The sequence below is a fragment of the Corvus kubaryi genome, unplaced genomic scaffold (assembly GCF_017639235.1).
Source record: "Corvus kubaryi isolate FWS band 111438036 unplaced genomic scaffold, C.kubaryi_AGA036_p1.0 37308, whole genome shotgun sequence".
NCBI classification, from domain to species: domain Eukaryota; kingdom Metazoa; phylum Chordata; class Aves; order Passeriformes; family Corvidae; genus Corvus; species Corvus kubaryi.
This window is the reverse complement of record NW_024581096.1, coordinates 20,840,374-20,901,321: the sequence shown is the minus strand read 5'-3', so window position 1 is coordinate 20,901,321 and position 60,948 is coordinate 20,840,374. Positions and strand designations below refer to the sequence as shown.

Below are 60,948 nucleotides of genomic sequence, written 5' to 3'. Positions count from 1 at the left end.
GGCTCTGCAGTCCCTGGAGGAAAACTCTTCCTGGGGTTTCCACAATCCAGTGGGTTGGGTGTGGGCTTACCCTGGGGAGCTGGAAAATCCCTCTGCCGTGTTGCAGTATGTCCTTAAGCATGCAAACAGTTAAAAACATGCGAACCTGGATTGCCCATGTTGTATTTCCCACCACATGAGACGGGAAAGGAGGTTTCTCTTTCCATTGGGGAGCTGGGTGACTAAGGCCATCCACAGGCAGGCTTTTAAGGAGTAGAATGCAGGTCATGGCATCATAGAATAGTTTGGGTTGGAAAGAACCTTTAAAGCTCATCCAGTTCCACCCCCTGCCATGGGCAGGGACACCTTCCACTGTCCCAGGCTGCTCCAAGCCCCGTCCAACCTGGCCTTGGACACTGCCAGGGCTGAGGCAGACACAGCTTCTCTGGGCAACCCATGCCAGTATGGTCATAGAGAGAAATTTTGATTAAGCCCATGTTGATGAAACAGAGCCAAGTTCTTGTAAAAAAAGGGCATTGCTTTGTAACAGATAATCATACTGTGGAAAGATTAGCCCATGATTTAGCAAGGAGAGGAAGAACAGACATGTACATCCTCTGAGGTGCAATCATTCATTTGTCTGTCAGGTTCAGTTATTTTGAATAGTCAGGGCTTTTGCCCTTTTTTCTCTGAGTATATAAACAATTCTGAGTTATCTTTTGAATGCTTTTGGATAAGTTCCCAGGAGAACTTAAATCTTGGATGGATTTGTAACATGCCTGTAGGCAGCTGTCTTCTCCTGTACTCAGGTTTGTGGTTACCCCTCCTGTGACCAGTGGAAAATTTGGTTATGTGTACATGGGGAGCACAGGAGCAGCCCCACATGTCTGAGGTCAGACTCTTTGGGTGCTTTTTTTTTTTGTTGCTTCCTCACAGCTTCATCTAAAAGCACACATTTCTGCAAGACTTACAAATAACCATCCCTCTTTGGAAGGAAAATGGAACAAAGGAATGGGCAAAAATTGCTGGCACGATTATCATCATCACAAATGGGGCTTCTGTTGCTTCCTTAGGTTTATTACCTAAACCTTGCATACAAGTTAGGAGGCTCCTCTGGGACAAGCATTGTTGTATGGACAATGTGACTCTCCTGCACGGAGTTCTTGTGGACATTCCTCCTCAGCTATTTGGGCTTCAAAATTCCCTGGCCTGCCACATGCTCTAGCTTGAAGGGTGGCACTGGTTTTGCCTGGATGGTGTATGTGAGCCTGGTGGATTCCCTGCAGAATTCCCACCCTGGGAGGCAGTGACGTGCTTGCAGCTGAGATTTCCAGCACTGTGAAGGACCTGATGGATGGTTTGATTTGCTGTGAAGGACCATCCCACAAAGTATCAGTAGAGTTTAGGCTGCAGCTGTGCAGATTGCATCCCTTGTGTGTAATTCCTCCTTTGACACTTGCTGATGCTGAAGATGAGAGACAACTCCCGCTTTCAGGAGGTTTGAGTCGGGGGGAAAATGTTCTTCTGGAATTTTCACTGAAGTCAAAATATGAAACAATGAACACTTCTGTAATAAAGAAAAAAGCCTTTGATACTCAGTGGGGAAAGCTTGGATGTCTCAGTCTCACTCAGCCTGTGTCTCTTGCACGTTAGATGTAACTCATTTCTGTGACACCTCCCTCGCTGCTTCTCAGCACATCTGCCAACACCTCAGGGACAAGCACAGATCTCCTTTTCTGCTCTGTTCCTGCTATTCTGCTCTTATTCCCCGGCAGGGCTTTCAGTTCACAATGTAAAATCATAGAATCATTAAGGCTGGAAAAGAACTCTGAGATCATAGAGTTCAACCCTTAACCTGAATTAGCACTGAATTCACCTCTAAACCATGTCCCCGAGTGCCACATGCCTTTTGAACACTTCCAGCGATGGAGAGTCCACCACTGCCCTGAGCAGCCTGTTCCCGTGCCCTACCGTCCTTTCTGTGAAGAAAATTTTCGCAGTATGCAGGCTAAACCTCCCCTGGCACAACCTGAGGCCATGTCAAACATCTCTCATTTGGTTTATTAGGGGCATTTGCCCTTTCAAAACTATTCTATTTCCTCTCTCTAGCTTGAATCAGCATTCACCTTTGTCTGAGTAAAATAAAAAACTGTAACATGTCAAATTCATCTCAAAGTTGTACCTCTGCAACTCATGTTTTGGCTATGTGTAATCTTCTGCTCTCTTATTTAAATCCTGCTATGTTTTGGTCTTTTGTTACACTTCTGTGTGGATCCTTTCTTTCTTGAATCCATTTTTGGGGTATTCTCCAGTTAAATGAGTGTAATCTGAAAGTGTCTTCTGAATCATGAGATTGAAATGTATGAGATGACATGTAATCTGCCCTTTCTGAATGCCTCAGTGATACTTTTGTTGATTTCCCAGATCTTTGGGGAATGCTGATCCTGCACCTGGATGGAGCAAGTTGCTGGTGCTGTGGAGCCTTTTGACAGGATACATGTTTTTCATCATTCTCCTTCCCACAGAAATGTAATTCTGTGCCTTTAAGTATTTCAGGAGAGAAAGGAATGGTGTGTACTTTCCAACAAGATGCTGAGGGCAACAGGGGTGGAGTGAACTCCAGTGAGGGTCCTGCTCATGGATGCCTGTGGAGGGACAATGCTGTGGTAGGGACGTGGGTGCAAGGAGTCACTGAATAAGCTCTGGTAGGATCTGGAGGGTGTTGTGGTTAAGGAATGCAAAGGATTAGCGAGTTTGAAATGTTTAGTGGTTCTGGAGAAGATAGAATGTTTTCCCAGAGGGCTTGGTGGCCATGTCCATCACCAGCAATGCACTGCAAGCAAACCAGGATTGGGGAAATGGAAAAGGGAATGATGGCTCAAAGAACCATTCATGATGCGATAGCCAAAAAGAGGAGGTATTTCTTGGGGCAAAGAACAGAAATTCAATATCCCCCAGGGGGTTTGTTTGTTCTGTGGATAGAACTTTGGTTTATTCATGTAGGAAGCTTGCTCACTGCTCAAAGTGCCTGGCAGAAAAGCTACACAGAGGTGCCTCTTGTTGCTAAGCCACCACCACAGGACACCTGCTGGTGAGTGGGATTTCTCCCTGTGGGAAGGGAGAGTTTGTGTTTTAAGGTATTTTTTGTGTGGGCAGGGCTGAGCCATCCACACAGTTTGGATAAAGGTGAGCTGAAGATAAGTGAGGTGTTGGGTTATGCTGAAGTGAATCGGAGAGGTGTGCCAGTGGAGTTATCTTCCTGGGTTCTCATATCCAAGCTGCTGCTTTTTGCACAGCGAGGGGCTGTATCTTCCTCTGGCTGAGAGGAAAGCCAGGACATTTCAGACAGTGGGATGTGGCCAAGCGTCCTGCATTTGCTTCCACTTGCTGTAGGTGTTCTCTGTCATGTGAGTAGAGGAAAGCAACAAAGAGCAAAGGGAAGATGTGGATGACCTGGGAATGTGTAGTGAAAAATATATCACAATTCCAGATACAGGAAGTGTTCTTATTTTCTTGTTCTGCAGACAAAAGAGGGTTTGTGGGGAGACAGATGTAACACCAGCCACTACTTTTGTGGTCTCTTTGCCGTTACTAACAAAACCTCATCTGTCCTTTTTACCCACACAGAAGGTGATCAACATCAGGATGTCTAATGAGGTGAATAACCGGTTCATGAGGGCTGCCAGATGAGATGAAAGCATTTCTGTACACCAGCAGTGAAGACGCCTTGCACAGATACCTCTTGGCTGCTTGCTGAGAGCCCTGTTTTGGTTTTAGCATCTCAACACAAACAAATCCATCCCAGAATGGTTTGGGTTGGATTAGATCTTAAAGTTCATCTTGTTCAACCCCATGCTATGGGCAGGGACTCTGTCCACTATCCCACGTTGCTCCAAGCCCCATCCAACCTGGCCTTGGACACTGCCAGGGATCCAGGGGCAGCCACAGCTGCTCTGGGCACCCTGTGCCAGGGCCTGCCCACCCTCACAGACAGCAATTCCTTCCCAATATCCCATCCATCCGTGCCCTGTGCCAGTGGGAAGCCATTCCCTGTGTCCTGTCCCTCCATGCCTTGTCCCCAGTCCCTCTGCAGCTCTCCTGGAGCCCCTTTAGGCCCTGCCAGGGGCTCTGAGCTCTCCCTGGAGCCTTCTCTTGTGCAGCTGAACACCCCCAGCTGTCCCAGGCTGGCTGCAGAGCAGAGGGGCTCCAGCCCTGCAGCATCTCCATGGTCTCCTCTGGACCTGCACTTTCCTACAGAGTGTCCCACTCTCCCCCATCAAAACTATACACTACAATGAGTTTTGTAGCTGCTTCATGACTGGGGCACCAGGACTGTTTGCTGGAAAATTCCACTTGAAAAAATTCTTTCTTTTCCTTCCCAGGAAAGGAAAAGGGGCACACTTTTCCCAGAATTATTTCTCTAAGTGTTCTAGTTAGCAAATCTGATCCTTAACCTCCCACTGATCTCAGCCGTATCCGATTAAACTGATGACCAATCCAAGAATGTTTAATTTAAAGTGAAGGGATTTGTAGTTAGTCAGTTTCCTAAGCCCATGGCTCCTGTCCATTTTCTTCTAATCTATATATTTTCATGAGAGGCAAAAGGGAAAAAAATACAGAATTCCTAAAAAAGTGTTTGCAGTTGAACTCCCATTTATGCATCTGTGCATACGTAGTTTTATTTTACTCAAAAAATTACTGTTGATGACGTCACTGGTCCTAAAAGTAGAAGCAATTGCTCCAGTATTCCAAGTCCAGCTGAGCTGTATTTTCCCTCATAGGTGCTTCTGTTTGCTGACAGGATTGATTTTGTTGCTACCTTCTAAGAGTTTGAATTTGTTGTGGGAAATCCTCATGCCAATGATCTTACAGGTATATTCCAACCTAAATGGTGAGCGCTATGAAACTGAGGGTTTTTTTTTTTTTTTTTATTTTGCTTTGAGGAAACAGCCTCAAGATATACCAGGGGAGCTTTAAGTTGGATATTAAGGGAAAATTTCTTCACTCAAAGGGCTGTCCAGCCCTGGCACAGCTGCCCAGGGCAGTGTTGGAGTTCCCATCCCCGGAGGGATTTAAAAGCCGTGTGGATGTGGCACCTGGGGACATGGGGCAGTGGTGGCCTTGGCAGTGCTGGGGGGAACCTGATGATATTTTCAAAGCTAAACCATTCTGTGATTTTATTCTATGATTCTGCTATGCACTAGAGTGCAATAGCAAGTCTAGGAGGTCTCAACCTCAAGGTAACTAATTTAACCTTCACAGCCCCTTTGCAAGTAAAGCACCTCTGGGGACTTAAAATGGTCCTTCTGACCCACATCCCTGAAATATTAAGGCTTCCAACTCCTGTTTAAACAGTTTCTGTTTCAATACATGTGAACTTAATTGCCATGGTCTATCTGTGCCTCTTGAGAACAAGGAGAGTGAGGGCCTTAAGTCACTGAGGTGTATTTGCTTTGAGTTATACTGTTTCCTCATCTCATTCCAAATCTGGAAAAAGCTCAACTGCTGGTAACAAACTAGGCCTTACCACCTGAAGGCAGTTTTCCATGTCAAGACAAAGAGAAAGCCTCAGAAAGGTGTTAACTTGTGCCTAACAATTCACTTGTCACGGAGTCCTTGCACTCTGAGGGAGAGGGAAAGAATTAAGCAATAATCAAGCAATAATCTTTTCAATGCACAGCTCTGCTTCCTCATGGGTAGCATCTTTCTTAGCAGGTGAAGTATTCACAACTATGGCCAAATTCTGTGTTAATTCCTTCACACTAAGTGTCAAGATCCAAAAGATTAGATAATTATCAACAGCAGCATTCTTTATACAGTTTATATTTTGTGTGGAACATGGTAAAACCAAACAGAACTTGCAGCAGTCCTGGAGGATCAGATAAAGGACATTGCATTGTTGCATTTCCTCATATTTGAGCTCTTGACATGAAACTGGGACTCTTGGGGAGAATTATGCACATCAGACACCATCAACAAGAGTGGTTCAGGAAGTGGCAGTTGGGCAGTTCGTTTGAATTAGACTTTTGGATAAAATGTGACTCCAAGCAGATGTTTCCAGGTGGTTAGGGCTTGGTTTTGTTTTGTTTTTTTTTTTCTTAAATTTTACTTTTTATTTATTTATGTTTTTGTTTATTTTTTTAATGAATTTTTTCTTGTGAATTATTTTTAATAGTATTTGCTTATTTTATATATACAAATATGTATTTCTTGTCAGAATTTTAAGCACAGTGACATCTCTTTGCTGGCACTGGGAAGGAGGTAGTCCAGGAAAATATCCCAAGATTTCTGCCCAGCGTAAGTGTTTCTTATGAGTCTGGCATCACATGTGTATCAGAAACAGGAGTGAAAAAAGAGTGCTTGAAAAAAAAATAGGTGATCTAAATAGCATTTATTTGATGTAAAGACAAAAAAAAAAAAAAAGAGAAAGGTTTCAGTAATGAGATAAATTAGTTCTGTTAGCAAAGACAGTGTTTTGAACGATAATGGGAAAAAGCATAATATGCGTGTTCTGACTGACTTACATGTCAAATCTCCAAATAGCTGTTAACATGGGAAGAATAAATTCTCCAGATAGTGTAAAATGTAGAATTAATTCTGAACGATGTGCAAAATCTTTCTAAATGGCTGGGACATGGCCTTAATCTTTGGTTGTTTTTCAGTTCTGTGCATATGATTTCTTTATGGTACTGCCAAAATGTCCCTGTTGCTCAGCAACAGCAGGCTGGAATACCACCAGTCAGAGGAAATCTGCTGATTTACACTGGACATAAATTATGTTCTCTTATTCGGGTGCACATTTTGACATGAGTGAAAGCGGCCTTTGTAGATTTGCCTCTCCGGGCATGGTCCTGGGTGGGAGATCTCAGTTCAGACATTAAAATACCCTTTTACATTATGTTTTGGTAAAGCATAGAAACAGAGAATGGTTTGGGTTGTGCTGGACACCTAAAGGTCATCAGTCCAACACCCTACAATGAGCAGGGACATCTTCCACTACACCAAGTGGCTCAGAGACCTGTCCAACTGCACCCTGACTTTTTCCAGGGATGGAGCATCCATCATATCTCTGGGAAACCTGTGCCAGTGCCTCACCACCCTACCCATAAAAAGTTTCTTCTTTTTATCTGGTCAGAATTGATCCTCTTTTAGTTTAAAACCATTGCCCCTTTTCCCATCGCAACAGGCCCTGATAAAAAGTTTGTCCACATCTTTCTTAAAGAGATCTTTAAGTACTGAGAGGCCACAACAAGATCTCCCCAGAGCCTTCTCTTGTGCAGGCTCTCCCAGCCTGGCTCCAGAGCAGAGGGACTCCAGACCCCAGGGCATCTCTATGGCCCTCTGGTCCTGCTCCAGGTATGTTCTAGATAGAACACGACCTCATCTAACCCCAGTCTGGGGGCCTGTCCAGCATCTCCCTAGGAATGAATCACTGCCTGGTCTGGAGGAGGATTTTGTAGCTCTGCTTACAGCTCTGTTGGCCCAGTGCTATGCCTTGGGCTGATCCTGCCTCCTGTGCAGAACTTGCACCTTGTTTAAGAAGGTTTGATGCAGCAAAATGCCAAAAGACCGAGAGAGCTGGAGGTGTTCATCCTGGAGAAGAGAAGGCTCTGAGGAGACCTTGGAGCCCCTGCCAGTGCCTAAATGGGCTCCAAGAGAGCTGGAGGAGGATTTTGGCTAAGCCTCAAATGGCAGGACAGGGGGAATGGCTTTACACCAACAGAGGGCAGGGTTAGATGGGGTATTAGGAAGGAATTCTTCCCTGTGAGAGTGGTGAGGCCCTGGCACAGGTTTCCCAGAGCAGCTGTGGCTGCCCCTGGATCCCTGGAAGTGTCCAAGGCCAGGTTGGACAGGGCTTGGAGCAGCCTGGGATAGCGGGAGGTGTCCCTGCCCATGGCAGGGGGGTGTAACAAGGACCCTTTCAACCCAAATAATTTTGTTATTCTATGATTCTGTGATAAGCACAAAGAGCAGAACTTAAAAGTTTCCTATGCATCCCACACACACTGATTTAAAAATTTTGTTTTCCTATGTCTTCTACACTACTTGTCTAAGAGGTAACCTATCTTTGGGAGAACTTAATGATAACAAATAGAGAGGAACTTATACCGAACTCAAAAAAGTATGAATGTTTGTTTGAGAAATTAACCCCACAGAATATTATGTAGATATTTATTAAGTAAATCATGGAAATGCTACATTTTACAAGTGAGTGTCAGCCATACAGAAATACTGTTGAACATCTGAAAACCTAAAACTTCACCAGAAGATACTGCCAACAGTTCATCACAAATATTTTACACTCAGAACTTTGTGATGTATGCAAAAATACATGGTTTGGGGGCTTTTTTCCCTTCTCAAACTCAAAAATAATGTTAGATTTTATTTCACCTGCTACAAGAAAAACAGGTTTCGATTTGCTTTTCCTGGAGTGATGTCACTGCGTGTAGGCTCCTGTCAGCTGAACGACCTGAGCATATGCAATATTTTTGGTGAAGGTATCAGCTTCAACATGAGACAGAGTATGTCAGTGAGCCAGGCAGAAAGGTGGCACAGTTAATGCCTGTTGAGGTGATCAGCACTGCTGGGTGCAAGGCCAGCTTCCCCCTTCCCTACCTGCGTACCCTGGGAGCCTGGACAGAGGCGGCACATGGCTGGTGTCCTGCAGAGCTCTGCTGGAGTGGTCCTCAAACATCCCCTTCCCACTGTGAGGCAGAGAGAAATGGCAGAGCAGCAGCTTCACAGAATCACAGAATTGATGCCAAGGCCACCACTAACCCATGTCCCCAAGTGCCACAATCTCAAGGCCTTTAAAACCCTCCAGGGAGGGGGACTCCAGTGCTCCAAACAGCCTGTTTCTAGGCTTGATAACAATTCCTATGAAGATATTATCCCTAATATCCAATTTAAACCTCCCCTGGCACAACTTGAGGCTGTTTCCTCTCATCCTGTCCCTGTTCTCTGGGAGCAGAGTCTGAGCCCCCCCGGCTGCCCCCTCCTGTCAGGGAGTTGTGCAGAGCCACAGGGTCCCCCCTGAGCCTCCCGAGCTTTAACAGCAGGCTGGGACAGTACAGCATTTTGCTGTTTGATATTCGTGGGCTGAGGGAGGCAGTGTAGGGAGAAAGGTTAAGAACAGCTCAAATTAGTTCTATCTGTGCATTGACTGAACAGACCCATTTTATTGCATAGAAAAGGGGCAGCAATGACTCTCTTGCTGTCCCCTCCTTTGCTAACCCATCACCAAGTTCAAGTATTAAGAGAAATCATGAGATTAAGACAAAAATCACAAAAATCATGTCCGTCTTATGTTTGATGATTGCTAATGAACATCTCTCTCCATGGGGTTTCAGAGGCCCTCCAGGTAGAATCCTTCACAATCTATTTTTTACTTGGCAAAGGGTGCTCTTTATTCCATTTCTCTGCTACAATGAAACTCTCTAAGATGCTTTGCTGTCATAAGCTAGTTTTAGCCATTAATTTGAAGTCCCCTCAGATGCTGAAAGATGCTCTTTATTTCTTTACGTCTGATTGCTGTGTCTTCAATTTCACAGAGATTTTTCTTTTCCGCTTATAAGTCATTTTTCCTGCTGCTTATAATTCAAGTGTCTTTTCAGACATGTGTGCTTTAAAATCATTACAGATTGATCTTGGGAAAGATCTTTCCAGCAAAGCACAGTCCTACCTAATAGAAATCTTCTTAATAGAACAAACAGATGCGGTGGAAAAAGTCTCTCCACGCAGAAGGTGATGTTGGACTTTGTAGCACACAAATCACAGTCTGTTGGGGAAATACCTCGTGCTCTTGCCTTAAAATCTGCTGAGTATCTCTATTCTTGTGTCTCTATGCCTCACAGCAAGACCTCTCATGTTTCTTCATCATCAGATAATAAGCTCGGTTGGCTTCTGGGTAGGTGACTTTGGAGAGTGGCAGCTTTTGGATTGCAGAGTGGTTTGTGGTCATTAGCAGGAAGGTCAGCGCAGACGAGCAAAAGGGCCAGGTTCCTGATGGCACCCCAAACTGCAAAGAAAATAACAAACCACCTATTTACTACATGTCTTTGGTTTATTTGAGTAACATTCAGAGCCAGCCACTTTGGAACAGGGTTTCTGAAGCAAGTCTAGACTCGGTTTTACATTGAGTCTTTCCTTAGGGAGACTGAGTTTCTTTATGAGGTCTCAACATTGTGCACTAGCCTGCAACATCTACCAGCTCTGGCGAGAGGGCTGCCTGCCCTTCGTGCATCTGCCATGGTCTTGGGCGGACATGAGGTAGGAATGGGTGGAGATGAGACAGGAGAGTGGATACTGGAAACATTCAGCTTTTCCCTGGGCTTTTATACTGACTGACTTCTGGCAATTGGGAGAATAAGTTAACCCAAATTTAATGTTTCTTTACACATGTGCAGGGCCCTTTTTTCCAATTGCTTCAGGCACAAAGTAAATCTCTGAAAGAAGGGAGATGTTGTAGCAGTCTGCCAGTGCCTAAAGTGGGTCCAGGAGCTGGAGAGGGACTTTCGGCAAGGGCCTGGACAGGATAAGGGAGAATGGCTCTCCTCTTCTAGAGGGCAGGGTTAGCTGGGATTTGGGGAAGAAATTATTGGCTCTGAAGGTGGTGAGGCCCTGGCACAGGCTGCTCAGAGAAGCTGTGGCTGCTCCATCCCTGGAAATGTTCAAGAATAGATGAGGCTTGGAAAAACCCAGTCTAGAGGAAGGTGTCCCTGCCCATGGCAGGGGTAGAACTGGATGAGCTTTAATGTGCCTTTCAACCCAATCTATTCCATGATTTTGTGATCTCATAAGTGTCTACAGCTGAGCTGTGGAAGTTCATGCAAACTCTGAGGATGGAAAGTGGTACGTGATGATTCCAAGTGGCCTGTTCCAGTGGGAATCACACCAACCTGCTGGGCAGAGAGTAACCCCTCTCCCAGACTGTTTCTGCCTTTGCCTGAATTTTTCTCCATGTCTTGGTGTTTTGTCTGACAAGCCAGGGAAAAATTCAGAGTTGGAAACCAGCCCTTAGCTGATACACTACTTACCACAGACAACATGTGGGTCACTGCTGCTCCCAGGTAGGCACTGAAGAGAGCTGTGAAAAAGAAAGGTAGTTCCTGGTGATTTCTGTTGCTCATGGAGTAGAACAGCAAGGGCAAACATCCCTCATTCTGCCTTGGGTAGTTCAACCAATGACTATGACCCTTGTCTGGACAGTACCCTGCTAAACCCTTTCCTTAACACTGTGTCCCCTCCAACCTGGAGCTTATGGAAAGGGCAAAACAAACAAACAAGCAAGCAAACAGAAAGAACTGGAGTGATGACAAATGTGCTATGGTATCACAGGCTTTTGAAAAATGCACTGACATGGAAAATACGTAGCTTGATGGATAGGGTTAAATAGGAAAATAACCCTTCCACCCTCATCTGTCCTGCCTCCAGGGCTTGAAGGTAGGTCAATGACATACAGAGCTAAATCTTTCTTATATGAGCACTGAATCAGCAATAGCTTCACTCCCAGCTCACTCCGATATTGAAATTTCATATGGAATTGCCTTATAAATAATTCTTCCGTCCTGCTGTGTTGCCCAGCTCATGCCTTTGATCCATTTGAAGAGAATGGGGAATGTGTACTGTCTAACTACAGCTGCGGACAGATCTTGAGCTCCACTCTTCTGAAAGAGTCCTTCTTCAAAGAAGGAATTTGAGCTGGTATCTATGGCTGGAAGAAACCAGCGTGATTAATCCAGCAATGAATGAACAAACACAATTAATGACTCAAAACAAAGCATCTGATTTCAAAGACCTTAGTTAACACAGATCCACTGATCACAGCTCTTGCTTCAAACATAGCTCTTGGCCGAAAATGAAAGCACAGGGTATGTTAAAGCCATGGCTTCAACATCCAGCTTCACCACTCGTCAGCCTCACGTACATCCATCTGCCTGCCTGGAGGTGCTCATCTGGCTCCAGCCCACCTCTGCTGCAAAGGCATCCTGTCTCACTTCAAGGGGAGATGAAAACCTGCCGGGTACCTACCACAGGCCATGGCCAGGAGGTGTGTCTGCCAGGTAAGGGCCAAGAACATGCCCCCGATGGCAGCGCAGGACAGGGAACTGTTGTAGCCCCACAGCCCCGAGTAGATTTGGCTAAACGGTGTTGCTAAGCTCAGCCCTGGAAAATAAAGTCAGAGATGTGTCATTCCTCAGCCAGAGAGATAGAATAGATGGAGAAGTGGCATGAACACAGATTTTCAAGGGTTCTAGCCATCATTTGTAGATGGAGTTGCTGTTTGTAGTCAAGTTGCTACAGTCTAAGGGCTAAGTCATTTTAATTTAGCAGAGTCATGGCAGAATTTCCCTGTTGCTCCTGAGCTGAATTTAGTGATGACTTCAACAAAACATATATGGGACTATGTGTGAATCTTAAGGCCCTGAGGCCTGAACATTCAGGATGATGGCTCTGACTTCCATTGATCTGCCCCTAAAACCACCAGGATACACCCAGAAATTAAGTATTTCATGGTAAAAATTCATCTCAGCACAAAAGACACTAATTTGTTCTGAAGGTTTCTGCCATCATAAAACAGGGTAAGAGAATGGGGAAGTCAATCAAAAGAATTCTTAAAACAGAAGGCTGAATATATTTTGTTTTCAAGCAGCCATTCTCCAATGGGTGAAATACTTGTGATTTTAAGTGCTCCACTTATTGTAGCTCCTGTTTTATTCTCCATGCTTTTATATAAATCTGTGACACAAGCCAAATCATTACCTGCCATCATCCCCACTGCTGAGCCGATCACTGCATGGACACAAATGAGTGGAGAGGAGATAAATAAACCAATCAGGAACATTCCCCCAGCCCAGGGGTTGTCACAACCATAAACCTGACCCACGCCGACTGGAATCGATTGCAGGAGCTGTAGAAATTAAAAAAACAAACCAAACAAGACAATTTGTTATCAGATTTGCAACCTTTTTTTTTTTTTTTTTTAACTTGTTTTTCTTGGCCAGGCTCATATTTGGCATTTGTTGGATGCAGTCTTTCTTTCTAAGTGGAGCATTTGGACACGTCTCGGGAGACAGCAGGGCATTTCCACTGGGTTTCCCCTTCAATGAAAATGAGTCATGGCTTGTTCCCTAGCCCTGAGCTCCTCTGCCAGGTTTTTGCTCTAAGATCAAGAGTAAATATTTTGTGAAAGGGTTTAATCATCCTCTTTACATGTGCTGCTGACTTGACCATTTTTACATATCCATATGGACCTTGACAGGGAATCTAGGGGATGGTTCCCTTGGGATCCACTAGGAATATGAGCAGGAGTTGCTGGGCTGGTGGGACAGAACCCAGATTGGTCACAGCTTAGAGGTGGTTTTGAGGCACTATTCTGTATATAGTCCCCATAAAATTATGCACCACGGCAAATGTTCTTTGAGAAATGTCACTTGTGGGTTTCCATTGAGTGTCAATTAACTTCCTTTTCTTAACCACTTCCTGGGAACCTCTTAAAATAATCAGCTGTACCTTAGAAGAAAATAGTTACTCTGGTATCTGTATTGTTTATGGTGTAATGCAGGAAAAGAAAATATTTCTTTGGAAAGGTCCCACTTAAATATAAATTAAAAGTATGTCAATGAGTATTTGTACCCAAGCTTATAACCATTCTACCATAGTAATATCTTCTTGCTCATGTCTAATCAGAAAAATGCAATTTTATAAACAGCTTATATCTGAAAAATTAATATTACCCTGTGAGTTAACTGGAATTCTCAGCACAACCTTAGCTGTGGGGAGATGATTAGTATATGCATAGAAATAGAAATGGGTAATTAGATTCAAGAGAGTTTGAAGATTATGATATATACACTTAGATCCAACTGCAAATGAAAAGATCCTCATTTTCAAGCTATCAAAAGTGTTAATTCCTAGAGTAAACCCTTATACTTTGGATAATACCCATCTTCTATATCAAATTTTGTATTGCCAGGCCATAATGCACTCACAAAGGAGGTGGACTTATTGGAGTGAGTCCAGAGGAGGGTGACAAAGATGTTCCAGGGCTGGAGCCCCTCTGCTCTGCAGCCAGCCTGGGACAGCTGGGGGTGTTCAGCTGCACAAGAGAAGGCTCCAGGGAGAGCTCAGAGCCCCTGGCAGGGCCTAAAGGGACTCCAGGAGAGCTGCAGAGGGACTGGGGACAAGGCATGGAGGGACAGGACACAGGGAATGGCTTCCCACTGGCACAGGGCAGGGATGGATGGGATATTGGGAAGGAATTGCTGTCTGTGAGGGTGGGCAGGCCCTGGCACAGGGTGCCCAGAGCAGCTGTGGCTGCCCCTGGATCCCTGGCAGTGTCCAAGGCCAGGTTGGACAGGGCTTGGAGCAACGTGGGATAGGGGAAGGTGTCTCTGCCCATGGCAGGGGGTGGGACTGGAAGGTCGTTTAAGGTCCCATCCAACCCAAGCCATAGGAATTTATAAAGGCAGATAATACATTTCTATAGTGTTTTTAATTGTAAGTGAAGGAGACTGTTATCCTGAAGACATCCTACCAATGTGATTTCAGCATCTGCCCAGGTGATATTCGGTGCTGCCGTGGCAGGATGAATGACAGTTGTAGGGAAGAAGAGGTTGTGTGGTCCTGAAGCAGCCAGATAGAGGGTCAAGGCCAAGTTGAAAGGCAAGGTGAGAACAGGCAGGTCCCACTTAGAGAAAACTGCACTTAAAGCGCTGGTGAAAATAGGGCTGAAAGAAGAACAAAATGGTCTCACTAGAAGCTTGTCAGATAGGCAAAAATCACACCAGAACCACATCCAGCCCTAAACCCATCTCCAGAAAATTTGGTCTATTTAAAATAAACAAAAAAACCCGCTCCCCTCCTCATAACTGTTTAATTTTCTCAGTCTGACTAATCGAATCAGAGATTAGAAAGGGTCACTCCATAAATTTCCTACCCCCTCTAAAGGCAGTTATCAATGTACAAATTCCTGTCATGTTATGTCAATATATATGGTGAATTTGGTGAGCATGAAGGAGACAGGATCCAGCACTTTAAAGGAGTTATTCCCCCACTCAGTCCTAGTGTTTACCTTTTTCTTTTTAGCACCTGAAGTGGACTGAGACTAGGACACCCATGCTGGGTCTGAGTGAGCTGTGAATGTGCCTGTGTGCCCTTGCTAGAGCTTGTGGATCAGCAGTAAAAGCTGACATCAAAGGGACTGTAACACCGCATGAACCTCAGGCAGACAAATTACACGTGTGGTTTTAGCAATCTTCAGATAGACATTTTGGGGTCAAAGATCAGGTTTCAACATTTTTTTCTGTCCAAATACCTAGCAGATTATGGTGCCATATATATGAGTAAAATATTAGTAGTTGTTTGTTTTGATTAGCGTCAACCATCATGTCTAGGGACCACCGAACTGTTTCTGTGCCTGGAGAAGTAAATTTTCATGACATTTTTATATGGTGACTTAAATAGATGAAGCTCTTGTGGTTGATGATGGTAGGAAATGGTGAAAATAATGTTCCTCTTGAAACAGAAATGAATTGATGCATCACAGCAATATGACTCACATTTAGAATATTGAATTACGCATGATCAGCCATTGATTTTTGTTTTCCCCACTGGATTATTTGTGATTATGTGGGTATTTTTATTTGTTTCTGGATTACATCTGAGTTTAAAAGTGTAAATAATGATGCAGATTTAGCAGCGCATATGTGTTAGTTTTGTTCCCTTTCCATTGCTGCCTGCACAGAAATGCAACAGCTCAGTCTCACTTGTGGGGACTCTGGGGCTGGAAGGAGAAGCAGAGGAGACATCTGACTTACCAGGTCATGGACACCAGTGTCACTGGCAGGAGGAGCCACCAGTTGTAGTCACCATCAGCAGAGAAGACGGCCATCAGCAATCCCACCAGGACCCCGTTGTACCCATACAGGCCTGCTGCTATGGCTGATCTGTGTGGAGGGAACAGCTGTCTTGAAATCTTCTCCCCTGAGGATGCTGTGCTCACATCAGCCCTCCCTCCCCACCCAGCTGTGGCTCTGTGTGGGGATGACCTGCTGGGACATTTGATTTTGCACGCTTGGGTTAGCACTTCCCCCTTCTGCAGGTTTATCCACTGTCCCTCTGCACCAGGTGTGGCTGCTGGGAGGATCTGTCTGGTCCTACCAGACCAGATACACAAAATCATAGAAGATTTGGGCTGGAAAGGACCTTAAAGATCACCTTGTTCCAACCCTCTGCTGTGGGCACGGATGCCTTCCACTAAATTCAAGCTTTTCATTCACATCACACATCTAACACATAAATCAGCACTGAAGTGGCTGCTCGAGGTGGAAAAGGATGGACTTACCTGTCCTGACCGAGAATAAGTGCTGTTAAAGTTGAGACAACTGTTCCCACACATCCTGTGAGTGTCCACCATGGGTTCTGCAGCAGGAGGCCAGCAAGGATGACCAGCCCACTGAGGGGATTGTTGACAAACATCACCTGGGATATCCCACGCAGCACCCAGTCAAGGAGCTGGATCATGAGAGGTTTGTCTGGAAAAGATCAAATTAAGTAGTAAAACAAGCCCCCTAAATTCTGCAGATGGTACTGATTTGGGATGTATTTTTGAAACTCAGGAAGAGTTTTGGCAGTGGGACTTGGCACCATGACTGAAGCAATGAATCAACGAGACTGTAAAACCTGACAGGGATTTATTATGGTCTGCACTGAAGTCTTACAGCTGGAAAACTGAGATGAACAGTGAGGTTGCCAGAACCCTGTGTTATAAAGTATCCTGGACCAGATTCATATGAACCAGCTAATTTATGATGTCTGTGGCTCAGATGGCAAATAGTGTGTGTATCCCACTGCTGATTTATTACAGGGACCAAACACACCTACCTATGTGTAATTTAACTTCACAGTGGCATTAGGCTTGACAGAAACTGCTCAGCTGAAAGGACCTGGAGTGTTATGAAGAATGGCAGAGCACAGAATAACCATCCAGGGCTATGTTCTGTGGGACTAAACTCGCTTTGTACATGGCATGTTGGGAGGTAAATGTCATCTCAGACATCCCCAAGATTTAAACAGTATGTGGATCTCTGCACAAAGCTGATTTCTTCCCCTACAAAATGGACATAAATCAGGGTAGAGGTAGTTTCTGTACTACTCTAACTTGAATCACATCCCTGAGAAGTTACTACTCCTTTCATGTACTTTTTATTTGGAATCTGATGTCATTAGTCACGATGAAGTAGGTTTACCTTTTAGCCAGGTTCCAAAATCCTTCATGTCTCCAGTGAGGTAACCCACAGCTCTGCAGAAACTCTTCCCACCTTTGCTCAGTGAATTCTGCTTCACTGGCATTCTTTCCCCCTTGGTTTCTATCTTGACATCAACACAGTTTTCCATGCTGATCTTCTGAACCTTTGGTAAAATGAAAGGGGAAAAAAAAGAAAGCTCATCACAATGTCTCTTTTTGGTCTGATCTTTACCACATAACTGCTCACCGTGTGCTACTTTGGAGCCAGAAAGAGGAAAATCCTTACTCTGAACACCTAATTCTTATGTCTCCATGAGTACATTCCCTCTTCACGTGCTCTGTCCTCCCAGATTTCCATGCAGTTATAAGAAGATGTTTCATTTATTAAGTTTCTCTGCTGCTTAACCCATATTTCCAGCTTGAACTTATCCATCAGGCATCAATATTAGGCACCTAAATTCAGTTTCATAATCACCTATTGGGACCAGTTCAGCCTTTCTTGTGAGCATGGGCTTAGCCTGGGGTTGTCCACGGTGCCCTATTCCATTACTCACATGCATTCATACATTTCTTTTTCTCATTTGAGCTGTACTTTTAACTGCCCAATCTTTAGAAGTACCCAGCATTGATTCAAGAGTTTAATGCCCAAATTCACAGTTCTTGCTTTCCATTCTGCCTTAGTCATGTCACCTTCTTCTCTGCTGGGACAAGATAGGGGACCACATGTTGGAACATGCGTAGTAAGAAACCCTCAGGGACTAATGAAAAGAACACTTACTGAATTTAGCAGGTGCTATAAAAAGTTTAAATAAGGTAGGGGACTGTTATAGGCCCAGCAAAGGTGTTTAGGCCTAGATAAGGTGTTTGGGGTGCAGGGCTGGGAGATGGGGTGCCCTTTGGGACACACGTCCCTTGGATAAGGAGCTGCCGGAATACCTTTGGCACCTCATACAGCCTAGAAAGGATTATTCAGGCACGTGGATCAGAGGCTTACACCTAACAGTAAAAAACAGTGTCTACAGCCAAATCAGTGTTTGTCTAAGAACCAATTCTGAATAGGAAGTCAGCAAATTAATAAAAAACCCTGTTCCTGCAGCATACTCTGTTTACTGAACTAATTCTTGGTAATTATCCAGCAAACACCAGACAAAGTGTGTTGTTGTGTGAATACAGAACCAGAGGTGCTTCAGGTTTCACTGGTGAATAGCAGCTTGTGCAAGAAGCAGTGAATTTAGGTTGGGAGCTGATAGTCTAAATAGGATGATACAGACACAGAGATCTTGTGTTAGTCCTTGACTCACTCAAAACTTTACTAAAAAACCTCGTGGGCAGCTGGGGGAGAGAACCCATAGTTCAGAAACACAGGTGCTGAGAACTTAAGCTGCTTCACCCCTGGGCATTGCACTTCCAGACCCTCCAGTGTGGTTAATCAGCTCTGGGTCTGTGTAGGGGAATGCCTGGTTAATGCACATCCTGGCCAGTTTCTCACTCTTATGTTACTGGAGGGCTGGTGGTGACCTTACAGGAAGCAGTAAATATTGGCATAAATAAGAAATGGACATTTTCTACCTTCTGGAAGAACCCAGCTAATACAAGGACAGGTTTCATATGAGAGGTTGATTAGAGGACCAGTATATACAGAAAAGTGTTGAGTTTGGCTTTTGTAGGACATGAAGGTAAGGATTTTAAGGAAGGCAAGAAAAGAAAAGAGAGAAGAGAGAAGAGAGAAGAGAGAAGAGAGAAGAGAGAAGAGAGAAGAGAGAAGAGAGAAGAGAGAGGAGAGAGGAGAGAGGAGAAAAGAGAGAGGAGAAAAGAGAGAAGAGAAAAGAGAGAAGAGAAAAGAGAGAAGAGAGAAGAGAAAAGAGAGAAGAGAAAAGAGAGAAGAGAAAAGAGAGAAGAGAAAAGAGAGAAGAGAGAAAAGAGAAAAGAGAAAAGAGAAAAGAAAAAAGAAAAAAGAAAAAAGAAAAAAGAAAAAAGAAAAAAGAAAAAAGAAAAAAGAAAAAAGAGAAAAGAGAAAAGAAAAAAGAGAAAAGGAGGAAAGAGCATTGCTGGGGATGGTGTCTTGATGCAGGAAGGCTTTTTTTGGCTCTGTTATAATTCATTATCTTAATTCATTAACCTTTACTTTTTTCATACTTTATTCTGGAATAAGTGAATTGAATGTACATTCAATTAAATCAAAATTTCCAGCCAAGATAAATGCTCTCCATTTGGTGTAAGTGCATTTACATTTTCCTTTTAAAGGATCTCCCTCTTTATGTAACTTGGGCTTTTGCTGTTGCTAACATGTAAAATGAAGTGCTGCTGCACAGCAGAGTGTTGCTGTGTGACCCATGCTGGCGTTCCCTGGGTGTTTCCCTGCACACTGAGCGAGGAGCTGTTTGCACTCAGGAGTCTGCAGAACAGGGTGTAATGTGCACGTGAAGTGCTGGAGTCACAGCCCAGTCCACTTGCACAGTGGAGGAAAAAACTGATGAATCTGAGGGCCTGAACTCACCAAAACTTGATGTATTGCTTTGCCATTAAAGGCAGTTAAGTGCATGCTTAGGGCAGTGATGCAAGTGTGAGCTGGCCGTGCTCCTCTGCTCTGGGTTTCCATGGGCAGAAATGAAGCCAGCTCACCGCAGTTGGCACGGCAAAAAGACCAGGTGATCTGGTGAGTCACTTGCACTAACCTGTCTCAAACCTGATACTCAATGAATGCCCCGCGTACCAGAGTATTCAGAGTCACAAAGGCTGCAGGGTGATCGTGGTTACCTTCTGCCCAGCAGTGCTGCTCAAACTCGTGTTCATTATGTCACAGAATCATAGAATACTTTGTGCTGGAAGGGACCTTTAAAGCTCATCTAGCCCAACCCCCAAGCAGTCCCATTTGATCTAGGGATGTGTCTCTCTGGAGAGGAACCACTGGGAATTCGTCAGCTCTGTAGTACATGTAGCGAGGACAGGACAAAAGACAATGGCTTCAAACTGACAGAGGGCAGGGTTAGATTAGGTATTAGGAAGAAATTTTTCCCTGTCAGGGTGGTGAAGCCCTGTCAGAGATTGCCCAGAGAAGCTGTGGTTGAACCGTCCCTGGAAGTGTCCAAGGCCAGGCTGGATGGGGCTTGGAACCACCTGGGATAGTGGAAGGTGTCCCTGCCCATAGCAGGGGGTGGGACTGGATGAGCTTTAAAGATCCCTTCCAACCCAAACCATTCTGTGATCATTTATGCTAAGGGAGAATGAAATCAGTATTGAACAACCTCCTCACCTGCAGAGCAGCTGGCTGGAAATGAGTGTAGGCCAAGAGAACCTTTGGTTTTGGATGGGGTCTTCATGACACAGTAAAGACCCAGATCCAGCCCCACTGGTTTCGTGGCCTCTCTGAATCCCATCCCAGGCATTGTGAGGGGGCTACATCCTGTGTGAGGGGACTGTGTTGTCACCACAGCCCTGAGGCTTTTCCCACCTGTTCAGAAATGCAAAGTATGAAGGACTTGTGTCGCTGTTGTCTCCAGGGACAGCGATAATCACCACATGGAATTCCAGGAATTATTTCATTAATTATCCCCTCGTTTATATAATTTGGTTCGCAGTAGAGAAATGACATTATTGGGTGCTTGACCCTACACCTCCCAGAGTGATTGGCTGAATGCTACGATGCCTATTTCAAAATATTTTCTTCAGTAAACCAAAACAAGATCGTGCAGGTGCAAGAGAGAGAGTTAGTTTACAGAACCGTCTTTCACTGTTTCTCAGCTAAAGCATGAGAAACGAAAACTTCACAAAATGCTTCAGCAGTGGGAAAATTCCTCTGCTCCTGCTTTTTAGCATCCACAGACTTGCACTACTGCTACTGAGATGTCTGATGAGAGTGTAAAGAAGTAGTGAAGCACTTGGAAACCGGCACCAGCATAATAGCTTTTAGGCATTTTTAGTGATTTTACAAAGCAGTACCTACCATTTATATGCTCAGATTAATGATTTGTTAACACATTACATTGTTTCAGGGCATAGGTGATAGCAGGTATTTAAGAAAGGAGAGAATACAAAAGGTGTCTTATCTCAGAACTGTGGAGATGCTCAGAGAATCTTAACACAGCGAAGTCTGAATATTAATGCAGACTGAAGTGTACATGTTCTGATGGGGATTCCATGTGTGCTGGTCTGCAGCAGGTCTTTTGAAGACCTGCTATTAAAGTTGTGCAAACACATAATTTTCACTGAAAGTGTTATTTTTTCTTAGTGCACAAAGGAAGGAAATGGAAATAATTGCAGAAGGAGTGTTCTGCTGGAACAGACTGCTTGGCTCCCGCAGGGGGGCAGGTTTGGTAGGTTTTTTTTTTCATTCCTGATTTCTACTAGTCTGGGAAAAAGTTTTTTTTTAAAGACTAAGTCCGGTTCTCAGACAGACAGCTTGGAACACACTGCCTCATCTCATGTAAGCTCTGGAGAGGTGTTCCAGTCTTGTAGCGCAAGCTCTCAGTAGTGGTTGGTGTGCAACTGGTGAGATACAGGAGCAGCAGCAGAACCCAGGCAGAGCCAGTCTGAATGCACTTTTCGTCTCAGTGGTGCAAGTGCAAGTGATTTGTAGTGTGCTGTGAGTGCAGAGAAACTACTTAAAACTATTTCCATGGGAAGTGAGAGCTTCCCATGAAACAAAAGAGAACACATAAAAGATGATTCTCTTTTACAAAGATTAAATCATCGCAGGGCCGAGATGTTAATCTATCCTGTTTTTTTAATCATCTTTTCAGAGTTAATAAATGTCCTGTAGCAAAGTACTGACGTTATGCAACCCCGTGTCTCCCTAAATCAATTTTCCTTCCACTTGTGTGCACTTCCTCCCTGTCACGCCATACCCATGCATCTCAGTCATGCCTTGTTAAAGCTGCCGTGGAGCAGGCTCTGTGCTGGGGCTGCACTCCTGCAGCATCTGGCCCTGCAAATACTCCTCTATTCACCTGCTGAAGAGGGAAAAGCCTGGCCACACCTTCGTTTTGTGTTGTGCATGGTAAGAACAGTGTTGTGCTTGCAGCTGGGAGAGGGACAGTGTCTTTAATTTGGCTAATTAATACTCCCAGGTAATGAGTGCTTCCAAGCTGGACACTGGCCTTTTACCTGTGAAAATGCAGCAAATTTATCTAGTGCTTTCTCTTCTTTCTGGAATTTTCCTCTCTCCCTGCCAAAATTCAGGTTTCTCTGAGGGTTTAATTTATGGTGAGGTATTTGTTTGTCCAAGGACCCGAGGACCTGCTACCGCACAATTGCAGCCATTGTCTCTTGCATTCTCTGAATTGTTGCTGTGAAGTCTGCGGGCAGCCAAGCTCTGTGTGCAGCCTGTTTTTAGAGGAATTCCTGCATCCAAGCACAATAGCAGGAAAGGGCCAGACTCTCAGCAGCTCTAATTCCAGCATAGCCCGTGTAATGTTACTAGGGGTGTAGTAAAGCTGGATTAATATTGTGTTAGGCATAGGAGCACAAGCATGCACAAGCACAATCCTCGAAACAGGTTATAATGCACTTGACCCCCACTGGAAAAAAAGAGTTCAGGTTCTCCCATAGAAGATATATTTCAAAGTATTAGTTCAAAAGAAAGCTTACCCCTCAGATTTAAATATTCATTAAGCCCATATGCAATTCAGTTTTCAGAGATCTGTTTCCTGGGGCAGAGAAATACAGAGACACTATCACATCAACTCTGTATTTTTACTCTCTGGGCATTTTCATTTGGCAGAATGGAAAGGCAGTAAAAGGAAATGTTAAAGAGTTCTGGCTATTTCTTTTTCTCTTTTTCTTTTCTCCTTCTCCTCCAAGGTTCAGCTGCCTGGGCTAAGCAGTACTATTAAATCCTCACCCCGCTAGAAGGTTGTTGATAACTGATATTCTTGTGCCCCTCCTGAGCTTCAGATGTTCTCCTTCAGCAGGATTGCTCAAATGCTGCTTGCCAGGTGTTTTGAGGGAGAGGAAAGACCCAAGTAAGTCAGTAACATCGTGCATTAGAAGGAAAGAACAGAGTGCTCTTACCTCTCTGATGAGCTCAGGAGTAGCTGTAGGTTTGCTGGCTAGGACAGAAGTAGGGAAAAAGAAAATGTCCCACCAGCTTATATAGGCTAGCATGGCTCCTGTCCTGATATTACTGATTTGTTTCTCCTCCCACTTGGAGAGCTCCAAGTGAATGTTAAGAAGGTTCCCCTTTGAATTCTCCACCTTTCCTCTTGCTCTCTCCTGGGTCTCTTGCCAACAGTCTATCCAAATGTCCTCTTCCCTGATGTGGTTTTCTAAAAATTATTTTATTTTATTTATTTTTTAAAATTAATTCTCCTTTAACTCTGCCTTATCTCCTCCTCTACCACTTAAAAGGACTGAGGGCTTTAAAATGGACTTTCAGTGTACCTGAGCTTGACCTCTCCAGCATTATCCTCCTTATCCAGCACAACTTAGCATCTTTCCCTATCAAAATTCTGACCTGGGAATGTACAACACAGCATTTTGTGTTCAGCAGCCTGTCAAGTTTTCCTGTTTCTGGGTAGTTTTCAGAAGCAATAGTCTGTTAATGAAATGCAGTGAAAGACCTGGTGATCTTCTATTGTTCAATTGATTTTTATCAATTAGTTGAGAAATTCAAGGGGTATTTTTCTTTCTTTTCCTTTTTTAATTTTTTTTTTTTAACCTGTCCTCCCTACCCTGCTGGAGGAATCTGAAATATCAGAAGTGTGGCATATTTGAGAGGTTTATAAGGCTGTGAAAGTGCTGCAAAAGGCAGAGAAGAGCCTGGAGAGGGTAGTCTTGAAGAGTAACATAGGAGAAAGGGCAGAGAAGGAGCTGGTGAACTTAAGGGACCTTTTAGGCTAATTTAAGCCATAGTAAATTTAGGACTCTTTCCCAGTGATGGCTGAGAGAAGCAACCTTGCAAATTGAGCTGGGTGCTGGAGAGAATGATTTATTGTTGAACCAGAACCCATCTAAACTTTATGGCTTTGCCTCCTCCTGCCCTGTGGAAACAGTCTCAGCATGCACATGAGCTGGAGTGACTTTATTCTCACTGTGCTCATTCCCAGGGTGCATCTCTTTTGATGGAGATGTTTTTAACAGCAGACTGCAATTTTTTCTCCCCTAAGAGGAGGGCATCTGATACAAGCTGTCAGCTCAGCATTGCTGCAAGAGCCAGTCTTCCTCTGATCAAATAGGCAGCAGCTCTTGTGAGTGAACCAGACACTGCCATCCTATTCCTTTGCACCCAGTAGAACATGAAATTTTGCAGGGGAAGCTGCTTCACATGTGCAGTCCACATATTTTCCCTTTACAATTAATTTCTCCTTGGGTTGCCTTTGGTTTCTTACCGGCGAGATGAACCCTTGCATGTACAGAGAAGGGAAATGCGTTGGGTAATTTGGATGGGAGAGCCTCACAGGAGGTCTGTTCAGACTGAGTTTTAAGCTTCACACCTCTCATGTTTCAGGGATGCCCAGGCCTGGCTTCAAGCTGTTTAAAGCAACATCTTTTCAGCTCTCCCTCCAAGGGGTGCAGCACAGAGTGCAGACGGGGCTCACTCCTGGGCTGTGCTGCTTCCACCTGTGGAGCTGTGGGGTATTTCTTTCCTCCAGGGAATCACAGATTCACAGAATATTCTGAGTTGGAAGGGACCCACAAAGGTCATTGAATCCAGCTCTTAAGTAAATGGAATACAGGGAATGAACCCACAACTTCAGTGATATTGGCACCATGCTCTGACCAACTGAGCTAATATCAGGGTCACAGAATCCCAGAATGGTTTGGGGTGGAAGAGACCTTTAAGCCCATCTCATTCCATCCCCTGCCATGGGCAGGGACACCTTCCACTACCCAGGTTGCTCCAAGCCCCGTCCATCCTGGCCTGGAACACTGCCAGGGATGGGGCAGGCACAGGCAGGGCCTGTGCCAGGGCCTCGCCACCCTCACAGGGAACAATTTCTTCATAATATCTGAACTCAACTGCTCTCTGTCAGCATGAAGCCACTCCCATCTGTCCTGTCACCACATGTCCTGGTACAAAGGAACCAGATTCAGGACCTCTCTGTCTGATTCTTGTGCCTTAATGGAGTATTTGACAGGTTGGAGTGACACAAAAAAGGCACTGGCTGGCAGGTCAGTGATGGATGTCTTGGAGAGGTGTATTGTTTAGATTATCAGGGCTGGTTAATAAGTAACAGGATCACAGTCTGCTGATGCCTGTGTGGGAATGAGGTCCCTGGCAGCAGCCTGCTCTGGGCTAGAGGCAGAGCAGGGAAGATCTCCAGTGCCATGTGACGAAATCACTGGATCCCAGGTGCAGCCAGCTCCTGGAGAGGAAGGATGAAAGAATACCTGCCTGCAGCTGTGTGCCCTAGGCAAAGCACTCCTGGTTGCCTGAGGACTGAGATTCCCTCTGTATAGGATTGATGTGGAAAGGTGGGAATGATAGAAAACCTCCCAGGTGTAACTCAGTGCCAATTTTGGCGCCCATCACTAACGTCCAGGGTGGGCCACTCAAGGATGTAGGTATCCTTTGGGGTTCAAGGTGGGAAGACTGGAGAAGCAATGGCCATTCCTAGGCGAAAGGATTGCGATGTGCCATGTGCTTGTCACATAGCTGTCACCTATCACCTGCCTGGGAGTGGGCCACCAGCTCTGGGTGACCATGTAAATGTGTGCAAATTGAGCATGCCGGTAGCACAGAGGACTAGAGAGCTGCCTCTTGATTTTAGGCATGTGTGAAGACCGCTTGGTGCTGAGGACAAGGCAGCTGGTGTTGGTGTCTGGCAGCTAAGCTTAGGAGGTCTAAATCTGTGACTTACCTCATCAGTTCTCTGCTGGCAAAGCTGGTGAATGTTTCTTCTTCTGTGCTCTGAGGGAAGGTGTCTCTGAGAACATCCCTTGGACCAAGCCCAGTGCTTGCCATGGTCAGAACAGGGGCTGGTCATTGGATCTCAACCAGACGCAGCACCAGAAAAATGCTGAATGATCCCTGACTGGTTTAGCTTGCCGGGCAGGAGCTGTCTGGCTGCATTAGGTGGGTACAGAGCTTGAACTGGTCAGCTGTGCCCGGAAAGATTCTAATGGCCCTAATTCAGCTTCACACACTTTGGCTTCACTCCTCTCTCAAGGCTCAGTGGCCTTGAAGAATTAAAATTACTTGGTAGCAGATTGCCTTTAACTGCTGTTTTTGTCTGTGCTTCTTGACTCAGGTTTTACCAATGGGACTAGGTCTGCTCAGGGAGCTACATCAGCTCTTGGACTTCAACAAGCGCTTTAAAATGGTGTAAATCCGTGTGTGGAGCTTTGCAGATTGCTAAACCCTGAGTCCTGGTCTGCCTTTGCTAGACTGGGTGTGAATATGTGATATGTGACCAGAGTTGTGAGTGAACGGGAGGGATCCCCTCCCTGGCAATGTTGACAACATTCCTCCTAATGGTGCCCAGGGAGATACTGGCTATCTTGCTTCAAGGACACCTTGCTGGACTGTGGTCACCTTGGTGACCACCAGGACCCTCCAGGCCTCTTCTGTCATGCTGCTTTCCAGCTGGATGTCCACCAGCATGTATGGATGGAACTGTTCCTCCCCAGGTGTAGGACTCTGCACTTCTTCTGAAACTTCAAGGGGTTCTTGTCAGCCCATATTTTCCAGCCTACTGAGGACCCTCTGGATGCCAACACAGCCTTCTAGTATACCCAACACTGTAGGTTACGGGCGGGTTCGGTCGGGACGGAGACGGATGGAGATCTCTATAGGCAGGTCTTGGTACACAGTCGGTTTATTGTAAAGGGCGTGGGTATTGGGGCACTGCTCAGAGCTGCTAGACTCAGCTCTGAGCAGGCCCAAGAGAGTAAGCAGGTGAGAGAGAGAGAGAGGGTGTAAGAGCAAGAGTGGAAGTAAGAGTAGAAGTGGAAGAGAGGAATAGAGAAGTGAGAATCAGAATCAGAAGTGAGAATGTCTGAAGTCCTGGTTACAATACAATAAATCATCTTCTGTACTGAATATTCTAATTGTCACTAACCAATCTAATACAAGATACAAATCCTATAGCATTTACATACAGCCTATAAGAGTCCTTATATTACCATAGAGTGTTACATCTTAACTTCTAAAAACTACTCTTTGGACCCCTTCTGCTGAGCTAATAGGGTCTGCTCTGACCCTTGGACCTGTTTGCAAGCAGAGGGTATTGTTTCATCAAGAGGGGATTACTTCAGTGGCCATACCATTGTTTTCTAGTTGTTCAGTAACTAAGACCTGGTATTTCAAAAGTGGCTTTCATTTCGATGTTGCCTGTAGTTTTCATATTCCCAAAATCTTTTGTCAGGCAATCATATTTCCAAGGTTTTCCTGTTCCATCTTTCCCAACACAACACTACTCCCAGATTTGTGCCTTCCCCAAATTTGCTGAGGGTGCACCCTGCTCCGACATCCTGGTTATTAATTAGGAAGTTAAAATTATTACACCTGGGTTACCCCAATAATTACTGGCCTCTACTTGTAATTTGTGCCAGTGATTATAACCCTTTGAGCCCAATCATTCAGCCAATTTTCAGTCCAACTTGCTGCCCACTTATCTAGCCCATACTTCATTAACTTGTCTGTGAGGATGTTATGGAAGAGAATGTCAAAATGAGGTGATGCTCCAAATCGGCTACAGTGAGGTAAGGGACCTTTGCAGCTCATCTGGGCTGAATATGATCAAACCTAATGTTTCACTTCCAGAATTATTGCCAGTCTGTGGCTCCTCTGGAGGTGTGTGGAGAGCTGGCAGTGGTAATAGAAGTATGGCAGGAGTGGGAGAGATCCACACAGTGCATTGAGGGTGAGTGGTGCTCAGCCCGGGTCCTGGCTGAGGACACAGCTCCTCTGGCCAACTATGGACTGACCTGTCCCACAGCCAGAGTACCTGGAGGAGCAAGGCTGCCCCCATCAGCGTCCGTGGCCACATTGCTTTTTATCTCGTTCCTACGAGCGAGTGAAGAGTGGAAAAATCTGTTTCAACACAGAGCACCACAGGGTCTGTCACAATCTTGGACTTGTTTGCTGAGGGAAATAGTTTTGGGTGCATACAGGGTGGCTCAACAGCCGAGTTGGTATGGGCAGCTTCTATCCCTGCATTTTGGCCCGTAAAATTCTCTAGAGAAAGCTGCTGTTTGGCATTCCTCTGAGTGGCAGTGGGACGGGGTTGGGTGAGTGGCTGGAGCAGAGCACTGGCTTCTCCGGTGTCCGTCTCCCTCTCGTGGTGTGACTCCAGCACAGCCACATGTGCAGCTTTGGAAATCGCAGCGGATCTCCCGTTTCAGAGGGCTCACAAGCAGCAGTTCCCTGGCCCGGGCACAGCCCAAACTCCTTGTGCTTTGAACCTATCTGCTCTTGGTGATGTATGCTCCCAAAATTGTCCTAATGCACTCACATCAGTGCCCTCTTCTGCCTGCTTTCTCTGGAGACCCACTGTCTTCTCTGTCCACCTTGACAAGCTCTCATGACTCACCTTCTCAGCCCGTGCAGCTCCAAGAGTGCATAAGCGATATCTGGAAACCAGCTTATTGATTAAGAGCCACAGTCTCTGTATCCTGGGAGAGGGTGAAGAGTGGGTTGTAGTTGTCTTACAGCTGGAGTAGTGTGGAAAAAAGCTCTGCTCTGTGATGGCAAGTAGGTGCCAGCTTCAGGCAGAGGTGCAGACTCTCTTCCTGCAGGCTGATGCTCTGAGTGCTGGGGTAGAAAACAACTCCTCTATTTCAGCTGCAAGTTTTTCAAGGTATTTGTTCAAAATGTTGCTGCTAGTAGGAGTGGGGAATTGTTTGGAAAGGAACTAGTTAGCCAAGGCCAACACATGCAAAGGACTGGAGGTTCAGCAGCTTGGGGATGAGGACCTGACTCCTGGAACCATCCCATTCACCAAGGTAGAAGTGCCCATGGTGTCCAGCTCAGGAAATGTGTCTGAGGCTCCAGGAAAGCCAGGCAGCCATGTGTGTCATGAAACCCAGTGAAATACAGGTCAAAGAAAAGCCTAGTGCGTTGCTCTGGCAGGTTCCACTTGTTTGGTTTTGTGTCCCCTTCCCTTTTTCCAGCCAGCTGGATCATTTTTCCCACCAGCCATGGACATTTCTCTGGGCTGGCCTGGATGCCTGTGGAGATGAGATTGAGTCGCAAGCCCTGGGACTCAGGAGCTGAGAGAGAGAAAAGCTCTCTGGTTCCTGCAGGAGTCTGAAGCCCAGGGCTGTTTGTTTTTCTGGTCATCTCTAGCGTGGCAGACTGAATCAGCCCTATTAGAATCACAGCATTACAGAATTGTTGTTCAGAGAAGACCTTTGAGATGATTGAGTCCAGCCATTATATTGAAACAATCTGAAATACTGGAGGGGTTTGGAAGCCCGAGGTTGACTGTATTGCTGTATTTCAGTAAAGATGGGAAAATGAAACTCAAATAATTCTAAGTTTCAACTTCAAACCCCTAACCTGTTCTCCTGGCTCCAAGGAAAAGCCCAAATTCAAAGAGGCTCCTTTTCCAAATCTACCTCAAGGCAGCAGGATCCTGTTAGAAATGCCAAAGCTGGTCAGACTTGCCTCTTTTTTATGACACAAGGCAAGGTGTTTTTCTGCTTCTTCATTCACTTTTTCAGTTTCAGAATCAATTCACTTAACTTCCCTGCATCTACTCTCAGCTTAATAAACTTCCCCACCTGTTGGGGTCCCTCCCCCGCTGTGTAGCCCTGGGAGAGGGGCCCTGAGGGCACAGACACGGGGTTTCCCTGCCCCTGCTCAGCCTCGTTCCCATTGGTTGGTTTGTGTCCCCTGCGCAGGCAAAGGACCCTTGGTCCCGTGACTGGAACAGTTCCTCGGCAGAGCTCCGGCCATGCGGCTGGAGAAATAAACATCTCTGAAACAGCTAGCAAGAATTTGTCTGTCCATATATATTTCCTTTCTACGGGACTCCTGGTTTGATATATGCGTGTTGCAGGATCCCCACTGCAAAAAATGGTGGAGAATTGAGAGCAGAACGATCCCCGATCCCTAAGCGACTGATTTGTGTGAGTAAACCCTGGAAACTTTGGATTCCTCTTCTTGGTTTTGCTTTGCTATTCCATATCTAAACTATGGAGGAACCGTGGGAAGACTCTTGGCTCTCAGAGCCGCATATGGACATTTATCTTAAACTTAAAATGATTCTTGAACAACGATTTGTAAATTTTAGCTTGATTCAAGCTCAAAAAGAACTGAAACACTTCCTGGCATGGTTGTTTAAGAACTTTTTCTATGTTTCTTGGGATTTAATTCTTACCAAGGGCTTTTGGAAAACCATTTGGACACAGTTAATACTGGAGTCAAAATATATGCCGATGGAAGAATATTTTCGTGAATATTATTTAGTTACCGAGACTGTTGAGCAATGTCAGCTGTGTCCTGGCGAAGGGAAGCCTGGTGCAGGGACCGTGCGGCCCAGGCCACATGCACCGAGCGCTCTGCGAGCAGCAGCGAGGCAGTTCCCGTGCGTGGGTGGAGCCACGCGAGCCGCAGTGTCGGCGGCGGAGCGAGGCACGGCGGGACCCGGCGGTGCCCGCCCGGCCCCGCGCAGCGCGTGGTGGAGCGAGCCCCGTGAATGCCCGGCCGAGAGGGGCGGTGCGCGGGCGGCGGCTGGCGGCGGTAGAACGGAGCCGCGCCCAGCCGAGACGTGCACTGGAGCGGAGCGCGGGGGAGTCGTCGCTCGGGGGCCAGGCCGAGACGTGGGTACAGCGCCTGGCAGCGGCAGCGAAGCTGCGACCAGAGGAGGTGACGCACGGAGAACTGAGCGGCGCGGCCCGGCCCGGCCCGCGCAGCCCCGAACGCGACCCCGGGAAGAGCGCGCAGGCACCAGCACCCCCGACAATTCCAACACGGGAGCGACCGAAAGAGAGAGCAAAGACGCAGCGAGACAGAAAACAGCAGCCACTCGGAAAAAGGAAAAGATCATAGTAGCTAAGACCTTAGGGATAGTAAAATGGTATAATGTTAAGCAAAATTATGGTTTTATAACAAGGTGTGACAACCAGCAAGACATATTCGTGCATAGAACTGCTATTAAAAAGAATAACCCTGAAAAATGCATCCCAAGCTTGGGAGATGGAGAGGTGGTGCAATTCAAAATTATACGAGGTAGAAAAGGGTTACAAGCATCACAGGTCACTGGGCCTGATGGTGTTTCTGTGAAAGGCAGTATATATGCTAAAAATCGTAGTCATGTTAGACAATATCTCCATTGTAAGCCCCCCCTACAGTTTCCCTTTCCTAATCCCACCTTTCCCTTTTGCCCTATGTCTTATTACCCCCAGTGTATTCCCAATCCGTTTTTTCATCCATGCTTTCCCTCACAAAACCATGCTTTTGCAAATTGTTTCCCCACAAATCCCTTTCCAATGCCGAGTGGGGGATGAAAAAGGGGAGGGAAGAAGTTAAACCCTCTCCTGCCTCAGTTTCCCCACAAAGCATGCTCAGAGAGTTCTGTCTCCCTTCTGTCAGCCCTAAGATGTTCCAGAGAATCTGTTTGGACATTTAAAGACTCAGGAGGGTGGCTTGTTTTGTTTTGAAACTGTTCTTGTTATGTTTATCCAGTTGTTTTCATTCTCCTTTTATTAAAATAAAACGGGTGAGGTGTTGGGGTCCCTCCCCTGCCGTGTAGCCCTGGGAGAGGGGCCCTGAGGGCTTTCCCTGCCCCTGCTCAGCCTCGTTCCCATTGGTTGGTTTGTGTTCCCTGCGCGGGCAGAAGGACCCTTGGTCCCGTGACTGGAACAGTTCCTCGGCAGAGGCCCGGCCATGCGGCTGGAGAAATAAACATCTCTGAAACAGCTATCAAGAATCTGTCTGTCCATATATATTTCCTTTCCACGGGACTCCTGGTTTGATATATGCGTGTTGCAGGATCCCCACTGCAACACCCACCCTTTCTTCTTCCCTTGCCCTGATGGTAGGGCTGTGAGTCTCACCCAGGGCACGGCTGCTCCCAAGGAAATAATCCATTCTCACAAGCCTGTATGTTGTAGGAGATGAATGTGTTAGGCCTTAACATAGAGCAGAATATTATAATTGTTCCAACAAGAAACTTCCAGCCTATAAATCCCAGCGATTACTACTTTCTTGCCAAGTATTTCTTACTAGAAGTGGAAGATGCTTTACATAGCATGGGTTGCTGATCAACAAGAGAAAGAGGACTGGTAGCATCAAGAAATGAAGCACCAGACAGTAGAAACAACTGGAAATTAATAGTCAGTGCAATGGATAGAGGGAGAGTTACCCTGGCTGTGGGTGGTTATGGAATTTTGCAAGCAGTACTGTGGAGCGACATTTTCATGCACAAGCACAAACAGGTATAAATCCCTTTGCAGTAGAGATGCATATTTGGGGGTAGGCAAAAGAAAAAAAAAAAGTCATATCTGTCGAATAGCTCAGTTTCTGCCAAGGGAAAATGCCCTAAACATGATTTAATTTGCACGACTGAATTAAGTTTGCTTGGCTGCAGTAAGAAACCATCTCTGGCTGACAGTTTGTCGTCACCTCTGGCTTTTTTGTTTTCTCCAAAGATGGGAAGTCTCTACCTGATTTCTGGCTGAGTAGTTCTGCAGAGCAGATATTTTTGGATGATAGAGCAACAGAGCTGTCAGCACTTGGATGAAATGAAGGAAGTGGGGAAAAGCAATGTCAGGTACAGGATGGGGTGTGCAGGGAGAGAAAGACTCCAGACCATCCTAAGCTGCACAGGTCAAGGAGGCCTCTGTCCCTCTGCTTTTGCCTTTTGCAATTCAGTGTACAGCACAGTTTAATTTGCAGGTGCTGGGATGTGCTGAACAGCCCCAACACCTGTGCATTTTGGGTGGTGGTGCAGTTGGATTTTTTTGGAAGGGCTTCTGCACTCACTTGGTGCTTCAACCCTGATGTGCTGTGTGAAGATGCACATTTTGGGAGCAGAGATTTGGGTCTGCGTCAACTCTCTATGCAAAACGCTGCCCCTGGAGATGGATGTGAGGATGCAGTTCCATGAGACCTTAGGCTATTAAATGCCTTGAGGTAACTGAGTGCACTAAACAGCTGCTGAGTGAGACGTCAGATACCCAAACTCACTGCCAGGTAAAATGCAGTGGAAGAAACCTTTGCTTCCCACAGAGCCATCCCAGGTCTTTTTATCCCACCACTGGGATGTGTGAATTCCAGCTGTGGCAACAGCTGTAGGAGCTTGTAAAAGACCCCCTGAGAACTGTAAAATCAACTGCAATCAAGGGCTTGTTTCCTGTTTGAACTCCTTCCTTCTCCCAAATTAAAACTGATGTGGAGGAAGAGGGAGTGAGGGAGCAGCATTCAGCAAACAGGTCTCCCTCTCAGAGTGGTAGTATTTCTGTGACCCTGGAAAATGTGATCTACAAAGAACCGAAATCATTCTGCAGTGCTGGGCAATATGTCTGTCATTGCAGACTGGAGATGTCTGGCATGGACAGACAGAGCACAGACCAACTCCCCAGCAGCTGGATATTTTAAGGAATTTTCTTATTTGGACAAGTTTGAGAGTTTTGGGTTTTTCAGCTTGTAGAGAGGCCCTGTGTTGCTGGAGTGCCCCTCTGGAACACAGAGCCCTTCCTGGTATTTTCTGGTGCCTACTGGGCTGCTGGCTGGCTCCCTGTGCCAGCAGCCTAGGGGCTAGGACGGGACGCACACTCTCCCTGTGTCTGATGATTGCAGGCTCCTACCTGCACTGAATACTAGCAGGTATGGGAAGAAGAGATGTTGTGTTGCAGAAAAAAAGACTATTTTTATTTTAAGCTTACAGCAGTGTTGAACAGGGAGTAGGGCCCAGGCTCTGCTGCAAAGCAGCACTGGTTTCTTGAGAGTAGATAAGAGCAAGGAAATCTGTTCATCAGGCTTTAACCCACCATGCTTTGCCTGGCCTGTGCAATGCTGCAGCCACTTCTCCCCATTACTGTTTGGAAGCACAGCACTGGGTTTTCCAGGTCTGCATCTTTGGGCGTCCTCCCTGCTGTCACCACCTCCTGTTGTGGTCTCCACCTGTGCTGCTCTTCCTGTCTGCTCTTCATCCCTGTGGTATGTGAGGAGGTGGTTGTGTCTCAAAAAAGACCAGATGATGGAAACCGATTTTAGACTGGATATCAGGAAAAACATCATTGTGGAAAGGGCTGTCAAACACTGACAGGCTGCCCGAGACAGTGATGGAGCCCCTGTCCTTGGGGGGATTTAAAATCCGTGTGGATGTGGCCCATGGGAGCATGGGTTAGTGTCAGGTTCAGCACTGCTTGGGGAATGGTTGGCCTTGAGGATCTTAGAGGGCTCTTCCAGTCTAAAGGATTCTGTGATTCTATGAATCAGGAGGGAAACTTCATGGTCCAGCAGCTAGGATGCTCTGTAGCAGGTCCTCTGCTACAAACAATGTCCATGGGAAAAGCAAATCCCTTCCCTCCATGTTCCCTCCTGCAACTTTGCTAATTGTTCATGAAGAGTCACTAAGTGGTAAGTCATCCTGGAACCACCAATACCCAAGCCAGCACATCCAAAGGACTTGCCCCAGCTTTTCCTGTATGAGTTCTGTGACTGATCTTGTCAACAGAAGCACTGAAGTCTACAGAAGAGCAAAGATGCATTTTTTTTTATTTTATGGGGTATGAAGCAAACACAAGAGTAAGAAAAATTATATTTGGAGCAATAAGGTAAGCATTTTTCTTGGAACCACATAGTACATATACTATTTTTTAGACTGAGCACCAGTTATAACAGAATTGTCTTTGTTCACTGGCGAGCTCTCTTACGGATCCTTCACTTTGCTTAATCTGTTCTGCTTTTTAATTTTTGAACGCAAATTTTTAGGAGGTTGGTTCTTTCATGTGCTATGGCTAGGCCAGGTGTTGGTTTGTACAGGAACATTTATTTAACATTATCTAAGGTGGAGGTGAGCTGGGTTGAGTGGCGGCTCTAACTACAGAAGAGGCTTTTTTTTTTCTCCTTTAATGGTCATATTTATTTTATGTTAGATCTCTGGGAGCTGTCTCAAAATTATTAGTCCCACTGAAAACTATACATTTTATCTCTCTTAATGAAAATTTTTATAGAACTCTATAGGTATCAGGCTGCTGGGCTACCACTGATAGCTTCAGTTAGTGCTTTTATTGTCTGCTGCTCCCTTGCAGGAGACACTTGATTTGTCTTGCCTGTTTTCAAGAATTATTAGTACTGGCTATAGTTACTCAAATTCTTTGATTAGCTAGAGACTTAAAAAAGCTGTTTATACTCTATTTTTTATGGAAGGCTTCAACTCTAGAAATTGCTTTACTAATTGATTTCAGGATGGATTTTCTTGTGGCTGAGGAATTAATGCTTGCAGTGGCACTTACATGACAAATCCTTTCCAATAGCCATATTGTGCCTGGGCTTCACTTTTGTTTTTAGGAAAACAAATGTGTTGGGCGTAACTAACTGCAGTTGGGGTTTTTCTTCACATATATGACTCTAGCATTATTTTGCAGTAGTTTTTGCAGTAACTTTCTATTGCTGCTATTCAAATATTTCTCTAACGCTGGACTGTGCATGAGCTAAATTAAACTGCATGAATAGGCTCTTCTAGTTTCTATGTGCTTCATATTTCATTGACTGCTGTAGAAGGTCTTCAGGCAGTTGTGTGTTACCTCTTGTGTTGTTCTGCCTTTCTTTGGCTCTCTACAGCAGCAGCAACAGGGGGATGTCACTGATCTTGCAGTTTGTAGTGACCATGAGAGACTGTTTCACTTGCTAGCGTTGGTTTGCTAAAGTCATGGCTCAAAGGGTGTCTTGGCAGACAGAGGAGGAAGTAGGACCTAAATTTTTCCAGAGTTCCTGGAATGGCCTCACCTGTTTAACAGAAACCAATCTGAACATAAACATCACCATGTTTTTTGTCTCCCAGGATGAATTCAATCTTGGATGCTGCTCCTAGGGGACATTTAGAGGGGCAGGCAGATGCTGCTGCTGCTGGATTTTTGGTGATAAAGGCACAAATAATTCCATGAGCAGCACACAGGCTCACCTTTTAAAAAAGTGGGGTTTGGAGCTGGGATCCCACCTGCTCAAAAATGCTCACATGCATCTGCAAAACAGCCCTACGTCACGAGGCAGAGAGGACAGTGTCTGAGTGTTTGTAGTTGCACAGTCCTTTTGGATTTTAAATCTTCACATCCTTTGGGTCTGTGATTTCAAACTGACTACATACAACAACTTTAGATTGAGGAAGCCTTTCTGTCAGGCTTCCTTCACAGAGGTTTTGGAAAAGGTTCCTGAGAAAATCCTCCTTGGAGCAGTTGGAACTTCCCTGTTGTAAGGGCTTGGAGGAGGCATAAAGTGGCAGTGGAAACCTTTCACTTGTTAATTTCTCATGGTTGAATGGAAAGTATCTGCCCCTCTAGGAAAGGGAGAGAAAAAACTGCCACCAGCAGTAAACATTTATCCCATTCTTTACATGAAGTTTTCCTGTTTCCCACTGGATGTGTGTAGGGATTCAGACTTGCTATCCTGCAATCAGCAGGAGAGAGAAACCTTCTATTTGTAAGACAGAAAATTATTCAAGGAGAAGAAGAATGTTTGATCGCTGCTAGCTAGTCACTCTTCTAGTCTGATTAAAGCATATGTATTCATTGCCTTGGCACTTAATGAGGAGCCAGGAGATGGCACTGAAAGTGCTACAGGATGTGCTCTGTAAGAGTATTTACCTGTGCGTGTTGTAGCTGTAAAGTGGTATTAAAAGGGTTAGATACTGATGGCACACAAGAAAGGAAGAGAACAGTCTGTTTATTTCACTTTCAAATATACATTTTCTTAATTTGAAGTGCAGCTCTTGACTTAGTTCTTACATTATTTATTATTATTAGACACCAATGCCTTCTCAGCATATTTATTTTGTTAAATTACACCTCTGAAATTAAATGCCTCTCATCAGCTTTAATGTTCTTCTGCCTATTCTTATAATTACCATTGATAAGAGGTGACTTTCAAGTTAACAGCCAGTGGATTGATAAGGCAGCTGTTATTATGTTACCTGAGTGCTTTTTGGAAAGCTTAGCTCAAGGGCAAACCATGATTTCTCCAGTGTGGAATGCTGAATCCCCAGCCTGCAGATGGCTGGCAAAAGTGGTCTTTGTGGCTGTGCTGTGCCTGGGTGACGTTTGACAAGCTGCCCCCAAATTGCACAGTTGTGTGTACCTGAAATCAGTGAGCGTGGCGGCTCTTGGGGGTGCACAGGGGGGTGCCCCCAGTGCTTATTTTTGAGCTGTCAGAAGGTTTCTGCTCCTTTCGCTTCTGCTCTTCCCTCCTGCTCTCTGAGGCCCTTCTCTTCATCTTCAGGTAGTAGATCCGGTTGGCTTCTGGGTGGGTGACTTTGCAGAGGGGCATTCTGTAGATGGCCGGGTTTTCTGAGCTGATCAGCAGGAAGAGGAGCGCAGAGAGGCAGAAAGGCCAGGTGCAGACTGGCAGCCCGAGCTGGGAGGGGACAGAACAGACACAGGGGTGCACTTTGGTACCGCTTTTTGGTCTCTCTGCTTACATCTGCCTGCGGCTAAATTCTTGTGTTTGGGACGCTGGGAGGGTCTGTGTTTTCCCTGAAGGCACAGTGGCTACCACATGTCAGTTCAGCTGCCCACACAGAGGTCTGTAGCTCACGTGGGGTGTGTTGGGGCTGCACAAAGCATCTGACACTGCAGACCTCAGCCCTGTAAGAGGTGCAGCTTCAATTTTGGTGCTGAATGGAACCTGGCACCAATGCTGAAGCAACTGAATCAGGCTTCAGAGCTCTGGTGACTGCAATGAAAGCCAAGACACCCAGCTCACACGCAGACACTTGAATTCTCTAATAAAAGAGCCAAATTCTACCCTCTCTGCTCTGTGAAATGTCATGTATTGAGGGTATTATTCATGAATATTCACTCTGCCCAATGATTATATGTCACTGGCATCACATCCAACCCTCAGCCCTCTCTGTTCCCCCACCTCTTGATCTGAATTGAGGTCTGCCAAAAGCAAGATCGCAGGGATAAAAAGTGGATGTCCTTCCTGATGCCTCCCAAAAGCAGGTGTGCTTAAAGCAGCCCATATGCAGGGACCTACATGGTACTGAGAGGGTGCCAGATGAAAACATTTAGTGCATGGAGCTGCTAGTTCTAATCCTTTTTTTCTTTTAAGTTAGAAAATCAATTTAATTATAATATGGTTTTGTTTTAATCTCTCAGATCTTAAAGAAGAAACAAAGCCTGGCATTTCTGTCTTCACTCCTTTCTTGATTTGTCCAAATATAATAACTTTGTACTTAAGAGAACAGTCTCCCCCTCATTTTAGTTCTCATACCCAGTTCAAACTTCAGTAATATCTGTGGGCAGGGTTGGAGAAAGACTTTGAAAGAAGAAAATGAAAATTTAGATCATTTGGAATTGCTGAAAGATAATTTTCAACTAAGTATTTAATCTCAAACCATATGCTGTTGCTGTAACTCACATATACATGCACAACCCTGTTGCGGATAATATGCTCCAAAGGTCTTTGAAATCTTATTATCAGATATAAAGTCTTGAGGGACACAATTGAGAGTTTGCACAGCTGGCTGCAGCATTCTCATTTCAGTGTTGTCAAAGATGACATGAAGAATTTTGAGGCATTTCCTTAACATTATATCGGAATGAATCAAAATGCAGTTAAAACAAATAAATAAAAGAAACCAAGTAAAACACAAAACCCCATACTTACCACAGAGAGGGCATTAGCAAGAGCTGCTCCGGAGTAGGCACAAAATAAAGCTGAGAAGAGAAGACCAAAGAGAGCTCAGGATGAAAAAAATGTTGCTCAATTCTCCAAAGAAAATATAAAAAATAGCTACATTGTCCAAATGCACAGCAAAATATCCTCCCAGCTACCTGGTGTGAGGGTCACTGCTAGAATTCAACAATTAGTTGAAATGTCCCAAGAGAAAATGGCCTCAAGATGCACCAGGGGAGGTTTATGTTGAATATTAGGGAAAAATTTATTCACACAAAGGGTTGTCCAGGCCTGGCTGGACCTGCCCAGGGCAGTGGTGAAGTTCCCATCTTTGGAGGGCTTAGCAGCTGTGTGGACGTGGCACCTGGGGACATAGGTTAGTGGTGGCCTTGGCAGGGCTGGAGGCATGGTTGGACTTGATGATTTTAGAGGTATTTTCCAACCCAAATGATTCTGTGGCTACATTTCACCCTCTCTGCTCTGTAGAGATGGGTGGGGAATGAAGAACATGGTTTTGTCAAGAGCAAGTGATGGTGGCATTTCTCTAATCTTTAATTTCTATTTCTATTATTTGGCATGACCTGACCCACATGCAGTGGGAATTGCAGAAATTCTTCAGTAGAACTGGACTTTCAGAAATTCTCTGTCCTATGGCTTCACACCACAGCCAGTTAGCAGGGGGACTCCTTGCCCCTGGATGCCAGGGATGGCTGAACAGGAGGCGAGGTCAGGTACCCAAAGACTAAGTCAGAGAAGGAAAAGCTACTGAGAAATCCAGAAACTGTCCTCAGGACACTGAGATAAAGATAACTGGAGCCTGGGTAAATCTTCACAGGAATGTCTTAAATGGCAAATTTCTTGTCTTAAACTCTTCCCATAGTGCCTGGTTTGGGCTCCTGTTGGAGGTGGGGTTGTCAGGTGGGTGGATTTTAAACTGGCCTGATGCAACAGCTCCCTTCTTATGACCCACTTCCTCCAGTGATACATATAATTATGAAAAGGCTGCTTCTGTGAAACTGTTGAGTTGCTAATTTGTTAAACATGCTCATGGATTAGCTTGTGTTTATCTCACAATCAGTGCTTCCACCCTTTCTAGATGTTTCCATGCTATCAGGCTCTAACACTCTTCTCTCTGTACTCGCACAGTCAAGCCCAACGCTGATGCCACCAGAGAAACAACTCTTGCACAGTACCTGCTCTTGGGATAGACAGAGCGATGGTTGACTCTAAACCTGCACTCCTCATAAGCTGCCTGGCTGCACAAATTTTTGCCTTCCCTTTATGTAAGGGATACTCACCACAGGCAAGTGACAGCAAATGGGTCTGCCAGGTCAGGGCGTAGAACATGCCCCCGACGGCGATGCAGGCCAGGGCGCAGTTGTGGTTGTGTAAGCCAAGGTAGATGCTGTCAAACGGGGATGCAATGCTCAGGGCTGCGAGACAAAGGGCAAGGCTGTGAGGTCAGGCGTGAGAGCTACCTGCAGGAGGAGTCTGTCATCTCTTCCTCATAACATCAATGGGTTTATCTGTGCTCACACATGCACATGAGCACAGGAGGTTGAAGGAGGCTCATTATTTTGGAGCTCTGATAATGTCCCTGCAGTGGAATTTGGCCCAGTCTCAAAGGTTTCATTCAGACAAAACTTTCTGTGTATTCACCGAGTGTGATGTATCCACACACACAGGTGGAGGATCCACCCAGAATCCAGGCAGGACCTGGGTGTCCTCCTTGCAGAAAGCTGTGCTCACACACTTGTTTAAACCTCATACATACCCTGATTTTGAATATCAGAGGCACAACTTCATGCCTTTGTGGGAACAAGCAGAGTTTTCCATCTCTTCCTAGTGACCTTTGTGAGGTATGGTCTAGTTACTGGAGGTGGTCACTTCATCTGTGCAGTGGAAGTTCTCCACGGGGATGGGAGCTGAGGGTCTGCTTCAAATCTGACCTCTCAGAAACTTCTGCAGGATTTCTTATGGGATTCAGGAGTAACAGTGAAAAGGAGAGTTCAACATGTAGTGCACCGGCCACCTTCCTGACAGTTGTAAGATTAATGCATTTCCTGCTATATTGTCCTCATCTGTTCTCTGTTTTATTACCATGCTTGTCCCCAGAAACTTCCCCCTGACCTTTCCCTTCTAGACTGAATGTCACACCTCTACAAGACCTGCCATATGCTCTTAGTCATACAAATTGTGGACAGTCTTGTTTAAAAACACAAATACAAGACAGCTCACATCTTGTAAAGAGTGCTTCAGAGCACAGAGCACTTGTTGGATCACTGCCTTTTCCAAGGAGTCAGACTACACTTATTCCATCATCTGTTCTTATTAAAATCAGCCACTTAAGTGGCATTAATGTTTTCTAACCTCTAGGGTCTGATTCAAGTCTCTTAATATTGTTTCTCTCTGGTTAGTGGAGAGACAGGATATTTTTAGTGGCCTTCATTTACGTATTTTGAGAAATCCACAACAGGATTGAGCAAACTGCATCCCAGAAAAGTCTTTCTTTTCCTTGGCTGATTAGTTCTGAGGCAGACCTTTGCTTGCGGTGGTAATTTAAACAATTGTGGTGGCAAGAGATCACTTCTGAAACTCTTTCTCTATGTTTTCCTGTGATCTCTATGGGATTCATCACACCCAGTGGCTGAAGGGTTAAGCAAGGTGGAACAAGCCACTTTCCTGAGAGACAAATCTAATAACAAATGCAAAGTTTAAAGAAAACCTGCTTCTGTTCTTGCCTTCACTGTGCTGCGTGACCTTTAGAAAGAGCTTTCAAATTTAGAGAGTTTGAAAAATGACAGTCTTGTCCCAGCTACTGCCAAGACTGTAAAGTCTGAGCAGAATCTGGCTTGGCTCAAGATACCTTAGCTGCAAAAATGATTTGGTCAGTATTTCTTACCTGCAAACATCCCCACAGCTGATCCAATTGCAGCATGTAAACAAATCAGTGGGGAGGAGATGAGCAGAGCCACAAGGAAAATGCCTCCAGTCCAGGGGTTTCCACAACCATACACTTGACCAACACCAACTGGGATGGATTGTAAGAGCTGCAGCAGGTGGCAGAAAAGGGCTTGTTATTGTCTGTCTGTGCCCTGAGGGACACAGCAGTTTTTTGTCCAGGCTATTGGCTGAAAAGGGAAGGAAGGAACCCTGGCTCTGAGTTGGACTCTGGGTAAAGTCATAGAGTTATAGAATGGTTTAGGTTAGAAGGGACCTTAGAGATCATCTCATTCCACCCCCTGCCATGGGCAGGGACACCTTCCACTAGACCAGGTGCCTCCAAGCTCCCTCCAGCCTGGGCTTGGACACTTCCAGGGATCCAGGGGCAGCCACAGCTTTTCTGGGAAACCTGTGCCAGGGCCTCACCACCCCCAGAGGGAAGAGTTTCTTCCTAATATCTAATCTAAACTTACTCTCTTTGAAATTGAAGCCAATTCTCCTTGGAGGGAATGGCTTCAAATGTCCCTCCAGGCTCTTGTAAATAGTCTCCCTCCATCTTTCCTATACAATCTCTCCTGGTATTGGAAGGCCTTAGTTAGGTCACTCCAAAGCCTTCTCTTTTTCCAGGCAGAATAAACCCAATTCCCTCAGCCTTTTCTTATACAAGATATGCTCCAGCCCTCTGATCACCTTGGTGCCTCCTCAGGACTGGCTGCAGCAGCTCCAGGTCCTTGTGCTGTTGTTCCCCAGGGCTGGGGCAGCTCTGTAGGTGGGGTCTCACCTGAGCGGGGCAGAGGGGCAGAATCCCCCTCCCCTGCTGTCCACGCTGGGGATCAGCCCAGGGCACGGGGGGTTCAGGGGCAGGGCAGGTCCAGCTCTCCCCCATGGCACCCCCAGGTCCTTCTGCTGGGGCTGCTCCCTCTGCTTATCCCAGCCTGGATTGATCCTGGGTGTTACCCTGACCCAGGTGCAGCTCCAGCACTTGGCCTTGTTAAACCTCAGAGGTTCCCATGGGCCACTTCCCCAGCCTGTCCAGGTCCCTCTGGATGTCACCTCATCCTCCAGGTGTCAGCTGCACCTCTCAGCCTGGTGTCATCTGCAAATTTGCTGAGGGTGCCCTTGATGCCTTTGTGTCATTAATGAAGATATTCAATAGCACTGGTGCCCATATGGAGCCCTGAGGGGCACCACCTGTCCCTGATGTCCACTGGGACTCTGAGCCACTGACCACAACCCTCTGGATCAGTTACCCTTGTTCTCCTTTGGGAAGGTGACCCTCCAGAGAGCTAGACCTAGACATGAGGGTACTGGGTATAAGTGAGTTTCTGGCACTTTGAAATCCTGATGTTTCCTCTGAATTTTCATATTGCCACTGACTGTGCTGCTGATGCTTCTTCAACCATATCTGGACAGCAGGAGGGCATATCCAGATGTGTTCTGGATGTATACTCAAGACTCGTTTTGGGACAACCCAAGTTTGATTGGAATGAGAGGCTAAGGTTTTCTGTTCCCTAAGGCTCCACCAACTTTTCTGCTGGATCAACAAGGGATTCTGTGGCACTGCTCTCTTTGCACAGAACCAAGCCATGTACTTCTGTGAGTTGCTCCTGACACCTTCTGACCCACGGGAAAGTATCATCCAGAGGTGAACGCCTTCCTGCTCACTTTTTCAGTGAAATACCATAAACTTGTAGGTGTGAAGCTTACCAGTGGCACGTTGATGGCAGACCAGGTGATATTGGGCACTGCAGCTACAGGCTTGATGAGGGTTGTGGGGAAGAAGGGGTTGTAGTGTCCTGTGGCTGCCAGGTACAGGGTCACCACAATGTTGAAGGGCAGAGTGAGAACAGGAAGGTCCCATTTGCTGAAGATGGATCCCAGAGCACTGGACAGGACTGGGCTGAGAACAGGAGAAGAAATACAATTGTAATTTGTTCATCTCAATTTATTGTGGTGAAACATGGTCACAAAATGGTAATTTTGGCAATTAAAAGCCAATACTGTTCCTTTTAGCAACTCCAGGTGGTGAATCCCTTAATATGCGTCAAACAAAGCGTTATAGAAAGCTGTTCATCTTTCTGAAAAAAATACTCTCACATCCATGCATGCATCCAATACAATGTTTGAGCATGGACAGAGACAGGCAATCTGACTTCCTATTCAGCTGAAAATTTGAACAAGAAACAGAAAAGGAGATTTTGGGAATGTCACGTGAAGAACTGTGGAGAAGTTTAGATGGTCTAAAAAAGCTGCTGTCTTGAGGAGGCAAGAGGGAGTTGGAAATTACCCAATTTGCCTTTTTTGTTTGTTTGTTTGTTTTGTTTTTTTTTTTAAACAGTTTGAAAGGTATCAGGGGATGGCTCTGGAAGAGAAATAGAGCAGAAGAGGTGATCAAAGGGGATGGAAAATCTTCCATTAAGAAGGGTGGAAATATTTACTATGTTAGACACTAATTTTGGGGACTATGAGGCCCAACAGAGTATAAGATGGAGCCACCACTGTAGCAGAGCTGGGAAAGGTGTTGGTACCAAACATCACTCAGACCTTGACTGATGTCATTTTGTGCTGCCCAGGTACCATCCGAAATCATACAGCCTTTCCTGAAAACTGAGACTTGTTTTTAAAAAGCTTGATTGAATATTTTTAGCATCTAAAGTACTTGGGGTGACACTCAACCTAGAGTCAGAACACAAAAACCATGTAAACCTTGAAATACCATGACCTTTTCCAAAGTTCTTGTCTGTAGAACCTGGGGTAGAAACTTTGCCTGACCTTCTTGGGGCATTTCCACACTGCCTGATTTCCACTTGAAGTGTGTGTCCTACATGGAGGACTTTATGGGAGCATGTTGGCAAGGTGATATCTGATTTTCTTGGGGCCCAGAAAGCTCAAGGAAGAGAAGAACTGGCCAGTCCTTGGTGGAAATGGCCTGTGTTCTCCTTCCAGCTGAGCTCTTCCAAAAGAGGTGAGCTAAATAGCTCTTACGGTCAGCTCCAAGTGGCAGTGAACATTACAGTTTATAAAAAATCAATTTAAAGACTTCAATTTTTCAAGGAGCTGCATGTGAGCCCTAGAAGGTCATTAAGCTGGTTATAATAAAAAAACACCCCACCCAAATTATTTGACATTTCAAAAGCAACATCTTGTGTCCTGCTGTATAGATACTATCAGTGGGAAAAATGCTTTGTTCTCCCTGTGTAATCTCAGATGAAGCCTATTCTTTTTTTGACAAGTTTGGTTCCCAATGGGGTTTACAGATTTCCTTGCTTGCAGCTGCAGGGAAAAAAAAAATCAGTACTTCAGTGAAAATGGTGTCCTAATTTCTGTGCTGAAATACAAAGCTTCTGTCACTTACACATCTTGTCAAACAGTTAAATAAATGCTGACTTCTAAAGCTGAAATTCAAAGTATCAGTTAAAAAATCACTGAAGTGTCTGATTTTAAAATATTTCAGCTCTACCCTCAAGTCTTGTGAACTAAACAATGAAGAAAATTTTAAACAAAAAGCCTCAAGGAATTCTGGCAGATAAGACAATCCAAACATTCTCGCAACACGTCCTGGGTTTTGAGAGATTGTTACAAGATGACCTTTGCTGAGAATGACCAAAGAAATGAAATATAAAACAAATCTGATCTTAAAAGCAGTGAAAATCCAATAATGGCTTGCATCTTACTGCTTACAGTGATTAAAATGTTACTATTAAATTAATTTCAGTTAAGGCTGTTAAATAGATTCTGCAGTGCTGTTCTGATCCATATTTAAAAATGGCAAAATTTAATCCTGGAAGGACATAGCCTGTCCTTTGGAGCTACTTGGAGGAATTAAATTTGCTCATGACCGGTTGCATATCTGAGAAGGGGAATATTGAATTCAGGATGAGCACAGGGTTGATTTAGGGCCTGGATGAGGAAGAAGCATTGTGGTGTTGGGTGCAATGACCTCCAACCCGCGTATGTCGTGCTTCTGAGGGCCATTTTCAGAGGACTGGGGTGGGGCTGCTTTGCCTGTTTGCTATAATCAGTGTTTCTGTGCCCTCAACTCCTACCACAGCCCCCACGAGCTCTGTGTGTTGACGAACACAACTCTCCAGTGCCATCAAGCCTGGAGTTACTGGTGTAGGGCAGAGGGGGCCTCAGTGTGTCTGAGCTGTTTGTAGCCAGACCCATCCTTTGAGAACTAGGAGGAGCAGTGGCACTTACCAGGCCATTGATATCACTGCCACAGGGGAGAGAAGCCACCAGTAGTAATCCCCTTTGTCAGAGTAGACGGCCATGAGCAGCCCCACCAGGATCCCGTTGTAGCCGTGCAGCCCGGCTGCGATGGATGACCTGTGATGGAAGCAATTGCAAGGTAGAAAGCTCTGCTGAGGGTGGCCCATCACTGGGACCCACTGAAATGCAATTTTAAGTGTCCTGCCCCTGGTGAAGGGATGAAAAAACAGTGCGATTACTGATGTACTGCCTTGCAGTGGTGTGTGGAAGGGGAAAATTTGGGGACTGCTGGATGATGATGGTCTAGGGGCGTCCTTGTGGCTCAAAGGACCTGCACGGTTGTGACAATGGCTATCAAAGAGAGAGAACTGTCTGTTTTCAGGAGGACAGACAGACACAGGGACAGGCCAGCTCTTCTTGAGCCACAGCTCTGCCTTCACCTGAGTCTTCTAACAAGAATCAGTGACCCATCAGTGGGCTCCAGATATCACAGCCATCAATTTTTGTCAAGTGCACGAAGACACAAGGTGCCACCTACCTGTCCTGACTGAGGGCCAGCGCAGTTAAGGTGGACACAGTGGTTCCAGTGCAGCCTGTGAGCATCCACCAGGGGTTCTGGACGAAAAGTCCCACTAAAATGATCAGCCCGCTGAAAGGGTTGTTGACAAACATCACCTGAGAGGTCCCTCGCAAGATCCAGTCCACCAGCTGAACCATTAAGGGCTTGTCTGGAGGACATCAAAGGAAAACACTGTTAAAAAGGCATCATTTTAGCAAAGAACAACCTCTGCAGCCCCTTTCTGGGCACAGAGCAGAGGTGATGTGTTAACAGTTCTATAAAATAAGGCTCTGATTAGTTGTTGTCTCATATTTTGTATCTGGCACTTGAGAATTAATAGGGATGGACTGGGCACTGCTGTAAAATTCATGGAGGGACAGAAAAACAGGTGATTTATTTGTGGTGGTCAGAGAACAGTCAAAGGATTACTTTCATGGTAGATCACTTTAGGTTCTGCTATAAATCTAATAAGGAGACAGATTCTTTTTGGTGTATAATTCAAATGCAGAGAAGAACTCTGAAACTACTTTGTACATATATAGGAAAATAAGAAAAGGAAAAAATTTTGCTGTTTTAGGAAGAAGATCAGCAACCCTGAACATGGAGGTATGGTGGATATAGGAGATGGGGTCAAAAGTGTCTAAGAAGTATTTCAGGAGCTAAAGAACCTAAATTAGAAAACAGTAATTATAGCTTGGACTGTACTCAGGGCAAAGAGGCATTTCCAGAGGACAAAGAGTTATTGCTCTTTAGAGAAGGTTATTGAACCTGGGCAGAGCAAACAGACACCAAGCACAGATACCTCAGGTGAGTGCAGGGGGAAGATGGGATGAGGCCACTGCAATAACTTTTTGAAGCTGGTTCTCCTTCTGCAAATTGACTTGAATTTTTCTTCTGCCTCTCCTCAGGGAAAACTGCAACCATTTCTGAACCACTGTCTGTTATTAAAGGATGGTACAAAGAGAATGGACGGGAAAGGGGAGCTGCTTGCATGTGCAAGATATTCAGATGTTCATGCAATGTGCATATGCAACTTTTATCTTCTTCAAGATTTGAAATTAATTGTGTTAATTAGATTGTTCATTAGATGCAGCATAAGGTACGAGGGTTCTTTCTGAATATGGGCAATGACTTATTCCTAAGAACTCCTTCCAGGCAGCATTAAGGAGGAGGAACGAGGAGGAGGAGGATGAGGAAGGGGCTCCTTAGAGTAAAATGACCAGGCTTGTCTGAATTAATTTTATTTAGTATTTGGTGTTGAGGTATTATTATTTATATATTTATTAGTATTTGGTGCTGATGCAACAGGCATCAGCAATACACTTAGTTTCAGACACAAGTATGATCTGCAAAAACTCAAATATAGCCAGAGGACAGTGGCCAAAGCTTTCCAGAACATGGAGTAAGAAAAGCTGTCTACAAAGCGCGGACGACTGGAGTAAAGAGAAAGGAGGAGATATTCTCCTGTGTCTGGGGATCACACTGGCCTGGAGCTGTACTGCTAACAACCCTAGCCTTGACAGAGGGCCCACAGCCTTACACAGCCTCTCAAACCCTCGCTGCCAGTAATTGGACTGTCTGCTCATGCATTGTTCCTGTCTGGACAGTGAACCTTTGAGATCAGTCTTGGCATCTGTTTTATGGCTTTGTAACACCCGCAGTGCTTATTACTCCCCCAAGGCTGGGAACTCAAGAGTCTCTGCCTCTATCAGGAGGCAATTCCCCATCATCAGCCCACATGTGGATGAGAGGCAGTGGCTGATCCAAGGCAGTTACAGATGAGATTCATCCCCCACTTCTGATGTGTGATTCTGGGCATCGCCATGTGACGTGATAATAATGACATGTAACTGATTAAGTGTGAAAGACATCCTAGGGCTGTGCCAAATTTTGCATGCAGCCATGGTGATGACCAGAGGGTGCAGTGAGGTATTCTTTCTGAGAGTGAGATAATTAAAAGGCCAGAGTTTGCAATGAGCTTGGACCATGGTCTGCCTCAGGGGTTGAAACACGCTTCACTGGGAGTACTGTTGGAAATATGGATATCCCCAGCCAGAGACCTCCAAACACCTCCTTCTGCTTACTTTTCATCCACTCTCCATATTCCTTCATTTCTCCTGTGAGATACCCAAAGCCATGGTGGATCCAGTTTCCACCTCTCCACAGCAGGTCCTGGGCTCTTGGCATCTCCTTCTCGTAGAGCTCCCTCTCACTGTGATGTTCAGTCACAACGATCTCACCGAGGTCCATCCTCTTTTGGGTGATGGTAAAGGATGACTGTAAATCACAGAGACAAAGTCTTAGAAAAGCCTTTTGGGTTGGGGCCTGACAACCTTGTGAACCCAGTGATATGTTTTATCAAAGATGAGATGTTTATGGAGAAGGGATCTGACAGACCCACAGCTGGGAGTGGTGTGTGCTGCAGTGGTGATGGGGACCAGGCAGTACCCTGCTGCTGCCAAGGAGCTACAGGGGGAAAGAGGGATGTGGCATGGGTGCCTTGCAGCACCCCACCCTCACTCCAGCTCCTGATACAGCCCGTGGCAAGCTGCTGGTTGGACAAGGGACCTGACATCTGCCAAAAAACTGAGTAGTACCTGTGTGATGACCATGCTTGCCTGAGTGTACCTACAGTGGCAGGTGCTGAGAAGGGAGCCTGCTGATACCTGTCCAGCAGTGAGCTGGAGGGAAGCAATGCAAATTGCCAGGACAGCAGCAGAGAGTAGGGGACAAGAAAGTACAAGAGGAGAGGCTGAACTGTGTGTCCTTTTTAATGTTTTGAATTGGTGCTTTTGTATATCACTGGAAACCTGTGATGCTCCTCATTCCACATCTGCCTTTGATAGACCATCAAGAGCCGCCTGGGGTAGCATCAAAGCTTTGCACAGAAATCAGCATCCACATGTGGCTTTTGACAAAGGTAAGAACACTGGCTCAGGGCTGCGTGCTCCTTAGTTAGCAGGTGAATATTCAGCAGGAGTATGGGTTTATTAATCTTCCAATTATACTTGCAGGGCCTTGCTCATTAAAAAGTCTATTACCACATAAACCCTAAAGAGAAAATACACAAATACACTGCACTGCAGCCTGGTGAGATACACTGCAGGTCACACCATCAAAATTTCATCCCCGCTGCCTGAGGGAGCCTGGCATCAGCTGTGTGTTTTGCTCTGGTGATTTTGATATAGTGTGACTAGGTTTCTTCTAGGTGTTGCCCCAAAGTGGGCTGTGCTGTGAAGGGCTTGCCCCCTGTTTAGTGGAATATAGGCACCATCTTCTGGTGGGAGCCTGTTTTTGGGTAGCTCAGACAGGCTGGCTCTCAGCGTTGGAGCCTGCAGCAGCAGCAGGAAGGGATGCTTGGCTGCAGGAAAGGCTGCTTTGCAGAGAGGAACACTGATGGGCAGATGGCAAAAGTATCAGTGGCCCTGGATGCTCTCAGAAGAAGGTCCTTGAGCACCAAAAGCTGCTTTCCCTCCGCCCCTGGTAGCACGATGCTGAGCGCAGCCCTGCACACGCGCTGCGCGGCGCCTGTTCCCCAATGCTCTGGCTCTCTCTGCCGGCAGCTCGTCCCCACGGCAGCGAGAGCCTTTGGGATGTCCTTCAGCATCGACGTCAGCCTGAGGAGGGCTGCACCGGCAAGAGAGGCTGTGTGGAACCGTATCAACAAAACCCAAGCATCACTCATTTGTTTGAGCCTAAGGGAGGAGGATTATAGAAGATAGAAAATGGTCTAAAACAACAGCAACAACTTGTGGTTATGCAAGGAATAGACACCTACAAACCTTGAATCAGATAATCAGGGAATGGTTTGGGTTGGAAGCAACCTAAAAGCCCATCTCATTCCACCCCCTACCATGGGCAGGTGTCCTTCCACTATCCCAGGTTGCTCCAACCTGGCCTTGGACACTTCCAGGGATGGGGAAGCCAGGGCTTCTCTGGGCAACCTTTGCCACAGTCTCACAGCCAAGACTTTCTTCGTTATATCTAACCTAAATCTCCCATGTTTTAGTTTAAAATCATTCCCCCTTGTCCTGTCCCTCCATGCCTTGTCCCCAGTCCCTCTGCAGCTCTCCTGGAGCCCCTTTAGGCCCTGCCAGGGGCTCTGAGCTCTCCCTGGAGCCTTCTCTTGTGCAGCTGAACACCCCCAGCTGTCCCAGGCTGGCTCCAGAGCAGAGGGGCTCCAGCCCTTGCCCAGGGGTGCTTCATGGCGCTGTAAACAGGGAGGTTTTGAGGTTTTGAAAAGCTGTGCTCAGTGCAGGAACAAGCAAGGAGCAAAAGAAGAGAGAGGGAGTGGTTTTATTATCCCTCTTTATTCTTTTGATTGGTTATCTGATTCCGGCCAGAGCTGAGTCCAGTCCCTGTTTTCATTTTGAGGCAGCCTTGGTAACAGCCATTTTTTGGCTTTTCCTTGTGGCAAGCCAGGAAGACTTTGGTGTAGGGAACATTGATCTAGAGTTCCTCTTCTCCTCCTGTGTGTCCTCTAGGCTGAGGGAATTTGCAGTGGTTAGATATTGGGAATTTACATCCCCCTGAGGTAAGAAGTGCCCAGGTCCTACTGGAAAACCAGATATTTCTGCCTGGATGTATCCCATGAGCACTGGGGCTTTGTAAGGTAATTTCCTTGGGTGTAGCTCTGGGCACCTTCAGCTGGAAGTCAGGCCATCTCAGCCCACAGCTGCCAACAGAAAGCTCCTGGTATTCCCATGGACAGTCTGGGTGCTGCAGTGAGGGTACCCAATAATTTTTGGGAGGGACATGGGGTCTGAAATCAAGAGCAGAAGCAGGGAAGAGGCTCTAAAGCAGTGCCAGGCCAGCACCTGGCTGTCCTGAAGGGTGCTTTTCTCCAGAGGTTAATGGTCATATTTAGCAATTGATCTGGTAACAGAGATAACCCTCTGGTGAGCACTGTGCTGGAATCACCATCCCCAGAAGTGATCAAAAGCTGTGTGAATGTGGCACTTGGGCACGTGGGTTGGTGGTGGCCTTGGCAGTGCTGGGTTATTCTTGGACTTGCTGGTCTTAGATGGCTTTTCCGACCTAAACAAGTCTATGATTCTGTCTACTTTGTTTATTTGCTCATGTTCTCCCTGGAGTGTTTCCAAAGGATTTCAAGGGGTGAGGTGGGCTCAGAGAGCTGCACTGGATCCATGTAAAGGAGACTGGGACACCTCTTGTGGTCTTGAAGTCTTAGGGATGCCTCAAAAAAGAAGGGTGAGTGGTCCCTTTGCTGTGAACAGCAACCACCATGAGCTGTGCAGTACAGCTGTTAGCAGCAGGGAGAATTAATGCCAAGAGGTTGTGTCTAAGTCATCACAGCACATGAAAACTTATGCTCATTTTAAACCCTACCAGGAAAAATTACTTGTGGGTTTTACAAAGCAGAAACATGACTTCAGAGCTTCTAAACCCTGTACTTAACAGGACTGCACAGCTCAATTACCTCTGAAACTGAGATGTGGGACCTGTGTATTTTTAAAATTCTTGTCTTGCTCACATCATTTAACTGTCAGGGGTTAAGGGCAATATTGTCATATTAGACCCCTTTCCAGTCAATTCCTCTCTGGAGAGAGAAACTAGTCTCTCCAGAGAGTGATTGGTATCTTTTTTACCTAATATACCTAGATGAGCTGCGAAAAACGAAAGAAAAAAAAGGGTGTTCTGCCTCTCTTTTTCCACTGGCTGCAGAGGGAGCCTGGTGGCTGAGCTTTTAGAGGCCTGTTTGCAGGCAAGAAAAGTTCCAGCCTAAGAGATTTTGCCAAGGTCAACCTTGAAGTTTTTGGAAGTGGGATCTGTAGTCCCAGGCTAGTGCTTTTAAATCACTGAGCCATCTGTAACACCCTGTAATCTACATCAAGTTGGGCATCAAAGTTCTGGGACTAGGAAAGAAAGACCAACTAGACCCTTTTTATGATTCCTGTTTGCTTTCTTCTTATGGACTGGAGGGAACTCAATCTTGTCTTGAATGAAGCACACTCACCCTCCTCAGATGGGAAGGCAACTTGGGACATGGCTGGAGGAGAAGGCTGAAGAATTACCAAATTTGGGGTGAAAGAATTAGTGCCAAAAAAAAAAAAAAAAAAAAAAAAAAGATTTGGGGATGCTGAAAGCTTTTGTGGTGAATTGTGGGGCTTTACATAAGAACAGCCCGAGGGGCTGCAACAGCTGGGTAAGATCCTGGAGGGCTGTGATGGGCACAGTGATCCCTGCAGGATCACTTCATCCTGGAAAAACACCATTTCTTCCCAGAGAGCACCTGTCAGTCTCTCGATGGGCTGGTGCTCAGTGGTACAGGCTGCATGAATAATAGAGAAATCATTTTAACAATTATCTAATTAAGGCTAATGAGAGCCTGAATCACTTATGGCACACCTAGGGCTGATGAGGAATTCCTTGAGAAAGGGCCTTTTGTTAGCAAACACCGATTCATCAGTGTGGTAATGAGCAGTCCTGCTTGTTAAGAACATTTTCCAGACTACAGGGTAGTGCCAGGTGGTTAGGACTCACCTCCAGACCTACCTGTGCCTGCTCATCCCCCAGCAGACAGCGGCTGCAGCCTGCTTTTGAGGCGCAGGGTGCTGACAGCACAGAGATGTGTATTTTTTAAGCCTCCAAGATCAAGATCTGGGTTTCTCTTTGGCTTGTGCTGCTAAAGAAAACGTTCCAAGCATAGCACCATCACACTGCTTACAGTGCCCTGGTGGCCTCATGCAAAGAACAAAACCACCAATTTTTTGGTCAGAACAGTGAGATGGTGCATGACCAGCATGATGGGTGATGAGTAACCCTTGAGCCAACTTCTCTACAGGGCTGCTGTTTGTGTTGGGAGCTTGGCCTTGTGCTAAGGTACCTGAAGCCAAGCCTGGATAATTTATCTTTCCCCTTCTGTGCTGAAAGCCCAGTCAGAAAACACGCTGACTTCAAGGGATGTGGCCTCACCAGGGCCTTGAAAAGAAACAGTTTGCAAAAGCACATTTCTCTCATAAGAAGACATAAAGGAATAGAGAAGAAATACCATGTACAGCTAGAGGGAAAAACTTTGGGATGGTGACAGAACGCTTGGCTGAGTCGTAATGACTTTACCAAGTGAGGCTCTACCAGGGATCAACCTGTGATGTTGAAAGCAAATGAATAAAGCAGGGCATTTCAAAACAGTCACTAAGGATGAATGCAACACTGTTTCTGAGAGTAGGTATAAAACCCTCAGCCACAGACCTTTAAAATAAGAAAAAAAGAACAAAAAACCAAACAACCAAACAAAAAAACACCCCAAAGGAAAAAAAGGTGCGCAAGTGACCTTGTTTCCTACAACAAGCATTAAATGAAGCCACATCCCAGAGCAGTTCTGCCATATCTTGTGCTGCTTGTACAGCAAGCACAACTACAACAATTAGCAGTTGGGATAGTTTAATGGGGCTAAATATGATTCTTACATCCTTATTTAGATAATTGGCTTTTACAACGTGGTCTTTCTGTGTCTTTCCCAGTCTCTGTACTATGTAATGCAATACTTTGCTCCAAGGCAAAAGTTTACTACTTCTTCTTTCCCCCTCTGCTGCAGCAGTGTCTCCCACTCTGGCAGCGGAGGCACAGAATTTATTTAATGGATTTTACTCATGTCTGTGGTAGAAGCTGTGCTGGCACCATTTGTATTTGGGTTGTCTGCACACCTACAGTCTCACACACACACATGCACTGTGTGTGTAACTGCGAAGGAGGAGGCTTTGGCTTCCTTACCACGGGTCTCCTGAATGGTGTTGCTAGAAAGGGATTCATGGACTCATAAAATGGGTGGGTTGAATGGGATGTTAAAGCCCATCCTGTCCCACCCTCTGCCATAGGCAGGGACACCTTCCAGGCCTTGGACACTTCCACGGATGGGGTAGCCACAGCTTCTCTGGGCAACCTGTGCCAGGGCCTCACCACGCTCACAGGGAAGAATTTCTTTTTAATACATTATCTACCTCTTGTTCTGTTCCTCTTAACTCCCTATAAATATTTAAAGGCTTATATCTATGTCACCTCTCCATGGCTGGCATGGAATGATTGGTATCATCTCCAGGAAGATCACGCAGGTGTGTGGGACATCATCATTGGGATGGGATGGATTTACTTCCAGAAGTGTCTGCCTCATCCTTTTACTGACACAGAGAGATTGAGATGGGACCTACGAGGGTTGGTATGTGCAGTGTGGACGTCTGTACCTGAGCATCTTGACTTCCAGTGAAGAGCTGGTCAATGTATGCATCTAGAGCATGATTCATCCTCTCCCATCCTACACAGATGAATCATGTCCCAAATTCTGTCACATTTTCTGTCTATAATGGGAAAGACAGCTCAGATGCACACAGCTGCACCACGTGTATGCAGGGAGAGGGGTGATGAGTCTCAGCTAAATGACTGTCCTAAGGTTATTCAGGAACTCTGTAGCTCACTGGGATATCAAACAAGGACACCTTCATGTTTGAACTGAGTGCCTCATACGTGAAGAATTTTTAAAATGCTATCTGTTTTTTAATAATAAAAATAGTCAGGTCAGGTAGATATTTTAAGACACAAAAATCCTGTTTTCCTGCATAAGGTTTCAATTATAAAACCAGAGGGGAAAACAAATAGAGAAAATATGAAATATAAAAACCGTAGCTTCTAAACAGAATATTTTTCAAAGGTTTCCATGAGGTGTTGGCTGTTCGGCAAAGCAGACTGTAAAACAATTTTACAAGCCACATTTATTCTAAGAGCTCCACTTATTGAAGTACAATTCAAACTCTTGTTCTGCCGGCCAAGTTCCATAAATTAAACACTTGTCCAATAACACATACCTCTCCACTGTTTCTTTTTGGCTTTTGTGTTTGTGTGTCTCACTCACTCCTTTTATTTTTTTTTTTATCCTTTGCAAATGGAAACAAAAAAGGTTTGCTTGTTTTAGGAAAGGATTTAAGAAGCAAAGCAGTAAAAGTAAAAATAAGGTAAGGAAAAAGAAAACAGGTCAACAGACTAAAATGAGGCTTTTGTTCCATTATTTTGCATTCTGCTGACACTGATTTACAGCTAGGGCTAAATCTGTGGTGTGAAGCCGTGTGATGTCAAACATGCAACTAAAGCTGTGCCTCTGGATAGTATGAGAAACCAGCCAGGTGACCTGACAGCTAGGAAGGGAGGTTGGGTGTGTGTCCTGCCTTCAGAGAGAACCCAATATCCTTCCCTTCTCTAGAGTGTTATGGCCTTAGAGATGCGACCATCACCAGGACCAGCCTTTTCTTACAAGAGAAGGGACAGACATTCCTGTCTGATCTGGAGCAGGAATGGGCCTGCAGATATGTCAAGAAAAGCCCTGCCAGCAGTGCTTCTGGGATCACTGTGCCTTCCCTTCCCCACTTTTTTCCTCTTTCTCTCTGCTGTCACACACCATCAGCTCTCGCTGTTCTTTCAGTTTGGTCTAGAGCCTCATGTCCAGGCTGTGTCTAAGTCTTGCGGATTCTTTCATTGAATCATAAATGTTGGAACAAACCTCCAAGGTCATTGAGCTCAAACTTTGACCGATCCCCACCTTGTCACCCAGACCAGAGCTCTGAGTGCCACATCCAGTTGCTCCTTGGACACCTCCAGGAGTGGGACTCCAATGTTTACCAACCCTTTCTGTGAAAAGTTGCTGTGTCCTCTTGTCCTGTCAAATCACTTCTCCTTTAGCACAGGACCTGTCCTGGTGGTTAGACCTGCCCTGTTGTGTCAGCATCTTCCCAAGTGTAACTTTGGTGTGACCCCCTGTCTTCCTCCTCCACACTGACCATGAGCTACATGTCTTAATTTTCAGAACCAGCCACTGCTCCGTCTCATCAGGGGGAAGAATTAACTCCTACATCCCATAACACTGCCTCTACTTGCCAGAAGTATTTCTGAAGCTCCTCTCCTGTGCTGGAAAGTTTAGACATCCTAACACGAGCTCCAATGAAATTAAAGCCTTCTTTAATCCAGCGAGTAGTGAGGTGGGAACAATACAGCAAGAACTACTGGACAATGTCTCTGCTTTCTTATTAATTCACAGTGGAAACTCGGGTAAGCCAGCTACTGAATGTCTTTCATCAATTCAGAGGTGACCTCTTAAATGAGAATAAATCCTTTTAACTCACTATAGTGATTCAGGGTCTTACTCTGTAAGGCTTGAGTGTGATGGTCATGGGCAGCCAAATGTGAATCACTTTGCAGCTGCCAGAGAAATTACTGCTCTTTATTGAAGGCTACCTTCTGCTGGGCTGAGGTACTATAACTGATGGGTGTGAAAGAGAGGACAGGGAAGGAAATGTGCCTTAGGACATTTTAGTGTGGAAGAAGGCAGATTTAATTTGGCTTCTGCTGAAGGTGATTTTAGGCAGCCTGTTCATGTTGCAGTAAGGTTGGAGGCAGTCTTGTGGTCAGTCTCAAAAGCTGGGACTGAACAAAAGATGGTAGGGACATTAGCTCCTTCAAAGGGGCAGTGGTTAAGGGTGATGATTCCTGCTTCAGCTGCCCGCCCAATCTGCAAGAGCTCAAAGAGGGCTTTGAACAAGGAAGCTTTTCTGGTTTTCTGTGTGGCTGCTTAGGTGGTCCCATGTGGTTTTCTCACATCAGGGCAAGGCAGGGTTGGAGCATCCATGACTCCATCACTGCTCTGCAGAGACAGGTGATGGGTGATCTGCAACACCTGTGCTCCAAGACCAAACGACTGATGTTAACGTACACTGAGAAACTGTGCTTGTTCTATGCAAAGTTTCCTTGTTTCTAAACCTGTAAGCTCTTCATCTGGGGTTGGATATCCTGTACAAGCCTTGGGGAGTTGGCAAAGCCTCTTCATTGCGGTGTGAAATACCCTGCTGGTTTTTTGTAGCCTATGTTAGCAAAGCTTTGCCTGTAAATATTTTAACTGCAAGTACAATCACATGGTGTCTGCTGTTCCTGGGCTGATCCAGCTGAATACTGGGGTGTCTTTAGCAATGCATGGTAAACCACAGGCTGTAAAATGCTAGGTGCTGTTCACAGTGAATTAAAATGTCAGAGCTTGGCCATTATTTGGTTAATCTTGGGACAAAGCACTCAGCATTTTAATATGGTAACCGTAAAGGCATTTCCCCATATAGTTCACATTGCTTGCTCTTTAATAGAAAGTTAATGGGGATTTTCTTTTTTAGATAGCAACAATTTATCATGTGTTTCCCTGGTAACTACAACATCATGAACCTTCCTTGAAAACTCCATTGGGATTCTGCAATGTTTGTGAGCATAATGAATGGTAAGCGTAAGGCAAACCCATTGAATCACTTTATTTTAAATTCTGGCAGAGACATAATTTCCCACAGTTCATAAACATTTACAAAAAAGGAGTTTACATGAAGAAAAACAGTTGTTTTTATCACTCAGATCAAAGAATACGTTTATCTGGATGTATGGATGCGTTTTCTGCCAGCTTTTGATAAACTCAGGTGACAATCTTTAAGAGGCTTCACAGACTAATGCAGAACCTTTGAAGTCTGCAGCTTTGCTCACCTGAAAACGCAGACATCACTTCTGCTCTCTGTTCTGTGTGAGTCTGAAGTTTGCACTTCAAAGATTGTAAATGACAGGACAAATTTCCCTAGCTGCCAACTCCAGACTTACTGGAATAAAATGGGACAGTGTGGTGTGTTGCAAGATACTCAGGAGCAGGTTGGATGGGGCTTGGAGCAAGCTGGTCTAGTGGAAGGTTGTTCCTGTCCATGGCAGGGGGGTTGGAACTAAAAGACCTTTAAGGTCACTTCCAAATCAAACTGCTTAAGGATTCTCTAATTTGGGGTGTTGTCTTCACACCCCTGTGGCAGCTTAGCTGCTCCTGTGCCATGGGATTGGCGTTTATGCACTGGACAAATGGCATTATGTCTTTTAGAAATGCAGTGCAAGGGACTCCCTTAATGTTAATGGTCTTTTCATCAGACCTAAGATGGCAGAGATGGAGAGGAGTGAGGTCTGCAGAAGCTTATGTGATGGTGTCTGACTGTCATCTCAGGTTTTATTCCTCCACAGTTAATACAACATCACTTATATAAACAAGAGAAGAGTCATATCTATCAGTCTCAGTGGAGCTGCTCTGGATTCTTCTTGTTGTACATAAAAAATGTTTCTGGTGCTGTTTGCAAGCTGGGGCTTGTTTACTGCAGGAAGGAACAAGATTTCTCTTGCTCTTCCTTTTGTGGAAGATTTTGAAGGGCTGTTGCAGAACAACCCTATTCCTTTACAGAAACTTCTAACCAGAAAAAAATTAAACTGATATAATCTTTTTTTTAAGTTTACATCTTTCAAAGTGTTTAATTTTGCTTTATTTTTTTTAAAGATAATATTATTTATCTACAATATCACACGCAAGTGTGCCCTCTGGCTGTGAGGCCAGTGGGGACATTGCTGGCTCATTATGAGGCTGCCTGGAGTTGTGTCAAGCGTTCTCCAAGGTTCAGCCTTAACCATGGATGCAGGTGTTGCTATCCCCTCTTTCCAAGCATGCTCCTGGTCCAGGACTTGAACTAAGATCAGAATCTGCCTCCTATCTTCTGGGGACTGACTGAGTTATGGATTTAAAAACAGTCTCTGGGTTAAGATTTGGGAAATTTAGCCTAGCACATCCCAGTGTATTGATTTATCTTCTTTTGTACACAGGGCATTTTTCACTCATTTCACTTGGCTGTGTTGGCAGCTGGGGCCAATGGATGCCCGGTCCACAGCTAATGTTGGGAATGGGGTTAGTACCCATTGTACAGGGGATAAATGAGGCCAGAATCTATGTAATTGTATATTTTAGGCAAAATGTCCACATTCGTGAGGAAAGGGAAGGCAGACAAAAAAGAAAGAGCATTTTGCCAGATCTCCTTCTGTGTATCACTTGCAAGTGTGAGTGCTGTGAATTCCCCAGACAAGGCTTGGAGACGTGTTCCGTTTGAGCTTCCAGAGAAAAATGTCTGGAGATCCAGGGGAGGTCAATGTTTGGCTCTTCCAGAGGAGAGGAAAGGAAGGAGTGAGATATAGGGACCTGATTAGAGTCTGTGAAACAGGGAAGTGGAGACAAAGTCATAGCCAATTTCTGCAATTAACACCTAGTTGTTCAAGTGGAAAAGAGGTAGAAATGTGGTACTGGTGTCTCTGAGTAAGGTACTCCCAATTTCACCCTGTGTGTGTGAATAACATTGGGTTCACTCTCATAGCTGGGTGGGTAAACCGTTTTGGCGATCACCTTTAGGCCGAACAGAGCTCACTGCCTGAGGCTGGGAGTTAGTTGCAGGTGCAGAAGTGATTTGGAAGAACATGGAGGCAGGTATTTGGAATTTAAAATTGAAATGTAATCATTAAAGATTTTTTAAAATTAAAAAAAATCAGTTGTCTAACTGGTTCATGATTTGTACAGTTTGAGCTTTTTTTAAAATGTTGTATTACTAGTTTTTGTTTAGCTGTAGGAGCATGTAAGAAGATAGTGTTCAGGTGGGGTTATGAATATAAAATGAGTTACTGCAGAATGATGGTTAGGGTTGAATTTTGTTCATCTCATAGAGAAAAGCTGTGTGCTGCTTTGTAGGTTTGGCTGCCTTATTCTGAATTTTTTCTTGGCATGTACTCCTGCCCTTATATCAGGGATAACCTCTATGAAACTGGTGGCTACAGAGCTACACTTATTTTCAAATTTGAAAGTCCTGTGATGGAGAATATTGATATCACTTTGTTTGAATACTTTAAGCTCTAGCCTCTTGTTCTGCTTTATGCCTTTTTCATTCTCTGTATTATTAGTAGAAGTTATTTTTACAGGATTTGAAGGATGCATTGCAGAACCTTACTGCTGAACTTTGGCACGCTGGTGAAGGAAAATACAGAGTTTGCATCAGCTTGTTTTACTCACAGTAAATTTTCACCCTGAGGAATATGCCTTATCTGCAGCCAAGGTTAGGTTTAGTGCTGGGTTCTATTGTAATGCTCAAAATGCAACATTTTGTTTCAATGAAGGCTTCCAGCTATGTGGAGGAAACATCTAACTAGTGTGAGTTATTTAAATGCCACACTCTTAGGCTTGTGCGACCCTGAGTGCTTTCTGCGTAGCCAGTTCTTGGGTAATATAGGATTTATGAGACAAAGGAGGCTTAATGAGGCTTACAATATAAATTTGCCAGTTGTACTGAGTCCAGTGCAAAGGTTGGGATTAGTTTGGAGGTCATGAAAAGTTGATTTGGAAAGCCAGGCTGAAGCTTGCCTGATGCGAAGGGAAGAGCCAAGGCCTGCTTCCACTTGCTTTAAATCCTT

General features: G+C 45.3%; 2 protein-coding genes across 2 annotated transcripts; both read right to left on the bottom strand.

Annotated features, from left to right (window-relative positions):
• Positions 1-8,137: 8,137 nt before the first annotated feature.
• On the bottom strand, positions 8,138-23,355 carry LOC121664979 (urea transporter 2-like). The gene is made up of 9 exons (XM_042028776.1): positions 23,237-23,355; positions 17,229-17,391; positions 16,325-16,514; positions 15,798-15,926; positions 14,516-14,708; positions 12,742-12,889; positions 12,010-12,144; positions 11,016-11,065; positions 8,138-9,997 (listed from the first exon to the last, which is right to left on the bottom strand). The coding sequence occupies exons 1-9, from the start codon at positions 23,327-23,329 to the stop codon at positions 9,821-9,823; spliced, it is 1,278 nt and encodes a 425-aa protein (XP_041884710.1). The 5' UTR covers positions 23,330-23,355; the 3' UTR covers positions 8,138-9,820.
• Positions 23,356-37,004: 13,649 nt separating this feature from the next.
• LOC121664980 (urea transporter 2-like) lies at positions 37,005-48,937 on the bottom strand. The gene is made up of 8 exons (XM_042028777.1): positions 48,750-48,937; positions 46,645-46,834; positions 46,095-46,223; positions 43,602-43,794; positions 41,854-42,001; positions 40,250-40,384; positions 38,943-38,992; positions 37,005-37,685 (listed from the first exon to the last, which is right to left on the bottom strand). Exons 1-8 carry the CDS (start codon positions 48,913-48,915, stop codon positions 37,416-37,418), a joined length of 1,281 nt encoding a protein of 426 aa, XP_041884711.1. The 5' UTR covers positions 48,916-48,937; the 3' UTR covers positions 37,005-37,415.
• Positions 48,938-60,948: the final 12,011 nt, after the last annotated feature.

Bases quoted from the DNA above. Each gene is read 5' to 3' on its own strand.
- LOC121664979 (XM_042028776.1), bottom strand. From the start codon at position 23,329: ATGCTAGCCTATATAAGCTGGTGGGACATTTTCTTTTTCCCTACTTCT. The intron at 12,890-14,515 runs GTAGGATGTCTT...TAATTTCTACAG, and splicing joins CAGATGCTGAAATCACATTG to CTCCTGCAATCGATTCCAGT. The intron at 11,066-12,009 runs GTAGGTACCCGG...TCTTTTTCACAG, and splicing joins CCTCCTGGCCATGGCCTGTG to CTCTCTTCAGTGCCTACCTG.
- LOC121664980 (XM_042028777.1), bottom strand. From the start codon at position 48,915: ATGGACCTCGGTGAGATCGTTGTGACTGAACATCACAGTGAGAGGGAG. The intron at 46,835-48,749 runs GTAAGCAGAAGG...GATGTCCTCCAG, and splicing joins ATATGGAGAGTGGATGAAAA to ACAAGCCCTTAATGGTTCAG. The intron at 42,002-43,601 runs GTAAGCTTCACA...CACCTGCTGCAG, and splicing joins CTGCCATCAACGTGCCACTG to CTCTTACAATCCATCCCAGT.